The following is a 72,089-nucleotide window of genomic DNA, read 5'->3' as shown; positions in this document are numbered from 1 at the left end:
AATATGTTTGTGGGCATGTATATATAGCACTAATTCTTTCTCCTTAATGTCTCTCATTTGTAGAAATAATATTCCCTGTTTTATTTGATACTTTTCTTCTAGGATTTCTCAATAGTGTCAATTCTGAGGTAGACTGGCTTTATAGCAGACTAAGTATGATATTTTTAATTAACGTTGTGCTGACTCATTTGACCGTTAGTACTTGATAAGTCTTTGTAGGTATGTATTTCAGGAGACCTTATTCCTTCTCCCTGAGACCCTTCTACTCTTCTAGGAATTGTGGAAAGAATACAGTGAACTGTCTCGGTCCTCACTCTTCAGGGGTAGATGCTTTGTGGGTAGTGCTTTGAGGATAGGTGGGTAGAAAGAGAGTAGTTACCTCCCTCTTCTTCCAGTGATCAGACAGAAAGGAAAACATGGGTAGCCATCAAGGGAGATAAATTTGCTTTTCTGTACTCAGTTGCTCAGAATACTGTCATCTACTGCCACCATGTGGGTATTTATAATTACTGATTTCAAACTTGAGTGTTTCCCTGTTGAACCTGGTCCTTAGCTGAAATACAAAGAATTCTAAGTTTGTTTTAGTGTTCTTCAGCCTCAGATTGGCTCTGAAGTCGCCTCCAGCTTCCTTGTACTCTCTGACCCACAATGAGTTTCCATTATTACTTTTTCTCTCCTTATGTTGCACTCTGTTAAAGCAGTACTAAAGTCATGCTGCTGATACTCTAAAGACTTAATTTTTAAGATTTTAATTAATTAATGACTTTTTGAATTTTAGAGAGAGAGAGGGCTTGTGAGAAAGGGGGGGGGTAGGGGGGGTCCCAAGCAGACTCCATGCTCAGCTTGGAGCCCAATGTGGGGCTTAATCCCATGACCCTGGGACCATGACTTGAGCCAAAATCAAGAGTTGGCCACTTAACCACCCAGGTGCCCCAATGACTTTTAATTTTTAACACACCAGTTTGAGACAGAGAGACCCTAGAATGTTCCCCAATTATCTTTGTTTCCTGATATTCATGCCTGTGTACCCCCTTCACCTTGAGTGTGGGTGGGACCTGTGACTAGCTTCTAACCAATAGAATATGGCAGAAGCGATGGGCTGGCATTTCCATAATTACATTACATGCTATCATAACTTTCATATTGCTAGCTGACTCTCTAGATTGCCTTCTAGGCTTGCATGCATGAAGCAAGAAGCCGTGTTGGGGAGGCCCAGTGCAAAGGAACCAAGGGCCACTACTGGCTGCCAGTAGGCAAGAGACAGGGGCTCCAGTCCAACAGAACATAGACAGTTGAATCCTGCTCACAACCACACGAACCTGGGAGCAGATGATTCTCCCATGGAGCTTTTTGGAAGAGATGCTAGCCCTGTCTGCTACTTTGATTGCAGCTTCGTGAGAAGCCAAGGTCTGGGTTAAGCTATGCCCAGATTCTCTGAGATACTAAATGTGTGTTGTTTTTAGCAACTAAATGTGTGGCAATTTGTTATGCAACAATAGCTAAATAATACACAGTTCTTTGGTTTTATTTATGTGACTCCTTTCTTTATAGGATTGCAATATAGGTCCTTAGAGACTGTTCTTGGAAATAAATGTAATTGACAAGCACCACTCTGTGCTAGAATTGTCCATCCCCTCCTACAAAGGCTCTGTTACTGAATCAACTTGTTGTGCCTGATTTCTCTAGGATAAATTTTCTCTCAGGAGATACTTCAGCTATTCATACAGAGAGAGTTCTGTAGGGACTGCATATATAACTCCCCAAATAAGCTTGGACAGACTTAAATCAAGCAATGGGCACAACTTAACCTAAAGCTGAGATCACATACCTTATCGGATAATTTATCAACTTCCAGATACATTATACTATTGCAGCCATAGTGATCATGACTGATATTAAACTTTACTCTTAACTTTAAAAAATGCTTCATGCCAGGGATCAGTCATGAAATACTTGACTAAGAGTATGAACAGGGTGCTAAAAGGCAAGGGTGAGGATAGGGCGTATCTCCCTTTATCACAGACCATCAACTTGATCCTAGAATACAGCCAGCATTTTTTTTGTAAGTACACTAAATTTCATACACTGTATATCATGGGAGAGCCTGTTGTGTTATGTCAATGGCATGCTTCTGATAAACCTGTCTGATAAATGTAAAGGAAGTTAACTTATAGTCGCTGGTAGTTTATTAACCTAAACTGCCCCTAGTGATCAGCTTTAGCTTTTCTCATAAAACATGGAGTTTTGTACAGCATTGCCATCAAGATCTGCAGTTTCTAGGATTTAATTTTCTCTTTTTTTTGAAAACCAGAGCAGCATTTATTCAGCTCTGAAACAGAGGCTTAAATACATTTAAACTCAAAATGTGCTCATAAATTATCTTTTTGGAACAACTGAAGTAAGCTTGGCTGTGAAAACATGCTCAGTTTCAACCAAAGGGCAGGGCATGTCAGGGAGCCCTCTTGCTCAACAGTAAACCCCAACAGTTAAAACCAGAAATAGACAAGACCGCTGAGCTCATGCTCTAACTGAAATCCATTGTTGTTGTTTCTTATGGCACTTTCTTGAGGCATTGATGAAGATGTTTGGCAATGACTGGAACATTCCAGTCACCAGGACAAAAAAGACCTGATAGCAACAGAATGCCTAAGAGACCACATCCCTTTCCCTGCCCGTGATCACATTCCTAACACATATTGACCCCCACATATGATTACATCCCTCTGCCTGCTCTCTTGCATGTACATGATCCCAGCTCTCCCTATAAACTCTAGGTGACCATCTTGCAAGTGGAGAGGTCAGTTGTTGAGGCTTGAGCCTGCCGCCTCCCCTGGCTCCCAGCAATAGAAATGAATCCCTCCCTTTCTCTTTTCCATATCCCGTTTCTTAAGTTATTGGTTTCTCTTGAAACAAGTTTATCTGAGTTTTTTTTCTGGCAACATCGTTGGCAAACCCAGCCAGGAGCTATGCTTTCGATTTGTCCAGCCCCTTCCGATTCTTTGGGCTGGGGCAACTGGCCAGGGTAGCATGCTGTGACTTACCTGTTAGTTTCCTGAGTCAGTGGCTGTGATAGATGGATCAGTAACAGAAAAGGGGAGGATGGCAGTTGTGTACAGTTCAGTGCAGACTTGATCAGTCTATAGAACTCCTGACAAGTGACTTCCTATTCAGAGCATAGTATACTCCAGTATCCAACTCTACACTAGACTCTTCCTGAACATGAGCTTGCCCATGCTGCATCTTTTGATATGTCAGTCTTTATTTGCCACTTCTCACCACTATCCCTGTTTTGGCATCTCAAAACAAAAACAATCTCCACTGTCCAAAAAGGTGTAGAAAACTTAAACCAGAGGCAATATTTAAATTTAGACAAGGTGCCATGATGGTTCCCCCAAAATTATTTTGGTTAAGAACCCCAATGCAATGACTGCAGGTGTGAGAAATAAGATCTAGTATCCCATGGAAGGAGCTTAGGACAAAATACAAAGCATACTGTGGTAGGTCCTCAATGTTTCTATAGAATAGGAGAGAGACAAACAAAAAGACAAAAGCTGACATGCAAACTGGGCCAACACAACAGAGGCAGAGGTGGGCACAGGTATGTTATTAATGGACACACACATACCTACTGTGGGAGTGCTAATAATGCTGACTCCATCCTTGGCCCTCCATCTTGTTTATATTTGCACCATGACCTCTCTTGGGGCAACATGTTCCAGGCCTCTTGGAGATTAATATACATACTTTAGAAATGCCCGCCAAAGCCAGGATTGGGGGAAGCTTGTTGTGGCCTCCCATGAATTTGTTAGAGATACCATTTCCTTCCTGATGCACAAGTATGCCACAAGATCTAATTAAGGGTTAGCTGTCAATTGGGTGCATACAAGCCCTTTGAAATGTGTGTGAATCCTTTTGTTTCACTACAGTGCCCCTCCCCAAGTGTCTGGACTTGGTAGACTAAGGTCTGGACTTTGTGGAAGAGTAACTATGCAGTTGCCATGCATCATTCTCCACCTGATCCACCCCCTGTTAATAAGTTACCCTGAATAAAAGTCTGTGTAAACTGTTTGGAGTTGCCTGCTTTGTTTTCCAGCCTCAAAGAGCCTTCTTAGTTTAGGGTATACTTTACTGTCTTTCCCCCACCTGGAACACCCAGAGCTGGGTTCACCTCTTGATGAGTGTTGAGCCAAAAGACACAAATGGAATCAGAAAAGGAAGGGTCTTACTTGTTTTTTTTTTTTTTAAGTTTATTTATGTATTTATATAGAAAGAGAGAAGGAGTGTGTATACATTGAGCAGGGGAGGGGTAGAGAGAGAGAGAGAGAGGGAGAAAGAGGGAATCCGAAGTAGGCTCTGCACTGCCAATGCAGAGCCTGATATGGGTTCAATCCCATGAACCGTGAGATCGTGACCTGAGCCAAACTCAAGAGTCAGACACTCAACTGAATAAGCCATCCAGGTGCCCCAGGAAGGGCCTTACTTGTAATAAGTAAAGAACATCTGGATCACTGCAAAGCATTTTCAATGGTAGGATCCAGAGAGGCAATCAGAAATCATATTTTAAAGGGCTTTAAGTGATATGTGTAGAGGTGGAAAAATAATTTTCCCTCTACCCTGTAGGGGTCAAGGGCAGGCTGTGCCAAAATGGACCTACTTTGGCATGAAGATTATTTTGAGTTAAAAAGCAACCAAACAGTAGATCATGAAAAGCTCTCTACCTCCCCCCAAACTGTCTAAAAATAATTTAGATAGAGAATCTGCTCTAGGGAGAACTATCAACATAGACAACTGCATTATACTATGAATTAGGTATGGTAGCCAGGGAGGAACCTAGCTAGACCTCTTTGATTAAAGTCATCTATGTCCCTTTTTTTCTGAGTGGTACAGCAAACATTTGTTTGCCAAACATTTATTCTTTTTATTTTTTTTAATTTTTAATGTTTTATTTTTGAGAGAGAGAGAGAGAGAGAGCAGGGGAGGGGCAGAGAGAGAGAGGGAGACACAGAATCTGAAGCACGCTCCAGGCTCTGAGCTGTCAGCACGAAGCCCGATGTGGGGCTTGAACTCACGAACCGTGAGATGATGACCTGACCTGAAGTCTGACACTTAACCGACTGAGTCACCCAGGTGCCCCTAAATATTTATTTTTTTTCATCTTCTTATGCATTACATTCCTTCTTTTTAAAGTCCCAGACCCCTATGCCCTTCTCCTTAGTTCAGGATGACATATATATCTCATTCTGCCTGATTGTCTTTGGAATTTACATGTCTGTGTGGACTCCTTGTACGTAAGAAATTAAGTTTGGTTTGACCCAGTTAATCTGTCTCATGTCAACTTGATTCTTATTCCAGCTAGAAGGACCTTGAAATGGACAGGAAATTCTTGCTGTCCAACAGTTGGTATAGCTGGTGGCAAAATACTTTCTTTAACTTGTTGGACACCACTCACCCTAGACACAGCTGTAGATGAGAGATACCTGACAAACAGCTGGCAGAAGATAAGATTTCTTACCATGTCGGTCTCCTGGAATCTCTATCTATGGAATCTGATAGACAGTGGTAGAGTCCTTTTTCTCTCTTTCTAAATTTATGTTAGCAGGAGAAAATATTTTTGCAATCAGTTCCTTGCACTTAGTGATTCATTGATTGAATTTGGTAGAGCACTCTTTGGCTATTGATCCATTTCCTCCTAGAGATGGTCTTTGTTTTTCTTTGTGTCTTTTGTGTCTTATGTCATATAAAGGACAGAATGCAGGCATAAGTCTCTAATCCTGCTGTTCGAGCTGGTCCCACAGACTGGTGAATTCACAATTCTTATCAGACCAGATTCTGTTTCAAGAAACTTTGCTATGGTTTGCAGGTTGTTGCTAAGGGACATCTTGGAAACCAAAGCTGCAAGATTGGTGGGCATAGGTTGAACACTTAAATTTCTCTTAGGCCCTCCTAGAAATGATCTTCAAAAGACATATATTCAGGGGCTAATAGAAGCCAAGGTTAAATTGTGCACCCAGAAAAAAGGCTTTTGTTAAAATGTTTCATATAGACTTTACAAAGATAAATCTTTTGAATCCCACTTTAGTTAAAAACTCTCTTAGATTTAAAAAAGAGCAAATATAGTTTAAAAAGGAGAAAGGCCAATTCCTTGCTATTCAGGCTATAATTCTAGTTATTTGGGGAATTAGAAATGTTCTTGCCTTATGAATTTCTACAAAACCAAAAATGCAGTGCTAGAAACAAGTCAAAGCTCACCTATTTTTACCAATCCCCAAACATTGCCTATTCCTCTCAAAATGTTTGTGGATATTATAAAAGATCAAGATAAGGGGATAAAATTGTCCTATACTTGCCAAAAAAAAAAAGGTTTTAAATTATTCCTCTATCCCTTGAAATTATAACTCTTATCTTGTCTTTAAAATATAAACACAGTCCATAATTTCCTGAAACTGAAGGAAAAAAAAAAAGGAGGAGGGAAGAGGCCTTTTAAAAATACAAACTGATAAAATGTCTCTTGTGCCCAGACTTTAGCATCTCCATCAGATATGCTGCAAGCATCCACCTTGGAGAAAACTTAGATACTCCATCTATGTCTTTATGTTGTAAATTTTCTACGGTGTATTAGCTAGGACCTGAGAGTGCTCACTTCTGCAGCATGTGTGTAGAACGAGAGAGCCATTCTTTGAAATGCAAATTTTAGGGGGAAGTGTTTTCATTAGGGGAGAAAAAAAGTGAGTATTTGGAAATTGGATCTTTACTCTCCTCTCCACAAACATTAGTAAAACCAGTATGATTTTGTTTGCATCTTGTTTGCATTATATAGTATAAGATTTTGTTTGCACTTTATTTGTGTATTTGCATGGATATCCAAATATGTTGTATATGTGAAATATTTTCTCTACATCTGGCATTACTAACATTAATTTGTAAAAGAGCTCTATTTAATTGGTTTGAAGGTAAGTACTTGTAACAATTGGATATTCTAAAAGAAAGAAAATAACCCAAATGTTTTTCAAGTTCCCATAATCAAGGGAAAATATTCAATATTAAAGCTAGTTTAAGATTGTTGGCTTAATTAAAATAGACATGTCTTTAGAGTTATCAGCATTAAATATAAAACTTTTATTCTGCTTTTATTTACTAAAAGTCAAATAAGTTCATGTTATTTTTGTTGTAAAATTTGTCAGAAAAAAAAGAATAATGATTAATTTTGTCTAATGCCTCATGAGGTTTTACAGGTAGTGTAAGCATAATTGTTGAGAACAAGTAAATTAAATAGATATAAATTAGATAAAAGGGTTTGTAGGCAAACTTTTAAATAGTTTCCAAAATCTTTGGTAACCTGACACTTTAAAGTTTTGTTAACTTAAATAATGAGTAAAGTTATATTCATTAAGTATCTAGATCATTTTCAAATAAGAAAAAATAATGAAACATGAAGTACTGAACATAGGTTTATCTACTTTTATTACAAAGAAACTAAAGATAAATTTGTGTCTGTTAGTAAACATGTCTTACGCTTTATGAAAACATCATACTATGAAAAAGCACATTTCTAGAAATTATGGAATATATTCATAAACTTTCCATTCTAAAGAATTCTGGTGTCGCAGTTCACAATTAGTTATGTAGAAACCACCCCAAGGGTAAGTCACCCCAAGATGGGTCACTTCAGCATGAACATTATTTTGAGTTAAAAGCAAGCAAAACCCAGAAGATTCAGGAAAAGCTCTTTACCTCCCCTTCAACTGTCTGCTTGTACCAGGAAGAGAGCTATTAACAGAGATCCCTCTTTACCTAAGAAACTTATCTGCATAGTAGGGCAAACTTTGTTTTCCAAACATCTCCTCTCACCTTCCAGGCAATTGTCCTTCTCCTTTCTGTATCTTTAGACCCCTACCCTTCTCTTTAGCTCATATAAGCTTCATATTGCTTCACTGTCTTTGGACTTCCATGTTTGTGTGGATTCCCTGTATATACAAAATTAAATTTGATTTTCTGCTGTTAATCTGTGCCATCTCAATTTGATGCTTAGTCCAGCTAGAAGGACCTTGAAGGGGATAGGAAATTCTTCTGCTCTTCCTTTCCTCATAAAACCCCCTTGCTTTCACCCTACAAGTGGGCTACAACTTGGGTCAGTCCGAATTTATCTGTGCTCCCTAAGTTGCAATTCTTTGACTGGAAATAATCACTTGTTTGCCTTATTGTGGCTCTTTATTTTCAGGTTAAGTAGTCTATGCAGGAAACTGAGTATACCATATCAGAACCATTGGAGGAAAACTAGGAGAAGGTAGAGTCACAGAAGCTAAGAAAAAAATATCAAGAAACTTGAAGTGACCAATGGTATCCAGTGCCACAAGACAATCAAGTAAAATGAGAGAAAATTTCCTTGTAGGTGGAGAAGGCTTACATTTTAATTGATGCATGGTTTGTTACTGTATTTAAACTTGTTTGTGCATCTGATGTGCAGTAAGCCAGTGTCTGAGACACTGGTTTTTGAAACAAAGAAAGCTTTATTATTGGAAAGGCAGCCTAGCAAAAAGGCAGGGGATTATTCCCAAAGCTGCCTTGCCATGTTGAATGTAGGGACAGCTTATATATGTTTGGGGAAGGAGGTGAATACATGAGAGAAGGGTGAAGTGTTTCTTGAAATCTTTGTGGGAGAGGACCTTGAAAAAGTCTGGAGGTATGCATTCTTCCAGACAATGAGGTGCCATTTGGGACCTGGTATGATCAGGTATTTCAGATAATTTCAAGACAAATGTTACTGTTTGGTCCCCATTAGATTTCTGTAATCAGTGGGCAAGCAGGGAGTTGGAGTGGAAAAGTCAAAGTTAATGATTAATGAGATGTGCATAAAACATAATTTAAGTAGGGAACAAAACAGAATGTGGAGCTAAGTTAATACAACTAAAGCGGCTATAGTTCTACTTATGCTTTGAAAACAGGTCTGGGAACCAAGTGTCTGGCCTCACCTCATGCTTACATTCTGTAATCTGGTCTCCTGGCTCTACTTGAAATTTCTGCATGTTTACGTTGTGCCTTCTGACACTCAAAGTTCACCTGCAGTTACATGTTTAGATCTATTGATTAACTTTGTGGTATTTGGTAGCCAGCAGGATGGGTGGGCTGATTCTCCAACAGGTCACCCACTCTAAAGCAAAGCTGGTCAGAAAGCTCAGTCCTCTCACTCAGAGGTGTGAGATAATAGAAAATATGTACAGATTTTCCTCGACTTACTGCTACTGATCTATCATAACCGGTACTTCAGGAAACAAATAGGGAAGCCGTGGCCCGTTGTTGTGGCCAGCTGCTCACTCCTGCGGATTCTCCAGGGGGCTGGATAAATCTAAAGCATAGCTTCTGACTGGGTTTGCCAACACTGTTGCTGAAAAAACTTGGATAAACTAACTGGTTGCAGGAGAAGCCAATCGCTCAGGAGACTAGGGTTTGGAAAAGAGAAAGGGAGACATTTATTTTGGGTGCTGGCAGCTGGTGAAGTGGCAAGCTCAAACCTTAACAATCGACTTTTTTACCTGCAAGATGAATACCTAGAGTTTTATAGGGAGAGGTTCAGTGGGGTACATGCAAGAAAGCAGGCAGGGAGCCTGTGTCCATGGGTTGGAGTTGATATATGTTCTGCATGTGATCATGGGCAGGAAAGGGTGTGGTCTTCTAGGCATTCTGTTGTTATCAGGGCTTTTCTGGCCTGGCGATTGGAATGTTCCCATCATTGCCAAACATCTTCATCAATGCCTCAAGAAAGTGCCATAAAAATAAGAACAATGGGTTTCAGTTAGAGCGTGAGTTAAGTGGTCTTGTCTATTTATGGTTTTAACTATTGGGGTCTACAGTTGAGCAAGAGGGCTCGCTGAGCTTATGATGGGGTTATGTTCTGATAAACCCATTGTAAATTGAAAATATTGTAAGTTGAAAGTACATTTAATACCCTGAACCTACTGAACATCACAGCTTAGCCTACCCTACTTTAAATGTGCTCAGAACGCTTACATTAATCTACAGCTGGGCAAAATCATCTCACACAAAGCCTATTATACAATAAAGTGGTGAATATCTCATGTAATTTATTGAATACTGTACTGAAAGTGAAAAACAGAATGGCTGTATGGATACAGGATGGTCTGAGTAAACTGGTTGTTCACCCTCATGACTGTATGGCTGACCAGGAGCTGTGGCTGCGTGCTGCTGTTCAGCATCACAAGAGTATCATACCGCATATTGCTAGTCCAGGAAAAGATAAAAACTTAAAATTTCTTTTTTAATTTTTAAAAAATGTTTATTTATTTTTGAGAAGGGGAGAGAGCATGCATAAGTGGGGAAGGGACAGAGAGAGAGGGAGATTGCTAGCCCAGGAAAAGATCAAAATTTAGAATTTGTTTTTTATTACTTTTTTTAAATGTTCATTTTTGAGAGAGAGAGAGCACATGCAGGTAGGGAAGGGACAGAGAGAGAAGGTCACAGAGGATCCAAAGTGGGCTCTGCGCTGACAGCAGAGAGCCTGATGTAGGACTCAAACTCATGAACAGTGAGATCATTACCTGAGCTGAGACCAAGAGTCAGATGCTTAACAAACTGAAGCATGCAGGCACCCCCAAAATTTAGAATTTGAAATACAGTTTCTACTGAATGTGTACTGCTTTTCACCAATGTAAAATTGAAAAGTCATGAAAAGGCAAATAATTGTTAACTCAGGGACTGCCCGTATATTTATTGGTCTCTGGCCCTAGTTCCTGGCACAGAGCTCCTAAAACCCTTGTAATTTCCTAAGTGATAAGAGCACTGGAAACACCTTTGTTCTACTGAGCTCCTAAATCCCTTGGGATTTCCTGGGTGTCTTTTGATAGGAATATCTTTTGTTCTTCGTGGGCTTTTGGCCCATGATTAGAAGCTTGGAACTTTTAACCCCACAACCCATTCCAGAAAGGGGCTGGAAATTGAGTTAATGATTGAGCATCCCTATGTGACGAAGCCTCCATAAATATCCCCCAAGTATGGGGTTCAGGAAGCATCTGGGTTGAGGAACATGGGGTGTTTCAGGGAGAGTAGTGCGCTGAGAGAGAGCATGTAAGCTCTATGCTCTTTCCCACATACCTTGTCCTGCACATCTCTTTCATCTGGCTGTTCCTGAGTTCTATCCTCTTACAATAAACCAGTAATCTAGTTAGTACACTCTTTTCCTAAGTTCTTTGAGCCACTCTAGCAAATTGAGTGAGCCCAATTACATTCCCATCAGAAGTGGGAACCTCTGATATATAGCAAGTTGGGTCAGAAGAACAGATTACAAACTGGATTAGTGATTGGCAACTGAAGTGGTGGCAGTTCTGTAGGACAAAACCCTCAACCTGTAGGATCTGACGCTATCTCCAGGTGGATAGTGTCAGAATTAAGTTGTAGGACACCCAGCTGGTGTCACAGAGAATGGCTTGGTGGGGGACAAACCCCCACATATCTGGTGTCAGAGTGTTTTGAGTGTGGTAGTAGTGCAAGAATAAAGGAGATCCACAGGAGGAAGAGTAAGGTTTTCCTTACAGAGGCTTTGTCAAACTTTTAACTGCTGCGCTCTTAAGCTGAAACAGCTACCTCGCCTGACATTTGCAGTAAGCCTGCAGTATAAACAAGAAGAACAAAAAAAAACCTGAAAAAACTGACTCCTGAGGAAGTAGGTAATTCAGAGAACAGAAGCTATGTAAACACAAAATTCAGAAAAGTTAAAGAACCTACTGAATCCAAAAACAGAAATAGTACAAACTTTAGGATATGGCAAAGAGCACACAGTGCATTTTTTATGAGACTGACGTGCTGCCTATTTTACTAAGAACACACTCTAATGCAATTTTTTTAGGGAAAGGAAAGGTAATTTAAAGTACTCAGAAAAAAATTGCACAAGAAACCCATGCTCTAAATGAATTCAACCAAAAATAGGAAATACATTGATGTAAAGTAAAATGGAATGGATTCTAAGCAGTAGGTGGGATGAGTAAGAAGCTGGATGATATTAAGGATATTGCATAGAATGCATGTAATTCTTCGTCTCATAAGAAAATAAAGATTATAAAAAACCTCAAGGCAAAACAAACATTCAACAGTATAGGAAAGGCATATTCTAAGCATGAAGCAACCCAAAATATGGCCTGATTTCTAATAATTGCTGGGAATGTAAGAGAACCCATTTTGTACGTTGTCCTACTGAGCGGTACTTGGGTTGAGACTTTGGAGACATAAATTAGGAATTTATCTTGACTCTTTAGTATTAAATTAAACAATACTAAAATAACCAGTAATTATAAGGGCATCTGGGTGGCTCAGCCAATTAAGGGTCTGACTCGATTTCTGCTCGGGTCATGACCTAGTGGTTCATGAGTTCAACCCCCGTGTTGGGCGCTGCATTGACAGTGCAGAGCCGGCTTGGGATTTTCTCTCTCTCCCTCTCTTTGCCCCTCCTCCACTTGTGTGCATGCATGCTCTCTCTCCAAATAAAGAAACTAAAAAAAAAATAATCAATGATTGTAATAGAAATGCTCTTTTAGTTTTCAACTCTGAAATCAATTTACAAGCAGGGAAGACCTATTTACGGTTACAGAATAGATTATAAATGTTATCCACCTTTACCATGTAGAAGTTAATGACAGAAGATAGTAAGGGATAGGAAGAGAATATAAATAGAATGGTAGAAGTCCTATTATTCCCATACAGGAGAAATTCAAAGCATAATATCTATATTTGAAATAGAACTCTTGAGTATCCTATCACAAAAGTAGCTAGTAGAGGAACTACACATAGTGATATGATGATGTAGAAGGTGAAGGTGAGCAGGGAAGAGTAGCAGGAAACTAATAAAAAATATATCAAGGGAGTGCCTGGGTGGCTCAGTCAGGTAAACATCTGACTCTTGATTTTAGCTCAGGTCATGATCTCACAGTTTGTGAATTCAAGCCCCGTGTCGTGCTTGTGTTGCTGACAGTGCTGAGCCTGCTTGGAATTCTTTTTCTCTCTCCCTCTCTCTCTGCTCCTCCCTCCACTCAAAATAAATAAATAAACTTAAAAAAAAATCAAGGTATTCAAGGTATTATATCAAGAAATATAGGAAGAGTGTATTAAGAGAAATGGAAGTAACCACCAGAAGAACCAAAGCAGATATATGTGAAAGAATTTGCCTCTGGGTTAGGGAATCGGTGGACAATCAAACACAGAATGATTGCTTTTCACTATATGGTTTCTGTACTATTTGCTTTTTAAAAACTTATGTGCATGTTTTGTTTTGATAAAATTTTTAAAAACTAAATGTTTAAAATTAAAAAAAAATGTTTATTTAGGGGCGCTTGGGTGGCTCAGTTGGTTAAGCATCCGACTTCAGCTCAGTCGTGATCTCACAGTCCGTGAGTTCAAGCCCCGTGTCAGGCTCTGTGCTGACAGCTCAGAGCCTGGAGCCTGCTTCAGATTCTGTGTCTCCCTCCCTCTCTACCCCTCCCCTGCTCATGCTCTGTCTCTCTCTCTCTCTCTCAAAAATAAATAAAAACATTAAAAATTTTTTTTTACATGTTTATTTATTTTTGAGAGAGAGAGAGAGAGAGCAAGAGAGAGGGAGGGACAGAGAGAGAGGGAGACACAGAATCTGAAGCAGGCTCCAGGCTCTGAGCTGTCAGCACAGAGCCCGATGTGGCACTTGAACTCAGGAACCAAGAGATCATGAGCTGAGCCAACGTTGGACACTCTGAGCCACCCAGGTACCCCCAAAACTAAATATGTGTTTTAACAAACGACCTGTTGCCATTAGAAAAGCCTGTCTCAGAATCAGCTACTTATGAAGAGCTTTTCATGACGTGTTTGATGCAGACAGATAAGCTCTGAGTTATAACGATGCTCCTTGCTTCCGTCATTTCTACAATACTGAATTAATAAGTATTGCCAAATGATGTCACAAAGTCCACTTTTCTGAACTATTTATGTGCTCGTATATTGCTGGTTGGAATGAAAAAATGGTACAATCATTTTGGAAAACAATTTGGTAGTTCCTTATAAGGTTAAACATATACTTACCATGTGATATAGCAATCCTGCTCCTAGATATTCACTCAAGAGAAATGAAAACATTTGTGTACACAAAAACCAGTATGTGAATTTCTTTAGTGACTCTGTTTATAATTGCTCCAAACTAGAAGCAGTCCAAATGTCCTTCAGTGGGTGAATGGATGTACAAACTATAGTACATATATACAATAGAGTATTACTCATCAATAAAAAGGAACAAACTTCTGGTACACTTGAGGTTCATGGATGAACCTCAAACGTGTTATGCTAAGTGAAAGAAGCCATATACAAAAAAATCACAAAAGCTAAGCTGTGATTCCATCCATATGATGTTCTGGACAAGGCAAATCTCTAAGGAGAAAAAACAAATCAGTGGTGTTAGAATTGTGTTGCCTCAAAATTCATATGTGGAAGTCCTAACTCCCAGCATCTCAGAATGTGGATAGTCTTTCTAGAAGTAATCAAGTTAAGCTAAAGCCTTCAGGGTGGGCCCTAGCTCAATATGACCAGTGTCTTCTTTATAAAAAGGGAAAATCTAGGCACAAAGACATACACAGAGGGAAGAGGATATAAATGAGACACAGGGAGAAGACAGCCATCTATGAGCCAAGAAGAGAGACATGGAACGATCCTTCCCTCACAGTCCTCTGGAGGAACCAATGCTGCCAACACCTTGATTGGGAATTCTAGCCTCCAGACAATGAGTTTCTGTCATTTAAGCCACCCAGTTTGAGGTACTTTGTTTGGCAGTCCCAAGGAACTAATACAAGTGGTTCTAGGGAAGGGAGTGAGGCAAGGGTTGACTGCAGTGTGTCACAAATGAACCTTCTGAGGTGATGGAAATGCTCTATGTCTTGACTGTGGTGTTTACATGACTGACATCATGTGTTTATCAGAAGTCACAGATTTCTATGCTAAAAAGGGAAAATATTACTCTTTGTGAAATTATACCTCCAGAAACCTGACTTGAAAATACTAACAGAAAAACTAGATTAAAAAAATCACTTTTAGGGGTGCCTGGGTGGCTCAGTCAGTTAAGTGTCTGACTCTGGCTCAGGTCATGATCTCACAGTTTGTGGTTTCAAGCCCCACATCGGACTTTGTGCTGACAGGGCAGAGCCTGCTTTGGATCCACTATCTCCCTCTCTACAGAGAGGGACTGTACAGAGGACTCTACAGAGTCCCTCCCCTGCTCGTGTACTCTCTCTTTCTCTCTTTCTCAAAAAAAATAAATAAATAAATAAAATAAATCACTTTTTAAATTTTATTTATCTATATTAAAATTTTTAAATGTTTTATTTATTTTAGAGAGAGTGTGCGAGTGGGGAGGGACAGAGAGAGAGGAGGACAGAAGAGCTGAAGCAGACTGTACGCTGAGAGCTGCAAGCTCAGTTCAGGGCTTGAACTCACACAACCTGTAAGATGACCTGAGCCGAAGTCAGACACTCAACCGACTGAGCTACCCAGGTGCCCCAAAATATCACTTTTAAAAATTAAAAATTAGAAAAGAGACCCAAGATGTATGTACATACAGAGATCTTTATACTAACACTGATCATAATAACAAAACAGAAGTAAATACAATGTCCAAAAATAGATTCTTTGAACCTAATAATTAAAAAAAACACTTCAGATGACAAAATTCTTTCCCTGATGGACTTCACATTTTAGCAGATGAGATAGCTATTACATAAATGAAGGGAGATATATATATATATATATATATATATATATATATATAATGTCAGGTAGTGATAAGTTCTGTGAAGAAAAGGTAGAATTAAAAGGAACTCTAATTAATTAATTTGAGGGGGGCACAAGTGAGTGAGGGGCAGAGAGAGAGAGAGAATCCCATGTGGGGCAGGGAGAGAGAGAGAGAAGCAGGGCTTTCCCAGGGCTCCTGTTTTGCCTGAAGCAAGGCTCAAGCTCACCCAATGTGGGACTTGGACTCATGAACTGTGAGATCATGACCTGAAGTCATATGCTTAATGACTGAGACACTCAAGCACCTGAAAGCACTCTATTTTAGATATGGTAGTGTGATGGTCAGTTTTATGTATCAACTTTACTAAGTTGTAATCCCCAGGTATTCAACCAAATATTAGTCTAGGTGTTGCTGGGAAGATATTTTGTAGACATGATTCATGTCCATAATGAGTTGACTTTGAGCAAGGGAGGACATGCATGATTTAATCATCAGACAGACTTTAAAAGCAGAGGCTTCTTGAAGAATGGGAAATTCCAGCTGTGTTGGGAAATAGAAAACTTGAGATAAAATTTGTTGTCTTACAGTTAACTGTGTTATTTTAGAGTTTTACTAACCAAGGAAAGGGCCACATCTTGTATCAGATGTGCTTTTACTCTACTTTTAAAGGGTCTGTTTCAGGGGCATCTGGGTGGCTCAGTCAGTTAAGCACCTGACTTCGGCTCAGGTCATGATCTCACGATTTGTGGATTCGAGCCGGGCATCAGGCTCTGTGTTGACAGCTCAGAGCCTGGAGCCTGCTTCAGATTCTATGTCTCTCTCTCTCTCTCTCTCTCTCTCTCTGCCCCTCCCCCACTCATGCTCTGTCTCAAAAATAAATTTAAAAAATAATTAAAAAAAATAAAGGGTCTGGTGCAGTGGTTCTCAAAGTATAGTTCATAGACCAAAAATATCAGCAGTTTTCAGGCTTACCCCAGTCTTCCTGAATCGGAAACTCTGGAGGTGGAATTTAGTAGTCTGTGTTTTAAGGAATTTACCAGGTGATGGTGATGGACATTAAAATCTGAGAACCATTGGTCTTGAGCAAAGATGGGTATAATTCCACCAATAAAGACTCCAAGACAGCAACTCTTAGGTTCTTAGGAATCATCGTGAGCTTGTTTAAGAGCAGAATTCTGGGTTCCTGTCCATAGAATCTGATCTAGTAGGTCTGAGGTGGACCCAGGAATCCATTGTAATAAGTAATTCTGATGCAGGTGGTTCACAGATGATTCTGAAAAACAGTGCTCATTGGTCAATTCTTAGTTTCCAGTATATTCAAGCTCTCAGCAACATTCGTCATGATTGACCAAACCCACCTTCAGAACTGCTTTCTACACTTTGGGACTACACTTTCTACACTCTTGGTTTTCTTCCTACCTTACCATCCATTCAATCACAATTTCCTTTCCTGAATTTGCCTGCTCTTCTCAATTTCTAAACATTAGTGTGCCCCACGGCTCACTCTTCAGATCTCTTCTCTTTTTTAATCCTTGCTCATGCCCTAAGTGTTAATTTTGTATCTCCAGACACATCTGTCAAATAGATATTTCCACTTGGATATTTCAATGCCATCTAAAACTTAATATGTCCAACACTGAATTCTTGCTTTCCACCTTTCATACTGGCTCCTTTCCTATATCTCACCCATCTTCCTGTCCAAGTAGATGCTACCACTTCTAATTTCTTTCTGTTTTTTGTCTCTGGATTCTGTCTCTGTCAGTTTCTTTGTCGATCAGGATTGAGTCAAGAGAAATGGTTCTGGTTGTTGCTCTCATTGTTCTTGAAGGGATGAAGTTATTAGTCATTGAGGTCAAGAATATATCCAGTGTTCTCTGGGTGTTGTATGGAAACCAATTTGACAGTAAATTTCATATATTAAAAAATAAAAAAAAATAAAAAAAAGAATATATCCAGTGTTCTAAGAATCTTATTGCTAACTTCGTAAAAGAAAGTATCCCATTTTAGGCTTTTCGTAAAAGAAAGTATCCCATTTGGTCCACTGGGGGCAGCAGAGAGCAGTGTGTTAGATATTTAGATCCCGAGGTGGCCCCTGAGAGTGATTGGTTACTAGGCAACTCTCATAAGCACAACTCTCATAAGCATAACTGATATGATCAGGACTCAGTTCTGCTGTTTGGCTGATGGAAGGTTAGGGAGAGTATCGAATGAGTGCAGATGTGGCTTTCAGAGTTGGGGAGCCACTGGACAGACGTGGCAGCTATCACAGAGAGACAGTTGCTCCCCTATTCTCTGTAGGGATTAGTAAAGTTCTCTAGCGAATCTGTAACCACTGAAAGTGTTATCTTTGTGGACTCCAGCCAGCTTGCTCAATGGGACACTTTCCAGACTGAAACCTTATCTAGCTGTCAGTGAATTAGCTCATGCTGGAAATGAACAGAAAGTTTCATTATTTCCAGACTACCCGCAGTTGTTTTTCTTCTCTTCTTTCTCTTACACATCGTATTTTTGCCTTTGTCCCTTGATACTCTGTCTCCCCCATGTAAAAAATAAACAGTGCACAAAATAAATATATAACGGTGTCTTAAATACCAGAGTTATTCTTTGACTATATGTTGTTAGGTGAAAAAATTTCAGAACAATATGAAGAGAATGATACTATTTCTATTACAAAACCAAAGCTATACATTTTTTGTTTTTAAAAATTTTTTAATGTTTATTTATTTTTGAGGCAGAGAGAGAGTGTGAGTGGGGAGTGGGAGAGAGATGGAGACACAGAATCTGAAGCAGGCTCCAGGCTCTGAGCTGTCAGCATAGACCCCGATGTGGGGCTCAAACTCAGGAACTGAGAAATCATGACCTGAGCTGAAGTCGGATGCTTCACTGACTGAGCCACCCAGGTGCGCCTACCTACTTTTGTAAGTACAGAAAACTGCATGTAAAGTCTTAGATGGAAATATGCTGAACTGATAACAATGGTTGCTTTTGGGGAAAGAAAAAGAAAGAAAAATACAAGAAAAAATACACTAAATGTTTTGGGCCATTTTAGGGGGGATATCTGGAAAACTCTAGGGATTAGATGGTGTTCGTTGAATTTTATCCCTTTAGAAGGCCCTATTTGCCTAAGCTGGACTACTCTTGCATAAAAAGTCACTGAAAGCTTCTGTGCTCCATTCCAGAATTAATCCGGATCAATACTTTTCGCCATTCCATTACTCCCACCCCTGCTTTTCTTGGTTCTCTAGTTTCCTTATTTAGGCCACATATTTCAGCTTGTGTTTTCCTACTAGTTGCTTTGATTAATGACCAGGTTTGGATTTGCTCTCCTTATTTTGATATTGTTTCATTGGCAGGATCTTATGTTTGGTATTTGCCTTCAGGTTTTATGCAACCAGAAGCTTTTGAGTGAAGGCTTTTCCTTCTGCACTCACCTTTGGGGCACGCGAGGGTAGACAAGATCCTGCTTCCTCTGGTGGAATTGAGGGCGACAATCATATTCACCTCAGGTCACTCATGGTCTGGGATTATTTTTCATTTTCAGAGCACACGATGCTGTTTCACACATTTGTTTCATGATTCCTGGTCCCTGAGTACTGCGACCTTATTTATTCTTACGCTTTATGTTTGTTGAATTTAAAATTCTACAATTTTGAAGGCTTACCTAATGGACAAAAAGTGTTCTTGCACAATGGTTAGAGCTGCCAGCTTTCATTATAAATGTCATCCTGACTGTATAATGTTTTGTGTGTAAAAGAAACCAATGACTTTCTACGCATTCGATAACACTATTACTTTTCATTCTGGCTGTGGAGAGCATAGTTTCTTTTCAATATTAAGACTATGTTACATTTGTATATATTAAAGGCATTCACTTAACACAATAGGACCCAAGCCATCTTGTAAACAAATGGCATTTTGAAAAGTCATGTAGCCCAAGAGCTGCTAAACAAAATTCTCCAGTAAATTATACTATTTCTTCCTTGTTAAAACTTGGGAAATTGGGGCACCTGGGTGGCTCAGTCGGTTAAGCGTCGGACTCTGGCTCTGGTCATGATCTTGGGGTCCGTGAGTTCGAGCCCCGTGTCAGGCTCTGTGTTGACAGCTCAGAGCCTGGAGCCTGTTTCAGATTCTGTATCTTCCTCTCTCTCTGACTCTCCCCTGTTTATGCTCTGTCTCTCTCTGTCTCAAAAATAAATAAGCGTTAAAAAAAAACAAAAAAAACCTTGGGAAATTAAAAAAAAAAACCTAATTTATTACTGAATAGGACTAGGTTATTACTTAATAGATGCTATATTCTTCCTTTCCTTGGTTCCTTCTTAGTTTCTTTTCTTATTTGCTTTAATTGATTTAATAACAGGTATGGTAGAAACTTGAATATAGTATAACCCTAATTGATAGAAAATAGTAGAAGCCACTGATTGTAATTACCAAGACTTTTATCTTTATATTGTGTCTCTAGATGATTAACAGAGATTCTATTAATGATTTGATAAAGCTAAATCAAACTTTTAATATTTTACTTTGATCAGTGGTACCATCTCTGGCACATAATTACAGAGCATTAATATTGTCTTAGAGTAAATTAAAATGCTATAAAAGAAAATAATGTAATTAAAGAGAATAAAGAATGTCTTCCATGCTTTCATTATAATCAATACTCTGCCCTTAAAATGAACTGAAATTCAAATCAAGTTTGGAAAGGGATAAGCTTTCTAGTATCCATCTTTCTACCATTAAATTAAGGTGAGATATTTAACATAGATTTTTTTAGTTCCTAAAAAAAGGAATTGAAAGTAATGACATAGTCCCTATCTCAGTGACTGCTTATAGTTAGTGTGGATTTTCATCCATTGGTATTGACCACTTGGTGTAGTGTATTGGGAAGGATCTGAGGCCATGTCCAGTTTAGCAGTGAAGAGTATTATAAGCAATGGTGATGGCTGCTTGAGTGTGTCAATGGCATCTTAGGTAATGTGTATTTCTTCACTCTAACATAAGACAGTAAAAGTAATGTCATGAGCAGGTTTTCAAGATCATTCTGGTGTCAGTGTGATGAGATATTATTTCATGAAAACATCACAAAAACCTTACTTCTGTATCATTACCTTCTTTATGCAAATGAAGAAAGTGAGATTAGGGGGTCAAGTAACTTGCCTGAAGTTGAACAGCTATTAAAGAGCAGAGCTAGGATTTCAACCAAAGTGGGCCAGACTTCAGAGACTATGACAGTTTTGCTTGGCCATATAGCCATTTTATAATGGAGGAACTTATATTAGTTCTGATTATCAGAAAAGTTTCATGGATGAATTGGGACTTTTTCTAAACCTTGAAGAATGTGTGGTGTTTAATACTTGGAAAGAAATGAGATAAGGGAACAGCATTAGCAAATGTGGAAACATAAGAATGAGTCTTTGCATTTAATGGGGTGATTTAATCAGCAGCACCTGGTGGGAAAGCAATGAAGGTGTGGCCTGGTGACAGAGTGCTTTATTTTTATTATTTTTGTTTTTTTATTTATTAAAAAACATTTTTTTTTTTTGAAAGACAGAGACAGAGTATGAGTAGGGGAGGGGCAAAGAGAGAGGGAGACACAGAATCTGAAGCAGGCTCCAGTGTCCAAGCTCCAAGGTGTCAGCACAGAGCCTGATGAGGGGCTCGAACTCACGGACCGGACCGTGAGATCATGACCTGAGCTGAAGTCAGAGGCCTAGCCAGTTGAGCCACCCTGGCGCCCCCCCACCCGTTTTATTTTTTCAGAGTGCTTTGAATGTCTGTAAGAGTATGGATTTAACTCCATAAGCAATGGTACGTCACAGAACATTTTTGATAAAAGCGATGCTTTAGGAAGATTAATCTAATGTTGGACTATTGTCAGCAGGATTCATGAAGGTCATGAGAGAGGAAGCAGGATAGATTAGTTAGAAGGTTACTACTATGGTGCAGAGAATTTGAGCATAGATCATTATAGTGCACATATTTTATCGAACTATTAAAAATTTTTTTTAATGTTTATTTTTGAGAGAGAGAGCAGAGTGTGAGTGGGGGAGGGGCAGAGAGAGAGAGGGAGACACAGAATCTGAAGCAGGCCCCGCGTTCTGAGCTGTGAGCACAGAGCCTGATGGGGGGGCTCAACCCACAAACTGTGAGATCATGACCCCAGCTGAAGTCAGATGCTTAACTGACTGAGCCACCCAGCACCCTGAACAATTTTTATGTTTAGACGTTGAACTAAGCAATTTTATCTCAGCTAATTCTCACACTATTATGAGGAAAGTATTATGATCTTCATTTATGATAGAGGTCTAGATCACAAAGTTTAGTGGTGGAGCTGATCTTCAAATCCTGGGTGGTCTGATTCCAGACCACCATGTTCCTCTGCTTAGAATAAATAAGTACGAAGGCCTACATGTGAGTGTTCAGAAAGGAGGAGATGATAATTGACTTGGGGAGATATTAAAAGCAATTGGTTTCAACATTTTGGGCTACTGCCCACAGTAAGAAATAAGAAACTCAGGACATTTCTACTCACAGATGTAATCCGAATAGCCTCATGAAACAGCATTTATTTACCCTTATCATATGTAATGCACTCTGTTTTTTTCTATGCTATTTTATTAACATTTTTCTGATTGTTACCCACTAAAGATTTTATAATCCATTAATAAATGGATTGTGGCTCCAAACTGAAAAACTCTGAGCTATAAAATATGAAAGAGACAAAAAGTTGAAAGTCATCTCTAGGTTTTGCTTGAGTGTTGAAGAGAACGGGTACCACTGATTGATAAAAATACAGGAGAAACTGGAAAGAGGAGTTGATTGTTTCCTGCAGCTGCTATAACAAATGACCACAACAAATTTATTCTCTTACAGTTCCGGAAGCCAGAAGTCCAAAATCAGTAGCACTGGGCCAAAGTCAAGGTATTGGCAGAAACACTTCCTCCAGAAGCTCTAGTTGAGAATCTTTTCCTGCTGTCTTCCTGCTTCTGGTGGCTACAGGCATTCTTTGGCCTGTGGCTGCATTACCCCAATGTTTACCTCCATGGTCACATTATCTTCCTTTGTGTGTAATCTCCTCTGCTTCTTCTTTTAAGGATACTTATGATTGCAGTTAGGGCACACCTGGATAACCCAGGATAATCTTTTTTTCTCAAGATTCTTAATCCAATGACATCTGGAAAGCAATGAGAACTGCATGTCTACAGAAATGTGGGTTTATCAAGTAATTATGCCCCTTCCTTTTTTTCTTCCTCCCTCCCTCCCTCCCTCCCTCCCTCCCTTCCTTCTCTCCCCCACCCCTCTTTCTTTCTTTTGTTCTTTCTTTATTACCCACCTAAGAAATCACAATATATTAGACATAGAGCCACTTTTGTACTGTGCCTAGCACAGTATTTGCCATATATTAAGTGTTTGATAAATACTTGTTGAATAATTGTGATAATTTCGTTAATTCTCATTCTGAAAAATTAGTCTTTTTCTGGACCATTATGTGTCTCTTTCTAGTCATCAGAAACCTGCTTTCACAATTTGGCAGGAGACCTTAGAGAATATATGGTTTTGGTTGTAACCCCTCACTTTTACTTTTGAGGTAACAAAAACAGAGGAAAAGTGATGGCAGTGGAGATAAAGAGAGGACGAATTTGGATAAGATTGACAAAATTAAAGGCCACGTGATAATGGGTCCATTTTAGATGGTGGGTTTTGGATTTATTGATTTGAAGCAGGGTCTAATCAATTGGGGATGTTCTGCGTGAATCCTGTGTTTTATGAAATGCTGAGTATAATAGGAAAGGCAAGTTTATGTTTGGTCCATCAGACATCATTCAGATTTGGCAGTGAGGCTCAGGGCAGAGAGCTAGTAGCTGTGGCTTAGAACCCTGCCTTGCCACTTTTCTCTGCCTGGTTTTGGGCAATTTACTTAACCAAGCATGTCCTTAACATTCTCAGCAGTAGAATGTCTGTAATACTGTAATACCTTTCACCTACAGTTCTTGTGAGACTTAGGATAATACGTGTGCTTTGGTCAAAATGAGTGCTCAGTAAATGCTAATTCTCATTCTTGCTGTACTTTATTTGCCTTATTCATTCTCATTCTTTCATGAGTATACCCTGGAGTTTTCCAGTGGCTACATGATGTGTTGTAAGATACTGCAACAGACTGAATATAGAAGAAGATATGAGACTCCAGCAGTCTTCTGTTAAGCCAGGCACTAAAGAGATTTGCAAAAATTAAACAATACGACTCCACTCACTAAACTCTTCTTTTTGGAAAACAGTCAGAAAGGCACTGCTAAAAAAAAAAAAAAATACTATATTAATATTTAATGAGTTTGTTTTGTTCTTTAAAAATGAATTTGTGGGTATTTAAATATTTCTCGCTTAAAATTTTTAATACATATAGATATTGATAGATATCACCTATATAAACAAATATCTCTTTGGGGTCCGCAATGATTTTTAAAAAGTTGTAAAGGAGTCTGGACTGAAAATTTGAGAACCACCAATTTAGAGGCATGAGAATGGGATCCAATAGGATAGTGTCAACTCAGAGTCCAAGCTCCATTGAACATCTTACTAAATTTGGTTCCTTTTGTGACAGCTAACAAGTAGCTAATGAAGAAAAAGCTGGCTAGAGGTGAACTGCTGGCAGGGAGTGATAAGGGGAATTATAGCTCGGGACTTTGGGGGCAATGATAGCCTGGAAAAGGGTGCTTTTAGATAGAGCCAAGCCTCTCTATTCAGTTCCTCCCACTACTATTTATTTTTCTTCTTCATGTTTTTATTTAAGTTCCGGTTAGTTAACATACGATGTAATATTAGTTTCAGGTGTAGAATTTAGTGATTCAACACTTCCATACAACACCCTGTGCTCATCACAAGTGCCCGCCTTAATCCCCATTACCTATTTCACCCATCCCCCTGCCCACCTTCTGGTAACCCTCAGTCTGGTTCCTGGTTTGCCCCTTTTTCTCCCCCCCCCCAGGTTCATCTGTTTAAGAGTGCTTTAGGATAAAAGATTATGATAATATATTCTAAGAATTACTTGTTTTATAAATTTTTTAAATCATGCTTTTGGCATGCAGAGTGTCACCCAGGGACTATTTCTGGAAAAGGTTTAAGTATAACTGCAGAAAGCTATGTCATCGCCTGAAGCTTTATACGGAAGAACTGAAACTTGACTGAGTGTGCTTCTGTTCATATTCCATGCAGCTTTAGGATAGAAAACCAGCTCTGTAGCTTATTTATTTATTTATTTATTTATTTATTTATTGTAGCATCTTTATTTAAAGTGTCTATCTAAAATCCTGTAAAGAGGGTTTTTGGTAATTGTGAGTAGTTCTTAAGGAGAAAGATTAAAGTGATCGTGTTCTTTCCCCTCTCTCCACTTAAAATGGTTTTAGAGATTTTAGTCGTGTTGATTGTCAACCAGTGATCACAGGTTAAGGTGTATATGACACCATTTATTTTCCAGTCTGCACTTGTGAGTCATAGTCTGTGCTGGAATGTTTAATATTTTCAGATTCATTGTTTTTTCCTAGCCCTAAAAATTTTCTTTTTCAAAAAAAAAAATCTTATGCAAAACAAAGATTAAATGCTTAAAAAGAAATGAAAATGGAACCCCTAAGTTTCAGAGTGAATTTTGCAAAATAAAATAATTCTTTTTTGTCATTTACATTTTCCAAGGTTTCAGTTCCATGCAGTCTGATTCTTTGCACCTTTTGTAGTTAGTTGAAATAGTTTGCTAATTACTGTTATGCCTTAGATAGGGTTGCCAGAAAAAATAGAGTAAATTTGTATTTCAGAAAAACAATGAATCATTTATTAGTATAATTACTTTCCCCAAACTGCATAGAACAATATTTCTATTGGGTGTTTATCTGAAATTGAGTTTAAGCAGGCATCCTATATTTTAATTTGCTAAACTTGGCAACCCTACCTAGGCATAACTACGTTCTTTTGTTTGTCTTAGAGTATATGGAACAGGTATTTTCAAATGGTTTTGTAGTTAAAGACAAATACATAATTTTCTCAATGAAATAACTATTACTTGGCCAAAAGTGTTTTTATATGTAAAACAGAACCCTTAATTATCAGAAATGGAGTCCAAAAATTAGTTCTCGTCTTGCAAATCAAGTTTTACAGCTTAGTTTAGCTTGGGAAACTTTCTGGTTACTGGGTGAGCTAGCTCCACCCAGCTGCTGAAGTGAGATACAAATTGTAACAAAACCGGAAGTTGGCTAGGCTGCCTTCGCTTCTCAAGGTAAGTGTCGCTTTCTGTTCTAAGTCAGAGCTCTCCGCAAAGCGTTTAAAAATTGAGGCCAGCTAAGGCAACAGTACTGGAGAGCAGGCGCCATGGATCATGGGGGCAGTCGGCGACGCAGAATGAACGCTTTAACAAATTATGTTCTGGACTTGTATTGAGTTAATGAGGGTGCACAAACGAGAAGGTTAGTAATATGTCCCGTGACTTTGACTAACGAGCTTTAATCCCAGAAAAGGGAGATTGTAAGTAGAGTCGTGCTTGGGATCCTGAAAAGCTTGGAGTGTATTCATGCACACGTGTTTTCTTTCTTTCTTCTTTTTTGGAAAGTTGAAACTGTCGGAACTCCCTTTTATATTTAACCTAATGGGATAATTACCTGTATGCAGATTATTCAGAGCCTTACTTCGTTTTTAAAGTGTGTTTTAAACTAGAAATTTTAGCTCCCCCGACCCCTGGTGTGCCTTTAGAATTTAAGAAAGGCTCTAAGGGTGGCAAGGTGTTACTCTGCCCCGCCCCGCCTCCTCCCCCCTTTTTGTATCTTGTCAGTGCTTGCCTAGGGGCAAAGGAGATTTTTCAATTTGTAAATACATTATCCAGGGATATTTCTTTACAGAGCTGAACTTTTGAGCTTCAGGTAATTTCTTTTAATTCCGAATTAAGAGAAAAAGTGTAAAGATTTGAGTACTGTACAGAGATGGAGGCTAAATTTTGGTTTATTGATTTATTGAAAACAATGAGCTAGACTTTTTAGAGGGTGGTTTTGTTTGAAGGGATGAGTTCTAGTAAGTTGTTTAATAACCCAACATGTTGATTCTTTTGGCCAACTGTAGCTTCTGTTTCACACGTGTCCATTTAGGTAATGTCTGAGTCTCTGGAAGTCACATTGTACAAGTGCTGTTTTCAAGGTACACTGTTAGTGTGACAGGAGATCAACACGCGGGACACCTCTGGCCATAGGACAAGTCACCAGTTGGGGCAGGGGTGATAAATTTTTTTATCAGCAAAATCAAAGCTTCTGGAGGTTCCGAAAAGAGAACAGTTACTTGAGGTTGGCAGAAATAGTCAAGACCCCATGGAAAGGAGGTTTTAATGGAAGACCTGGTTTATGGTGGCCACTGTGTGAGATGTTTCATACGTATTACTTTATTTAATCTTCACAAAGCACCTTGATGTTGGTTGCATTTTTTCTAGCAAAATGAGAAAACTAAAGCCTGGTAAGGTTAAATAATTCGCTCACGGTCACTAAGATGGTGCCTGCTGGGTTAAAACCGGCAGCTGGATTCTTCAAACGATGGTGATTTCAATGTCCGTAGTGTTCACTGGATCATAGGAGACAGTAGTTGATGGCTTTACAAATGGACCTTGAAAGAGGGGGGGAGGTTTTATTTACCAAAACAAAACCAAGCAAAAACTGTAAAAGTAACATAGAATGTTTGAAAATAGATAAAAGAAAAAAGCTAAACAATTTTCTGGTTTCTTTACAGTCTTTATATATCCCATGTTTTATAGTTACAAATTATAATTTTTTATTATATTTAAAGCACTACATGCTTTAAAAATTTTTAATTATTTTATATTATGTATTTTCATATTATATATTTTTGTAATTTTTATGTTATAAACACCCTTTTCAAAAAAATATGCACAATACAAAGAGGATTAAAAAAGAGGAAGTCCACTCCTCTTCCCCTATTGAAAACACTCTCCTGGTGATAACCACTATTGAGAAAGGTTAAAGTGTGGAATAGAAGTTTTTTTTTTTTTCCTTTTCCCTTTAACTTTTAAGTGATATATCTTTCAATATACTAAATACCATTTTGCAATCTGCTTGTTTTCATTCCTCGGTGTGGCATGAGCATGTTTCCACTTAAGTACATGCGGATTCATGTCTTAGGGTTTTTGTGAAAGGAGTTGATACTTGCAAGCACTTAAAGGAATGCCTATAGCTCCCATAAATGCCTTTAGCTCCCATAAAGCACACAGTAATTATTGGCTGTTATATTTGTCATTGACTATTCTATTTCATTCTTTTAAGTGAGTATGAAGTATTCTATAGTTTGGATGTAGCATGGTTCATTTTTGTAACCACCTAGATTTTTGCCATTTTCCAAATAATTTTAGCGTAACTGTGTGAGTTTTTCTGTAGGATAATTCCTGGAATTGAAATGCCTAGGTCAGAGGTTAAACATAGCTTAGTAGGATACTGTCAAATTTCCTCCAAAAATATTGTGACAGTTTACACTCTTCATTGTGTATGAGTGTGCTCATTTTTCTATATCCGTGTTGATACTGGAAATTATCAGTCTTTTGGATTTTCCATGAAATGATAGGCAATGATTTTTTTTTTTTTTTTTTACATAAAAGTATAGTGTACAGAGATTTTTGTATCTTATTCTTTCCCATGTAACATATATGTAACTTTCACATGAGGAGGAATTTGGCAGATGAAATAGGTCCCAGTTAGAAGGCAGGACATGGGGAGAAAGAAAGAGTGTTGCTTCTTCCTGGAATAAGTATACGTGGTACCTTGTCACTAGAACATGGGAGAATAAAATCCTTGAAATTGGGTTGTGCTTTGGGAAAATGATCTTGTGGTGTTGTTTAGGACAATCACAATGGCGATACAGAAACAAGGAGGGCAATTGAGAGTGTTTCATTAATTTGGTGACAGGTGATAAAGGCTTTGTGCTTTGGTGATGGTGGAATGGAAAGTAGCAGACAGATATAATATAATAGAGAGAAAGTCAAAGAGAGATGCAGAAGGGGTAGGTAGGAGAGTGGAAGGGTGGAGGAAGAATCTGCAGAGCTTGCTTGGAAATTGGGGTCCAAAAGAGTGTTGGGTGTCAAATCTTGAGAATATGGGGTGTGAAGTCTTAGTGACTAGAAATGTGTTCCCAGGCCTCCATCAGAATAGGGAAGTCAGATGCAAAAACTAGTCTGGAGGAAAAAATGATGAATTTCATTGCAGACCAGTTGAGCTTATTGTCATCCAAACAGAAATCTATATACAGTTGTAAGTATGAGTCAAAGCATTGAGGAGATGTAGAGTGGGAGTAATTGGAAGATTTGAGAAACATCCTAGTGATAAAAATTGAGGCCATGGAAGTGATGAGCTTGCAGAGAAATGTGGGGGGCCAAGGTAAAAAGTCTTGGGAATGGATATATTCATGTATGAGGCATGGAGAGGAACCAGACTTAACAATATTTTTTACAATGACTATTTCTAACATTTGACCTTGGATCTAAATAGGTCTAATGTCCCTCAAAAGTCCATGATCACTTTTTTCTTTCTACCTTTGGTTCTTTTATTGCTCCCATTCAAATTGTGCTCATTTTGAACCCCTTTTCCTCCATTGTTTACCTACCATGTCAGCCTTAAAGGTCTGATCTAAATCTATGGATGGCTTATTGGTTAAAACCTCAGAAGCCAGATCAGAGACCATACTTTTCATCACTCATTTGCTGCAACTCTGACGAATGTCTTAATCAGTGCCCTATTTTACAATGTGGGGACAATAATACCCCTCATACCTTTCTGCGTTGCTTTGAGGAAGGCATGCTAAGTACCTGACATGATGCCTGACATGTTGTAAGCCCCTGGCAACTGTTAGCTCTTCTATTCTTATTTTCTCCCATACCTCTAAATTTCTATAATGAAATGCATTTTTTTTTTCCTATTCTACCTTGTGTGATCTGAGACGGTAGTTTTATATAACCTCCGTGAGTTTCAGTTTCCATACAACAAAAAGTTCTTGATATGTTTCTTCCAAGGATTAGAGTTCATTTATGTGACACACCTACTGTGATAACTAGAATGGAATTGGCATTCAATAAATTACATCATTTAAATACTAGATTAGTGGCATTTACTTTTGTTTCATCTATTAGTTTTACATCTTTAGAGAAGGGACCATTCCACATTGTACCTAATTTTGTGTTGAGGACAGGGTTATTGCGAGTGCCATGTGGAATGATCCAGATGAAAACTCTGTATCATGTAGTAAGGTATTTGCTTCCAATCTTTTTTTTCAGAGATGAATAAAGATGATGGAAAAATTCCTTGTTGATGATGTTGTGATTAGGGGAATCAGGATTAAACTGTAGAGTTCCCTATTACTTTTTCTTCTGTGGTTTCTTTCCTACCTTTCCCTTTACTTTTTCTTGCTTTTACTTAAACTCTAAATTCTTTGTCAGAATTCTTTTCAACCATCTTAAGTTGTTAGACCTGACAGATCTCAAATTGGTGTTCAGTGTGCCATTTTTAATGCCTCTTTGTTTTTTAGAACCATCTCTGAAAATGTCATAACTCCAATTGTTAATTAAAAAAATCTGTTTTTCTCTTTGCTTCCTGCTGTGCAAATGGAGTCTGAAACATTTTTATCTGAGGAAGTGGAAATACTTGACCTATTTTTCAATTTCTCTATAATTTGAGATTCTGCTATCAAAGTCAATTTAATTTTTGGTGTGGAAGTTTTCTATGAAGGTAAAGTTAAATTGCTGGAAAGAAGGAGAGAACATTTTCTGAAACATTTCAGAAGGCTTGAACAAATTAAATGCAGTTGAAAGAAATATATGAAAATTTCACTTGTCTAGTCACAGCAGTGTTTGGAAGAAATTAGCACATACTAGTGATAAGGAAATTGAATGGTGCTAATAAATAGTGGCAGTTACCATTTATTGACAACTTAGTGTTTTTAGGCATCGAACTAGTTGTTTTATCATCCATTCTTTCAGGAGCTTTAGTTCTACAAAAGAGACTTCTACATTGCTTCTTTGGCTCATAGAGTAGACTCGACATTCTGTTTCTTAATTTTTTTTATTTTTTAACTTTTTTATTTTTAAGTAAACTCTGTGTCCAATGTGGAGCTTGAGCTTATGACTGCAAGATCAAGAGTTACATGCTCCACTGGCTGAGCCAGCCAGGCACCACTCAACATTCTGAATTAGGCTAATTTAGATTTCACCTTTGTCACAGTATGCCCCCACTCTCACCTTGTTCATTGTGAAATTTGCATCCTTGCTGGATTTGTTTCCTTCCTACATGCTTGTTTCTCCAAGGAGGGAGCAGCCATGCAGAGTGAAGAGAGAATATGGATGTTGCCCCTAGATTTAGGTTCTAATCCTCAAAGTGTATATGATTTAGGGTACATTCTCTGGCCTCAAGTTTTTTTGTCTCTAAAGTGAAGATACTATCTGCTGATTGTAAGGATTGCATTAGATGTAGTATCTTCCAGGTTCTCACTAAACATTTGTTTCTTTTTCTTTTCTCCTTCTCTGTGCTCTGTCCCCTTTCCTCCCTCCTGTGTAGTAGAAATGTCCTTTTCTTTATGTCATAGAAATTTCATTGTTTTCTGTGTATCTTTTGTGCTTAGTCTTAACTTACTTGACTGAATCAATCTCCTTATCCTTCTTATGGTTCTACCTATTTTTCTAAAAGTCTTTCTACCTAACTCTGACACTCTGTTTCCACCTCTCTCTACCTCTAGCCCTAGTCTAAGAACCTATCAGGTTTCCCCTTGATCCTACCTGAAATGCTGATGTTACAAATGTGCTGTATCCTAAAATTAATTTCCAATTTGGCTTGGAATTTCAATTCCATTTTCTAAGAGAAGCAATATTATAATTGCTGGTTCTGTTTCAAGGCCAAAAGCCTAGAAGCAAAAGCATGCTTAACTTATAAATTAATTGAAATATTTTACACTTGTAACAAAGTAAAAGAAAATAGTGTCATTGGAATTCTAGTAATGAAATAAAATGAAAACTGTGTTGAGTATGAAATAATGATATACTTGGCACATTGTATAATGTGGTTGATGGAAATTCTGAAAGTGGTGTGTAAATGCTTTAGGGATTGCAGTGTTTTTCTGTTATGATTGATTAAAATTTGTTTTCCTCATACAGAAGGTCACCATGATAATGCTATTAGCCATGTTTATAGTTTTTGTTTAGGTCACAAATGGAATAAGAGAGAATAAGACATTTTCATTGAACCCATCTCCTGTGTCCCAAATTCTCCTTATTGCTTGGCTTATTATTATTTTTTTCTTTAGTTCTGAGAACTCTCCTTTTTATGTGAAATCCTTGATATTCCTGATTTAGAGCTCGATTCAAGGCTGAAACTTAATGGTCAAGGATATGCTGTAAAATAGTATTTTTCAAACTGCAGGTTAAGATCCATTAGTAGGTTGTGCAATAACGATTCAGTAGGATACATAAAACCAACATAAAAAAGAGGAAGGAATAGAAAATATATGAGTTTACGGGCATTTGGGTGACTCAGTCGGTTAAGCATCTGACTTGATTTTGGCTCAGGTCATGATCTCACAGTTTGTGAGATCAACCCCCTGTTCATGAGACTGAGTCCTGCCTTGGTCTCCTTCCTAAAGGTGTGGAGCCTGCTTGGGATTCTCTCTCTCCCTGCCCCGCTACCTGTCTCTTTCTCTTTCAAAATAAGAAGGAGATATACAAGTTTATCCCATGTGGTAAAGGTAAATAATGTCTCTTGAAATGTTTGTTGGGTCATAATGTAAAAAATACTTACTGTGAATGTGGTAAAAAATTAAATAAAATCCACTGTGTATAGCAAAACAAAACAAAACCAAACCCACACAACCTTTTCCAAATTATTTAAATATTTTATAGTAAACCCTTCTGGTTAAGTTTTTGCCTTTTTTTTTTTTTTTTTTTTTTTACAACTCATTCTTCATAATTAGGAAAATCTTGTTACCTCATACCTGTGAATTAATTAAGACTCTCACTCTGTGCTCATACTCATATCTTGGGTGATGTAGATTGGGTTTACTGGGCTGAGTTCCCACAATTTTTTGTGTGCATGTTAACTTTTGAACTTTTTGATGCCTTGATTTAAAATGAATGAGTAGGGGTGCCTGGGTGGCTCAGTCAGTTAAACATCTGACTTCAGCTTAGGTCATGACCTCGTAGTTCATGAGTTCCAGCCCCCTCTCAGGCTCTGTGTTGATACCTCAGAGCTAGAGCTTACTTCAAATTCTTTGTTTCCCTCTCTCTCTGCCCCTCCCCCACTCACACTCTGTCTCTCCCTCTCTCTCAAAAAAAAAAAAAAACAAAAAACAACAAAAAACCCAACATAAAATGAATGACTAACAGTGAGAGCTAGAGCTTGATTGCAGTATAACTAGACTTGATTAGTTACTTGCCAGCTTAATCATCTGACTTGGTTTTAACAGGTATGCTTTTCTCCATTTCTTCTTTTTCTCACATATTCTTGGAGTGACACATAAAAAGACATTTAATGACCAATTTATTTAAAAAAAATTCTTAATTAACATAGACTCCTTATTCTAATGACTTTCTTACATCTAAGTATTTTTCAATTGAATTCTCATTTTATCTGAATTTTACTTTGCTGTCATTAAATATATCGTCTTGATAAATATCACTTGCCTCTGTGGTCCACAATCACAATAATAATTAAATATTCATGCCAGTACAATCATTTGGTATTTAAATAATAAAGAATACATTTGTTTTGATTTTTTGCTGTTGTGTGAGATGTATGTAGAACATGGTACAAGCAGTCATCATACCTTTTTACTAATTGCTTGTTTTTCAGGCAAGAAAGAAAACTATGCATCTTTCATCAGGTTTGGGAATATTTAAGTTAGAATCAGGATAACTTTTCTTTTAATTCTTTAACTAATAGGTCTATCTTTGTCATGGGATGAATGCAAGTTATGATATCTTTTTGTTTTATTTTCTATATTGTACCCACTGTGGATTGGGAATATATAAAACTTTAAAAATAATACAAAATTGGTGGGAGTTCTTTCAATGCTTGAAGGAAGACCTCGTAATAGTTCATTATCCACATTACATAATTTTAACTTAAATGTCTCCATGAATAACTCCTTATTCCCTTTCATAACTAGGCAATCTGTTGGCATTGGTTGGCTAATGAATTAAAGTATTACTTTGAAAAAAGTCTGTTCCTTAAATCGTAACTGGAAAATCATCATTAGCCATTGTAATGACAATAGAGCTGCACCTTGAATAGTCAGCATCTGACCAAGAACAAAGAAATTGCTGGTTTACTTCCCTTCCTGACTGGATTTGTTATATTTTCCTAATGAATGACAGGTGGTGATGCTTAGTCACTTCCCTTTCCTGGCTTACACTTCTTGCTCTGCTAATTCCCGGTATCCTTTCCCACTTTGTTTTCTTTTTCTTTATTTAAAAAAAATTTTTTTAATTTAAGTTTTTATTTATTTTGAGATAGAGTAAGTGGGGTAGTGGCAGACAGAGAGAGAGAGAGAGAGAGAGAGAGAGAGAGAGAGAGAGAGAGAGAGAGAGAGAGAATCCCAAGCAGGCTCTGCACTGTCAGCGCAGAGCTGATCGCGAGGCTCAAACTCACAGTGAGATCATGACCTGGTCTGAAGTGGGATGCTTAACCGACTTGAGCCACCCAGGTACTCCCACTTTGCTTTCTAACATCATAATGTTAGGCATGAAGGCGATCCTGAATTTATTCTGGTTTATCTACTATATTTCACAAATGAAGAAGCAAAGACAGAGATTATATAACTGGGTTGACATTATTCAGCTATGCAGTGCAAAGCAGAGACTAGAAATTTTGTCTTGTTTCCATTTTCACCTGACAGGAGGTCAGTGGCAAATGAGTATTTGCTAAACTTGGCTGACTTTTCCCTTATACCATCCTTTAGTTGGGTAGCACATTACTGCATTTAATCTTCATGATAATTGGCCACAGTCACGTGGTTAAAACTATGACCTTGATCCTCTCCAGCAAATCTTGCGTGGTCCTAAAAGCAGGTCTGCCTCTAACAAAGGCACCTGAAAGCCACGTTTGAATAGAAAAATTCCTTCTTCTCCACTCTTCAGTCTTCCTTTTCTTCCTCTGCCCCAGTTTTATTGAGAAATAATTGATATATATCACAGTGTATGTTTAAGACAGTTGTTTTCCTAAATATTGTTTCTTATAGTAATCAACCATTTTCAAAGTTATGCTTTTCTTATGACTGTATAGAGAAATTTTATGTTTCTCTTATATTTTTTCAGAAGCTCTTGATTTACTTGTTCTTCTTATTTTTAAATGGGAGAAACTCTACCTAGCTTGATGTTTGATGAAAGATAGGGGTATATAGTACTGTTAGACCCTATGCTATCTACTTGGTGGCTACTGCTGTAAGGTGCAGAGCTGGTTGAAATGTGTAGCCCCCAGCATAATTTCTGGTGTCTAGCAGGAATTCTGTAGTTTAGTTCTGGTCCAATGTGGGGATTGTAATTTACATGACTATAAGAGGGTCATTTATTCTAGTGATTCTAAGGGTGCTTTTATTTTGTCTAATCTATTTGTACGGAGAATGAACTGCTTCTTGGGGTCTGTTCATCGGCTGACTTTACTGCTGTGTAACATGTCCCTGCCAACTTCCTCAAACCTTGTTATTTGCTGTGATTGGCAGGTTCTGAATATAAGCACCAATTGAAGTGGTTGATGTAGGCTACCAGAGGGTGGGACTGACATAAAGTAGCTGGTTTTCTATTAGACAGATGGTAAGAGGTAGGTACTGGATGAGAGAAGAAAATTGCTTGGACTGACAATTGTGTTTCTTAATTCAGAAGTGCCTGGGCTAAAGGTAATAGAAATATTGTTTCTTGTGATTGGTTCTCTGTTATCCTCAGTTTTCAGTATTACAAATTAAATTATCCACCCTGTCATCATGATTAATGTAATGGGAAGTTGAGAGAAGTCATACCAGATATTTATTTAGGTGATGGTATTTAAATCCAGAAGAAACATTTCCTATTTGTTCTTTAAGCTTCCTGGGATAAGGTGAAATAGAACCTTTTGCTTATAGCGAAAATCATGCTAATGAAAGCTAACATTTATTTAAATATCTTCCTTGTCAGACTTTAGTTTGTATCTTCATTTTATTAAAACAACTTGTAAGGTGGGTGTTAGTTTCCTAATTTTTCAGGGAAGGAAATGGAGGCTTGAGTGATTTGGTTAAAGTCTCATCATTGGTGACTGGTAGAGCCGAGATTCAAATCTAGGTCAGACTTCAGATATCACATTCTTTTTATTATGTATTTTTGAGAATATGGTTAGCTGTCTGTTGAAAGCAATTTTCTGGGATTAATATTCTGTCACATGAAAGCTTTATATTTTAATTATGTATAAAAATAATGTGCTTTTAATTTTTCTTTTTTTTTTTTTTTTGAGATGGCAGTTCCTGGATTTACCTTTGGTGCATTCATACTTGTGTTGCACGTTAGTTCTGTGGCTAATTATCCCAGCGGAAAAGTAGGAAAGTCATGCCATGGAATGGTTCCTGAACACAGTCATACTGCACGTTCTGACCCTGTTCACAACGTTTCAGTGAGTCAGATGACATTCAGACCAGGAGACCAGATTGAAGGTACTGTGTTGGAATTAACTATTTTGCATTTTGAGTTTCCCTCTTTTCCTGTACATTGAATCTTTATTACTGTTGGATTTATATAGTTTCATTTAAATCTATTCACCTGTTTCCATAAGATACCATCATCTTACACTTCTCATTTTGTGTTTAAATACTATTGATGACTGTATTACTTAAGTAGTAAATCTACTCCCTAAGCAGAATAGGTTTAAAAAAAATTTTTTTTAAATGTTTATTTATTTTTTAGAGACAGAGTGCGAGTGGGGAAGGGGCAGAGAGAGAGGGAGACACAGAATCCAAAGCAGGCTCCAGGCCCTGAGCTGTCAGCACAGAGCCTGACGCAGGGCTCGAACTCACAAACTGCGAGATCATGACCTGAGCCGAGGTCAGACTAAGTAGAATAGGTTTTAAATACATTTTTATCGTTAGTTAATATGTATCTTTTTTAACCAATACTATTAACACAATAGAAGAGGAAAATAAAGTTTATTTTATCTGGTTTAAGGTATAATAAACCCTTGTTCTTCTTGGTATAGTGTAAATTCTTGTGTTTTTCTGATTCTTTGGGTGAAAGGTAGGCTGATTGTCAAAAGTGTATCTATAATAGTGTTTTGCAAACTATTTTATGCAACTCCAGAAATACAAAATATTAACGAACTCTGACAAAAACAGTGTATGGAAAAATCAGTTTGGAACACTGTATGTTGTATATACTGAGAGTTTCATACTGTATAGTAGGATGTTAAAGGCCTTGGGGGTTTTTAGTAAACAAATAAATATTTACTTTCATTCAGCATTTTTTGAACTAATTTGGCTCCATGGACACTTCCCTGACCATCACTTAGCTTTTTTTCCCCGTAGAATTGGAATGGCTATTAACATCTCACTGAGTGAATGTCCTGTGGAACATAGTTTAGACCTTCTTTGTCTATGGGATTATTTCTACCATTTTCTTTCCTGGAGTAGTTTTGTATACATATGCTAGATTCTAACTATGAGATGCCTCCTCTAAACAGTTTTCTTTTGGGGATGTTGCTAAACCTTATCATAAACTATTTTTTTGTTTGTTTCTCAGTTACTTTGTCAGGGCTACCATTTAGAGGCTTTCTTTTAGAAGCACGTAATGCTGAGGATTTGAGTGGCCCTCCTATTGGCTCCTTCACATTGATTGACAGTCAAGTGTCGCAGCTTCTGACCTGTGAAGATGTACAGGTTTGTGTTATGTTTGAAACTGATTTGTTAGTTTCCATGGATCTTTTCATTACAAGCTAAGGGTTCTGAGATAATGACATTACCCATGTTTTGCAGACATCTAAATAGATTCACAGTGATCAAGCTTTCCCCCTAATTTTCCTATTTGCAATATGTTTTTACACATCCGCATCCGAGAAAAGGCAGTAGCTTGAAGGGTTTATAGCTTTTGATATTTTATATAATATTGGCTCTTATTATATTGATTTTAAAGGGTGTTAATATTGAAGATAGGATGCTAGAATGGGACAGAGGTATCATTTTTGTCATTCATTCATTGATTTAATAAACATTTATTATGCCAGAAACTATCCTGGTGCAAGGGATATGGTAATGAACAAGACTTACTTCTGTTCTTTGAAGAGCTGAAAGCCTTACACATAAGTAGAACATATGGACATATGATGTATGATACATAAGGAGAACATGAGGAATATAGGACAGACACATAAGTACAACATTGTGGTGACTTAAATTAGAAGCATACACAGGATGGGTGAGAAGCATAGCGGGGTGTGTCACACACAGGCTGGAGGGAATTGAGAGAGAGGTTCTTGGAGGAGGTCATCTCTATGTCAGGCCTCAATGAATGAGTAGGAATTTGCCAGGTGAATGAAAGTGGGAAATGAGATTGTTCAAGGGAAAGGAATTACTGAAATATAATGCTAAATGTGTGGAGGCAGAAATTTTTTTTTTTGATGAATTTTTTGGATTTTCTTTGTATCTGTTAATGGAAGGAGTTTTAATTTATAATATAAATTAAATAATGAGCAGACTCTATATAGCATTGACGTACCCAGTATTCATAACTCTTTTCAGTTCTTAAATTTCTGCTGACTCTAACTTATATACAGAGCCAGCTGCTAATCTGGTGTTGACTAACCAACATGTATTTGTTGAGTACCTGAGTCTCTGTTCTAAATAAAACAGTATTTATCAGAATGCCAGCATCATGCCATGACAGATTATTTTGCAAAATGACAGTAGTTTCAGTATGCTCAACTACGGAGTGAGTGAATGGTAGTTCTTTTCCATTTTGTTTCAGGGATATGCTGTGAGTCACACAAACCCATCCAAGAAAACAAAAATTAAAGTCTACTGGAATGCTCCAAGCAATTCTCCGAATCACATAAAGTTTCTGTGAGTGGGAGAGCTTACAAATCTGCAACTAGTCAAATTGAAATAATGGTCTGTGTCATTTTTGATACCTATTGGACATTTACCTGTATAGGAGTGGTTTGGTGTAGAATGACACCACCTTAGTCTGTTTTGCTTTTTATTTGATTTTTCCACTGAGCCCAAGACCTAACACCTAATAGGTGCTTAATACATATCTGTTGAGTGAATTAAATATTGTGGTGCCTTCATGTTAAGAGGCATTAGTTAATATTTACTTGAGTTCATATATGGTGTATGGACTAATACATTTTTTTTAGATTTGTTCTTATCTTAATATGATAGTATGAAAAAATTCCTAAAATTTGGATGACTTTTTTGTAGTGTTATAACCTGCATATTAGATTAGTAAGACTGTTCATGCCCTCAGAATTATGAAATTCAGTAGGATTAGAAGTCCATTTCCCTTAATCCTCTGTGCAAGGGGAAGTGGAATGTCATAAAAACAGTTTAATGATAACTGAGTGGTGTTAGAGACATATATATGTTTTTTTAATCAAAAAATTTTTTTTTAATATTTATTTTTGAGAGAGAGAGAGAGAGAGAGAGAGAAAGGATACAGAGGATCTGAAGTGGGCTGTGTGCTGACGGCAGAGAGCCGTCAAACAAAAAACAAAAAACAAACAAAAAAGAGTTTGTGGGGCTCAAACTCACGAACCCTGGGATCATGAGCTGAGCTGAAGTCGGATGCTTAAGGGAGTGAGCCACTCAGTGCCCCTACAGATGTATATTTTAAGGAGAATTAGTCTCCTGACATGTCTGTATGTTTTGTTTCACTATGTATGCAAGTGCTAGCACACAGAAACACAGCTTTGCACCTGTGTGTGGTGTGGAATGTGGAAGAGGACTGTGACGCCAATAAGATCTGGTGTTGCTTATGCAGCCTCTATCTGACTTCTTGCTGTAGCTGCCTGCTACACATGCCCTGTGGGATAATTTGAACAGCACACTATGAAATAAGTAGCAGTAGTATGTTCTTTATATGTCAGGGAATAGAAGTCTGTGCATTTTAGTCCTTATCTGGCACTCATGGACTGCTGGGAGTATGCCCAAAGGGCAGACGAGGAGGAGAGAAGAGAAGAAAAGAAAGACCAAGAGTAAGCAAGAGAACAAGGCAGTAAAAGTTCATTTAGTAATGAGGTAGAAGAGTCATTAGAGATTTGTCTTAGACAAAATTGGTGGTACTGTTGGGTAGTATTAAGTTGTGTGTCCCTAGTTTACTTCTTTTCATCTTTTTTTTTTTTTTTTGATTCAATTATAACGGGCCACAATTAGGGTTCTGTTTGATCTCATTAGTACTGCATTTCAGAGTCACAGTTGTTGAGAAGTATAAAATCTACTGGGTGAAGATTCCTGGCCCTGTAATTTCACAGCCCAATGCACCGCCTTTTACAACACCTGAAGCTACAGTAGCACCTTTGTCAACATTACCTCCTGTATCCCATTTAACCAAATCAGTAAGTAACCTTTTCATGGTTTCACCAAATGCAAGCTAAAAGAACAGTGTCTTTGGAAATTGTGGTTTATACTTGCTGAAGTATGCAGAGAAGTAGCTGTGCCGGGTTGTGGCAGTGAGTTTTTGGGACCTCTGCAGGAAATCTGAAGGAAGTCTTTATTGCCACATTATGACTTATGGGTCAGGATAAAGGGAGTGCAACACCCTGCATGTTCGAGGTGTGGTTATGACATTCTGTAGTCTGCACAGCCAAATATCAAACACGGAGAGGAACATTAAAGCTTAAGCTAAATTTAGACAAGATTTGGAGCAGAATCTTGAAATGGTGATGTAACTCTTAGATCTGATTTCACTAAGGCCAGTGAGTACTGGGGGATTCTATGTGCTGAACTACAGAAGCTCTTTTGCAAACTCATCAGCTAGAATTTCGTTTAGGCCCTTGGGTTCAAAAGAACTGTGGTTGAGAAAACATATCTTGTAAAGGGTAGTGCATATTAGTAACATTAGGTTTTTCTGAAAGAAATTCTGATAAATGAGACTTATTAGTTCAGAAGTGAAAATAATGAAAAGTGTCTTACGGCAGGTTATTGCAGTTAAAAGAACAAACTCAGGTCTGAATCCTGTCTCGCCTACTTTCTGTGTGACTTTAGACAAGCTACTTAATTCTCAAAGTCTCAGTTTCTTCACCTATAAAATGAGAAGTAATAATATCGAGCTCTTAGTATTATTATGAGAATTAAACAATGTAATGATTTTAAGGTTTCTAACTGCTTTGCACTTAATAGAAATTCTGTAAATATTAGTTCCTTTTTTCTTTTCCTTCTCTTTTTGTCTTTTTATAACTCTTTGTTCTCATGAGGAAGACTAAGTAAAGCACTTGTACTCTTTCTGTACTGTCTCATTTTGTTTTCCTTCTACATTTTGCAATATATAATTATACTTGATTGCATTATTATGAATGTTACACTTTTGACCATACAATTAGATTTTTTATTTGCACTAGCTCTAGCTTACTTAGTCTTAATGTTTATTTATTTTAAAGCTGCCTTAGGGGGGTAAATAGTCAGTCTGGACCTGAGCTTCCTAGGAGGAATCTTTCCATATATTCACATAAAAGGCATTAGTTCTCATTGGAGCTTTTATGGTATCTCTACACCAGGTTTGTACTCTCTGATTATAGAAAGGTTTATTCAGAGTCATGGGATTATAGCATTCATACAGAGCTAGAAGAGACCTCAGAATTCAGTCCCTGTATAGTTGAAGGTATACAAGAGAGACAGTTAAGTTCTTCAGCAAACACGATGGACTAAAGGGGAGAGCAGAGACCAAAATGCAAGTTTCGTACTGGTTTGTTTTTTCCATTCTACTGTGACTTTTCTTTAAGTTGCTGTGAAATAATAAGAAATGTGTATTGGTTTCTGCTGTGGTTCCTGCTAATATTTGGACTTTGACCCCAGTTCCTGATACAGAGCTCCTAAATCCCTTGTAATTTCCTGAGTGATAGGAATGCCTTTTGCTGTAATGGGTGGGCTGTCCATGGGGGCAGGTCACCAGAAAGACCAAGCCATGATTAGAAACTGGGAACTTTCTGCCCCCCACTCTCCATTTTCCAGAGATGAGCAAGGGGCTAAAAATTGAGTCATTAATCCATCATGCCTCCATGAAGGCTTCGTTAAAATCCCAAAACTATGGGGTTCAGAGAGCTCCCAGGTTGCTGAACACATGGAGGTGCTAGAAGGATGGTGCCTTAGAGAGGGCATGGAAGCTCCACACACCTGCCCTGCCCACATACCCTCTCTGTGCACCTCTTCCACCTGTTCCTGGGTTTCATCGGGTAATAATACACTGGCAGTCTCGTAAGAAACCTGTTTTCCTGAGTTCTGTGAGCCATCCTGGTACATTATCAAACTTGAGGAGAGGGTCATGGGAACCTCTAGTCTCCTTCATTGGGAACCTGGACCTTGTGGTTGGCCTCTGAAGTAAACAGTCTTGTGGGACTGAGCCCCTAACTTGTAGGATTGGACACTACCTTCAGGTAGATTGTGTCAGAATGGAATTGCAAAGTAGGACTTGTGCTTGGTGTCCACTGAGAATTACAGAATTGCTTAATGTGGGAAAACCCCCCCCACACTGGATGGCCAGAAGTGTCGGTAGAGTAGAAGAAATGAGAGGTGTTTGGATACAGTTCCCATTTAATCTAGACGTGTGATGTTTAACTCCCTTCTGAAATACACCGTCATAGCGCATTCTAACAAGATGACTGAGCATTTTTGTGCCGTCAAATTGTGGAGCTGAGATTTTTGATGCTGGTCCTCTTATTTGCCATAACAAGGAAGCTCTGAATTAAATCATTGTAAATTGTTCCTGTTTCCCCTCCACTAAATTGTTATTACTATTATTTAGAGTGTTAGCGTATATTGGAATAACCATTTTTTCTTATATTATTTTAATATCAAATTTGAATCTGAATTCTAGATGCAGAGTCTAGGATCTGAATATAAAAATTCGTGAGTTTGTTTACTTTTTAAAAGTTCATTCTAAAAACTCAATGATAATCTTTTAGGCAAGAATGTCAGTGTGGGCTTAAATATTCCCTAAGGCGTTTTTCAAAATTTACTGGAAACTATGCTCCAGAACATAATTGATGTGAAATATTTTGTGTATTAAAGGAACTTTAATACTCATGCACATTATAGTCCAACTAATGTTGTGTCTTCCAGATTTTAATCAAAATTAATTAAGTTGAAAAGTTCACAACCTAACTACTGCTCTGATCATGTCTAATTTGGGATGTGTTATTTGTTTCCTTCTTTGAATCTTTATTATGAAAAGATACTCTTGTTAAAACTTGTACTTCAAGGTAGTGGCTCTTTTATCATTGTGAAATGAACTGTTTGGTTGGTAATTAAGACTTTTTCTCCCTGTCATTTTTCTAGTTTAGTGCTTCAGATTGTGGGAACAAGAAGTTCTGTATTCGGAGTCCTTTGAACTGTGACCCAGAGAAGGAGCGTGCCTGTTTCTTCTTGTCCTTCACACGAGATGACCAATCAGTGGTGGTTGAAATGAGCGGTCCCAGTAAAGGCTATTTATCCTTTGCGTTTTCTCATGACAGATGGATGGTTTGTATCCCTCACTTACGTAAGTGGTAATGAAAGAAAAGTTACTGGAGGGAGCCTAATCAATGGCAGTTAGTTGTTTGTTCCAGAGTCAAATTATTATCCTGCTTACAATGGGAAGGGGAAGGGGAGGGCAGGAGAAATGAACATAGAGCGGGTTCTAAGTTAAAAATCTTTGGGTATTTCATGTTTTTAACAGTTGTGCAATTATATACCACTAAGAAAGGCTGTCTTGTAGAAAGTTAGGAAAATCACTTTGTATCCAGTGGATTTGCCGCTATATCTTTCTGTCTGTCCTGTCTGCTTATCTCTTTGTGATAAAAGCTTGAAGTACAGTTAGGAGAGGTTGCTCTGCCTCAAGTCTCATGTTATTTGTGATGCTTTTCAAACCCTCATTGTTTTCTCAAGTGTCCAGCAATCCCAGCAAGGGTTGCTGCTCACGGAGTCCCCATTTTGGTAGTCATCAGTACATATCCCAAACAGAGAGTTAAACCTGGCGTGTCCAGGCATAAATATATTCCTTACCGGTAGGCTCCTTTGTCAGATCTACAGAAGGCAGCATTTGTTTTAAGCTGATTCTCGCTCTCCCTGGGTAGTGCTGAATGGATTCAATGGTTCTGTAGATGGCAGCCTTGTGCTGTGGTGTGGCAGCAGAGTGCATCCTAATCTTCCAGAAGGAAGGAGGGAGAGTATGGGCCAGGACATGTGTAAGTCCTTTTCGAAGCAGAGTTGATGGTGAGGTCAGGGGTGACTACAAATGGAGAACGCCTCTTACTTCCACATTAGCAAAGGCAATGAGTTTTTTGTAGAGAGTTTTCTTCCTGTCATGTTTTAAACTTAGTATCACTTCTTAAGGGACTTGTAATTCAAAAAAAGAAAAGAAGCGCTGAGATTCTGTGATAGAAGGACGAATGTTTTCCCTAAAAGTGCACTCTGATCACATTGGTCCTCGTATGCTGCTTGCATGTATTGCGGGAAACCAGGTGTAACTTTTTTAGGGGGAGGGCATTGCAATATATGCACATGACCTAGATATATTACTGTATAGTTCTAGAATGCACTCATTATCTTTTTTCATTAAGCAAAACATAGACCTTAACCTTATGAAATTTAAGATATGTCATATGCTTTTAAAAATGACATATAAGAAATTGTGACTCTTTTTTTAAAGTTGTTTTTTGGGAAATTTTATGCTGGATCAAATGATGTTGCAAGAGTTCAAGACCTTTTCCCCATTGCCCTTTGTAATTGTCGTCAGAGCAATAGCATATTCTGTTGGTTATTTGCAGTTCAGGCAGAAATGAACCAAGTTTGGCCCTTAAGGTGGATAATGAGGCTGGATTAGAAATAAAATTAGGAGCTCCTGGGTGGCTCAGTTGGGTAAGCATCCAACTCTTGATTTCACCTCATGTCACGATCTCGTGGTTTGTGAAATTCAGCCCCTGAGACAGGTTCTGCACTGACAGTGCAAAGATGCTTGGGATTCTCTCTCTCCCTCTCTCTTTGCCCCTCCCCTGCTTGTGCGTGCATGCATGCGTTCTTCCTCTCTCTCTCAAAATAAATAAACATTAACAAAATAAAAAAAAAATAAAATGGGACCATAAAGCAATAAGGAAAGATGGTGGTAGTACTTGTGGGAACAGTTCTGAAGATGAACCCAGCAAGGGTTAACAATGGTAGCCTTGTTGGAGTAACTGTGTAGTTTCATCTGTAACATACAATATCATTTAGATATGTGTTCTAGTCACTTACATAAAAAAACATTCCAGTCACTTTAGAGCCAAACTTCATGCAATAGTATACTCACATTTTTCCTTTTCTGGTCACATAAAATCTGTCAGTGAGAGGAAAAGACACTAGTGCTGTATGGAGTGTGGTGATGAGGCACCCACAAGTAGACCAGTTATTTCTGTTCTAAGTTGTAGGCATAGATGGTACAAAAGCATTTATCTCTAATTCAAGATATATTTATCTTACTTAGAAATCTTATGTTTCTAGTATAGTACTCATCAAAAATGTTTATAAGAAAGACTTAATTATGCAGGTGCAGTTGATTTACAGAGCAATCTTAATGATTAAAATCATTTGTACACCTGTTTGCCTAAATTGGGGGAAATAAATCATCCTCAGAAAATATTTTTAAAGTGGTTACTTCTATTCCTGGTTATTTAAAAAATTTTAGGATATTTTTATGACCTGCTATTTCTTTTCAGTATGTAATATAAATTTAAATATTGAAGGTATCTGATGTTACGAATACTGATCAACCTGAATGATACCTTTTTCAGTTTCACTTATAAATTAATGATAGCAATTGTTTTGGTGTTAAGCTTCACTAAAATTGATGAAAAGTATAATTTTCTGCATTTTAGTTATCAGTGACTTGCTAATGTCTGAATTTTAACTAATTTCAAAGTATCCACATATTCCCTATCTTCATATACTTTGTTAAATGATATAAAGTATATCAAGTGTACATATTATATATTAGCTTCTATTCCTTGCCTTCTCCTGATTAGTGTCATCTTGCTTTATACATAATTTCTCAGTGCTCAAGTTCTAGAATGTTCCCAGTTCTGACTTCTTTTGTACTTCAGACTGGGATTTTCAGTGGCCAGCTGGTCTTGTCCAGATGAGTGTTCTTGGACAACACAAACCATTATCTGTAAAATTGAACTTAATGTCTTTCCTCCTCATGTTTCTTGTGTTCCTCATTCTTGGTGATCAAAAATAGAAATAAAAAAGCAGTTACCATTATTGAATCCTTGCTTCTTTTCAGATGCCGTCCTGGGCAATTTATAGACTATCTCATTCACTGTTGTCATCATCTTTAGTGTTCCGGGAATTTTGGTTGTGACTTAGATTCTTCCCTTTTATTCACCTATCAGGTCCTTCTTCCTCCTACCCACCCCGCACTTTTTGTTTTGAGAAGTTTTAAATCCACATAACCATTGAAAGAATAGTACAACAAACACCAGTAAGTTTTTCACCTACACTTGCCACTTTCTTTCCCTCTCCATTCCCACACTGTGTGTGTGTGTGTGTGTGTGTGTGTGTGTGTGTGTGTGTAAGTGTGTGTATAGATTGACTTATGAGGTGTATGTAAACACAAATTTTTCCCCAAACTATTTGAAGGTTAAATTGTAGATACATCATGACATTTTATCTCTAAAAGTTTTAGCAACTATCTACAGATCTAAGTATCTAAGAACAAGAATATTCTATCATTACCATAATATCTTTATCACATTGAGAAAACTTAGTAATGATATAATTTCATGCAATGTAGTCTATATTCCAGATTCCTCAGTTGTCCCGATAAAGTCCTTTCCAGATGTTCTTTTTTAAAAAAAGTTCTGAACCAAGATCCAGTCATTTATCACCAATACATTTAATTGTTATATCTTTTTGATCAGTTACCCTACCTGTTTTTTAGAATTTTTTTTCATGCTCCCATTCTGTAGAATGTTCCACAATTTGTGCAATAGATTCAGGTTAAGATTTTTGGCACAAGTACTACCTAAGGGATGTGTTTATTTCTTGGTACATCATGTCAAGAGATGTGTAATGTCAAATCATTCCATTATTGATGATTCTGTGTTTGATCACTATTATCCATCAGATTTTTCCTTTGTGAAGGTGTGTTTTCTCTTTTTAATTAATAAGTAATCTGTGGGGTAATACTTTGAGTGTATATGAATATTTTGTTCCTCAATAACATTTTCTCAAGTGATTTTAGCATCTATTGATGTTCCTGCCTGAATCAATTGTTACATTTGTGATTACAAATTGTTGATTTTCTAATCTGTTAGCTGGTGTTCTTTTTAAAAAAAGAGCTTTCTTTTCTCTGCACCTCTCCTTCCCTTTTGGTGAAACATTATGGATTAATGAGTTACTTTTGTCTATTGAGTTATAGTTTATCATCATCAGTCTTCTTTTAGCTGCTTATATTGACCTAGATATGGCCTCTTAAAGCATTTTTTTTTTTTTGCCCTTTTGATGGGTCTCCATTACTTTTTTAGTGTGTAACAAGCTGTTACACCAGAAAACATAGTTTATTGATTCCATTTTATACTGTTATGCATTTCATCATTTCCCAAAGGAGGTCTGTTTCCTTTTGATAGGAATAGTTTTTAGAAGTCAGGATTCGAGTACTTATGTGTTCACTGCTACCGATATTACATATACTTATGATTCTGTCTTTGACGTATTTCCTTCATTCTCTTTATTGCATTGTCACTATCTCTGACTTCGCCTACACTTTTTTTGTCATTTCCAGACTGCCGCAGTGACCCCCTCACGAGTCTTCTTGGCTCCCTGATTTCTTCTGTCTGGCTCATCTTTCAATAGCCACTGGACTTTTCTTCCCAAGCTGCCACAGAGATCATCTCAATGCTATCCCCAAAAACCTTTGGTGAACCGTTAGTAGTTATAGGAAGAATATTTTTTTTCATTAGCGTGGCTTTCAAAATACCTCAAAGTCCTTGTTGGAATTTCCAGCTTTACCCTGTTTTATGTTTTATGTTTTCACTAACACAGTTACCTGTTTCCTAAAATTTTCATATGTTTTTATATTTCTATGTCTTTAGTCCTGGAAATTCCTCCTTTTGGAAAACTTTCCCCTTATCTCAGGTCTGTCTTACCCACATGTAAATATTTTTTATTTTCTAAGATCTAGTTAATAATCACCTTTCCTGATAAGGTTTTTCAATCTTTGGGTCTACATAATTTGTGTTTCCATGGTACTTTGTCTAAACCTGTTGTATCATAATTCACATACTATTACAACTGTCTGTTCCATTAAAATGTAGTCTTTGGTTGTAAGAACAATCTAGTCATCTTTGTTTTTCCCATAGTATTCACACAATATTCTAAACAGCTCATTCTAAATGTTTGAAACAAGAGGAACAAACGGGAGAAAGGGTTCTGTCCAATTCAGAGATTTGGCAGAACTTCTTACATGTGTGTTTCCATGCTCCAAACTTGGGGTTTCTAGAAATTGCTTGGAGCCTATAGTTGTAATAGCACTTTCTCATATCTTTCATTTTAGAGTAGTGAGAACTGAGAGTTATCTCTTCTTCCTCCATCCCCATAATTTTCTCCAATATTTGGGAGGTCTGCCTCCACACCAACAAGGAGTTAGTATGGTATTTGTCTTATCACCATTTTGCCTCTTGTTATATTAAAAGTTATTTTAAATAAAAAAAGAATTTTTATACCTCATAGCAGATAGTCTAGAAAACACACAATGTTTGTTTAAATCAGAAATCAGTGAACATTTTCTGTAAAGGTCCAGATAGTAACTCCTGAGAATTTGTGGGCCTATGGCCTCTGTTCTAACTACTCATCTCGGTTATGATAGTGCTAAAACAACAATAGACAATCCGTAAATTAATAGGCGTAGCTATGTTCCAATAACACTTTATTTGTGGACACTGAAATTTGGATTTCATGTATTTTTACTTGTCATGAAATATTCTTCTTTTAATTAAAAAAAAAAAAACCATTTAGAGCACCTGGGTGACTCAGTTGGTTGAGTGTCCAACTTCAGCTCAGGTCATGATCTCACGGTTCATGAGTTTGAGCGCTGTATCAGGCTTGCTGCTGTCAGTGCAGAGCCGTCTTCAGATCCTCTGTCCCCCTCTCTCTCTGCTCCTCCCCTGCTCGCATGCTCTCTCTCTCTCTCTCTCTCTCAAAAATAAACATTAAAAAAAACCCATTTTGATATGTAAACATCATTCTTAGCCTGTGGGTTGTACCAAAACAGGCATTGGGCTGAATTTGGTCTGAGTGTGCCATAGTTTGTTGATTCCTGGTTTAAATCATGACGACTCCAAGTTTCTTGAGTTGGGCTAATTCTGATTGGAATATAAGATGTGTAACAGTGAATAATTGGTTTGCTAAGGTTAAGTACTTGGGAGTTCTCAAAAGTGGAACTTTTAAAAATAAATTTGAAGCATGTTAGAATATCATTGGGACTAATAGCAAAATTTGTTATAACTTGTCAGTCTTGGCTTTGTTTAAGGAGTTTAGTGACTATAGCACATAAAAGATCTTGTTAGCTATTTTATGGAGAATGATTTAGAATAGGTGAAAGAACCAAAACTGCACACAGTAGCCTAAAAGCCAGATTATTCATTTGTACCATCACTTAAATGGACTTTGAAGATGCAGTCTGTCCTCTGGTAGTCACTTCAAATAAGCTGTAACTTTTAGAGATAAAGAATATTGGAGACTAAAGGATAGATAAGAACTAGACTGAAAAAAATGCCTCCTTGAATTCAGACGATTTGGTTTGAGTGTGTAATAGTAAATCAGTGTGTACAATATCAGCAGTATTTGATTCTAGTATCTTCATCTTATTTATTTATTTATTTTATTAATTTTTTTTAACGTTTATTTATTTTTGAGACAGAGAGAGACAGAGCATGAACAGGGGAGAGGCAGAGAGAGAGAGGGAGACACAGAATCGGAAGCAGGCTCCAGGCTCTGAGCCATCGGCCCAGAGCCCGACACGGGGCTCGAACTCACGGACCGTGAGATCGTGACCTGAGCTGAAGTCGGACGCTTAACCGACTGAGCCACCCAGGCGCCCCAGTATCTTCATCTTAAAAGGTCCCCCCCAAACCCAATATATTGCAGTGTGTTTATAGTTATGAAAAATTGTAGGACATAGATGTTTATTTACAAATAAATATCTAGAACAATGTTCGTGATAAGTTCAGTGAAAAAACATAACGGAACTGTATTTTCAGCCCACTTGAGGTGAAAAAATAAATACAAATAGGTGTGGATGAATATATATGAAAGCATTAATAATGGTGTTTAAGTTTAGGGGCTTATAAACATGTCTATTTATTTAAAAAATTTTTAATGTTTATTTATTTTTGAGAGAGACCAAGCATGAGTGGGGGAGGGGCAGACAGAGAGGGAAACACAGGATCTGAAGCAGGCTTCAGGCTCTGAGCTGTCTCTACAGAGCCCGATGCAGGGATTGAACTCACGAGCTATGAGATCGTGACCTGAGCAGTAGCTGGATGCTTAACCGACTGAGCCACCGAGGCACCCCTATTTTAATATATTTTTTATATTGAAGTTGTGTTGTTTTCGTATTCTAACAAAATTATTTATGTATTTATTTATATTGAAGTATAGTTGATACATAATGTTACATTAGTTTCAGGTGTACAACATAGTGATTCAACAATTTGAAACATCATGCTACTATCTGTTATCATACAGAACTATAACACCATTGATTATATTCCCTATGCTCTACCTTTTATTTTGTTACTTATTCATTCCACAACTGGAAGCCTGTATGTCCCACTGCCTGTCATCCATTTTGCCCCTTCCCCCCACCTTCTGCCCTCTGGCAACCATCAAGTTTGTTCTCTGTATTTATGGGTCTGTTTCTGCTTTTTGTTTCTTTCTTCAATATAGCAAAATTATTTTTTATTAATAAATTGGACAGCCAATTCTCTGGAATTTGTGGTATCATTTGGGATTGAGTCAGTAAATTATGTTTTAAAAGCATCAAATACTATTTGATTTCATTAGGGATATTTTAAAAAACAAAATTGAAATTCCTTTGAATTTTTCTCATTTGCAATTGTTTTTCAGGGTGATGATGATGCTTATGTGTGTATTCATGAAGATCACACTGTGCACATACAACCATCCCATTTGATGGGGCGAAGTCACCCTGTGATGGACTCCAGGGTAGGTGGGAAGATTCTGGGAACCTCCACCCCTCTTGTCTGCCCCTGGCTATGCGGCCAACATTGGCAGTAGGGTTCCTTTCTTACAACAAGCTGGAAGACACTTTTCTGTGCTTTCTTTTATTTTTAAAATAATATATAAAAATATATAAAGTAAGTTTTATTATATTTGTACATTTAATTTATTAATGTCATTATATTATTTTATTTAACATTATATATTCAATATATTTAATATTATATAGTTTAATAAAATTGTATATATGTATTTAGTGTATACAACAATGCTTTGATATATATATATATATATATATATATATATATATACACACACACACATATATATGTATACATAGTGAAATGACTGCTACCATTATCTCCTCTCTTAGTTACTTTTTTTTTCTTTTTTGTGGTGAGGGCACCTGAAATTTTCTCTTAGCAAATTTCCAGTATATAATACAGTATTATTAACTATAGTCATCAGATCTCTAGACTTTCATCCTACATAACTGCAACTTTGTACCCTTTGACCAACATCTCCCTTTTTCTACACTTGGGGAAGCACAAGGTAAGGTTCTCTTACAGGAAAAGATGAATTCTTGCGTGCGCCATTTAAATCCTTTTTTGCATCTTATAAAAACAATTATGGTTAAGATAGTCAAACATCAGCTCCCTTTCATAAGCTTACAGATAGATTTTTAAGAAAAGGTGTAGGTTAATGACACAGTTTCTTGTCTAGTGAGAAAGGGGAACATGTATGGTAGAGACTGGTTCAGTGCCTTGGACAGTTGTCTTCAGTGCTCCTTGTTGGCATCTATGCCAAAGATGGCTTATTTCTGGTAGAGAAGTGTCTTTTTCACATGGCAATTGACAAGCAAGTGAGCTCTGACCAAGAAGTAGTCATCTCCTAATAACGTTATGTTCTCTGCAGAGCTTTCCCATAGCTTGGAACTTCTCCCTTCAAGCACATTGCATCTTGGCCACTAGGGTATTACTTTCTAATTGTTTCTTCAGTGTTTTTGATTGTGTGTTAGAGGCAAGAGGGGGTTAGTACATCTGCCAAAATTTCTAACCTGGGTAGAGGGTTTGTGGGGTTCTGACTCAAAGTAAAAATAGTGTTTTTGCCAAGTAGAATAAAGACCAATAAACCAGGAGAAAATGTTTCTTGTACTCCTCAGAGAGGAAGTGGACAAACAGTGATACAGCAGACAAAACATGCACAAAGGATCTTAGGGAAAGGAAATCGACTAGGTCAGGATTTTGATCATATTTTATTTTTAACAAATCTGTGGAAAGTGCTGAAGAGACCCATTGTGTGTGTTTGTAGGGTGCTCTTGAGGATATGGCTTGGAGGCTGGCGGATGGTGTTATGCAGTGTTCTTTCAGAAGAAACATTACCCTTCCTGGGGTTAAGAATAGATTTGATCTAAACACAAGCTACTACATCTTTCTAGCAGATGGTGCAGCTGACAATGGTACGTATATTGATAAAAACTATCTTTTCAAGTTTGTTCCTTTCTCTTCTTCCCTTTTCCACCTGTTCTGGAGACACTACTATAATTGCTCATTTTTTAAGATACACACTTGTGGGTAAAGAGTTATCAAAACCCCTTTCCATTTTTGCCTGACAATTTGACTTTGGTTAACCTTCTAGGTTTGTTTCCCTGGAAACTAGATAAAAGTAGTGTCAACTGTGTCATAAAGCAACATGCTTATGATAAAAATGACTTCTGGCTGGCAAACTGCATTTGGACCAGGAAGAACTATAAATACCTAGGAAGAAGCCATATCTTTGGGCTTCCCTAAGTGTTGTGACATTGGCAGATCCCTGGCAGGGATCCTACAAACAGTGACTGTAGGGTTGTTGCAACAGATTTTGGCTTTTGCAGGGTAACCTGTCCACTGTGAATTTCACCTCCTTGAACCTGAGCTTTCTCGAGGGAGCTGGAGGAAGGGAAGAGAGAGTAGCTCTTGGACAGCTGAATAAAGTGCTACAGGATCTCCCATTGAAGGAGAATGCCTCTCAGTGCTCTGCAGATGTGCTGTGTCTCCTGTCCCATGTCTTTCTAAGTGAATCTGATGTCAAGTGCAGCCTATGGTAGTTTTATGAGTTTGAATATTTCCCTTATCCTTAAGAAGACTGCCCTGGTGGGTATTGATTGCAACACATTTTTTAAAAACATTTTTTAACCTTTTTTATTTATTTTGAGAGAGACAGAGACAGTGTGAGTGGGGACAGGCAGAGAGGGAGACAGAGAATCCCAAGGAGGCTCCATGCTGCCAGCACAGAGCCTAATGTGCGGCTTGAACTCACGAAACCATGAGATTGTGTCCAGACCCAAAATCAAGAGTCAGATGCTTAACCGACTGAGCCACCTAGGAGCCCTTGTGTTGTAACACATATTAAAAGGGATTATTAGATTTTGTTTAAGGCCTTGGCTAATGATTTTTTGAAGAACTACAAGAAATGCCAAGGTAGTATTTAGTGACTCCTCTCTTGGGAGATAATACTGTACCCAAACTTTGAGACTGTAACTTCTTTTTAAAACTGTGAGAGGGGTGCCTGGGTGGCTCAGTCGGTTACGCGTCCGACTTCGGCTCAGGTCATGATCTTGCGGTCCATGAGTTCGAGCTCCGCGTCGCGCTCTGGGCTGACAGCTCAGAGCCTGGAGCCTGTTTCAGATTCTGTGTCTCCCTCTCTCTGACCCTCCCCCGTTCATGCTCTGTCTCTCCCTGTCTCAAAAATAAATAAAAACATTAAAAAAAAATTTAAAACTGTGAGAAGCTGGGCGTATAGAATGGGAGGTCAGGGGGTGAGGTAAAGGAAGAGGAAGAGACAAATGTGGTGCAGGTGGAGTTGTGAAAAGCCTTGCATATTCTATTACGTGGTTGAGATTTTATACTCTAGGTAAAGGGGAGATAGTGGTTTTGAAGCAGGATAAAATATCTACTCATGTTACAAGAAAATTTAGGAATATTTGTAGATTTGGTTGTAGGTGATATGTGTAGTTATCTTAGTCAAATCATATATTCTTATTTGCACCAGCATCAGCAAATATGGCTTGAAAATCATTTCTTGGTTAAGTGATAATGAATAAAAATTACTCAGGGCTTAATGAGTGCCAGTCACTGGATAAGCATGATAGTTAGATTTTTCATTTTTATCTTCATAATATTACATTAGATATGTAGTATTATTATCTGTTTCATCCAAGAGGAAACTGAGGCTTAGGAGCAGTTAAGTAATTTGCCCAGATGAGTGAATGGTAGAGTTGGAATTTGAACCCAAACTCTTTGACCTCAGAGCCTAACTAGTCAACACTTTTGAACACGGGAAATACAGGAATTGGATTTTTAATGAGGAAAAGGTCACATATGTGTGTTTTTAAACAGATACCACTAAAGCACAGGTAATTGTTTGTCATTATTAGAATTGTCACTTACTGTGTGCAGTATACATATCTTGTTTATTTCTCACAGAGGCTCTGTAAATATACATTATATTGACCATTTTAGAAATAAAGAAACTGGAACCTAGAAAGGTTAAGTAACTTGTTCCAGATCTAACGAGTAAGAAATTAAGTCAGATATTAAACCCCAGGCTGTTCTGCTTACAGAAGCCATGCCCTTTCCATCATACCAAATTGCTTCCTTGGATGCCCAGTATGTTACAAATGCTTCATAAATGATTATTGATGCAAATGGATGTCTTAAATTGCTATGGGATTTAACAGTTTGCATTTATACTTTAGAAAATTTTATACTTAAAAGATGTTACACGTATTAAAATAAAAGCAATTTCATTTAAGTGGATGAATTCTATTATATAATAAATTGTGTGTGTGGGGGGGTATATGAGAATGCCAAAAATTTCTTCTTAGGTCAGCACTGTAGAAATTGGAATGTATTTTCTTATAGAAACAATATTTTAAGTGATAGTCCTTTTTTTAAAAATGTTTTTTTAAACATTTATTTATTATTGAGAGACAGAGAGAACCAGAAAATGAGCATGGGAGGGACAGAGAGAGGGGGAGACACAGTATCTGAAGCAGGCTCCAGGCTCTGAGCTGTCAGCACAGAGCCCGATGCGGGGCTCGAACTCACGAGTGGTGAGATCATGACCTGAGCCGAAGTCAGATGCTTAACCAACTGAGCCACCCAGGCTCCCCTTAAGTGATAGTTCTAATATGTCCTCAGAAAAACCTCATTCCTGGATAATGCGTGTGCAGAATAGACCATCGTTGTATCTTCCTCTCCTGCTGGTGTTGCTGTGCTGATGATACGGGGGAGAGCATCTGTATTGTCTTTTGTGGTGTTTCTCAAACAACCTTCTTCAGAAAAGCTTCAGTGTAGCCTCAAACAACCTTCTTCAGAATTGAGTGACTGCTAAAAAATGCAGATTCCTGAACTCCATCTTAGACCCACTGAATCTCTGTTGTTGATGCTTGGAATCTGCATTTTTAAAAAAGTTTATTTTTGGGAGAGACAGAGACAGCACGAGTCGGGGGTACAGAGAGAGGGAGAGAGAGAATGTCAAGCAGGCTCTGTGCTGTTAGTGCAGAGCCCTATGTGGGACTCGAACCCGTGGAATGTGAGATCATGACCTGAGCTGAAACCAGGAGTTGGAGTCGGAGTCGGATGCTTAACCAACTCAGCCACCCAGGCACCTCATTCGTCTGCATTTTTAACCAGCATCCCAGGTGATTGTTTTGTATACTGTGGTTTGATAACTCACTGCTCTAGGACAAGGTTCTCCCAAATAAGGTGTATATACCTTGTAAGGCAGTCCAGGGATCCAAGGAACAACACCAGAACTTTGTATGTAGATTGATTTTATCTCCTCTCATCTTAAAAAATTTATTTTTTATTTTTTAATATATTTTAGTGTACATAATGCATTAAAACAATAGTACACGAATGTGTTTATTAACTCAAGTATACGAGTACGGACTCGTTTTTTTTTTTTAAAACTGGTGGAGTGCAAAGCAAAAAAGCAAAACAAAACCTCAAAAAGAAAAAAAAAATCCAAACCTAACATTTCTGCTTTAGGGAATAAACTTTCCAGTATCCTTGTATTAAGGAACAAAGTACAATTGCCACATAAATCATTGTCTCTTCTGTTATCTAGTTATATGTACGTGAACCATTTATAAATTGCAGTCTGTTTAAAAGCAGTGAGACTTTGTGAGGTTGAAACCATTTTTCAAAGCCATCATAAAATCTCAGTAACTCTTATAAATGTAAAATGTACCCAATTTCAGTAAAATCCATTTAAAACCTTTTTCTAATACTGTTTCCTTCCTAGAATGCTGACATTGTCCTATCATGAGATAAGCAGTCATGTGAAATGATAGAACTCACTTGGGTGAATAAGTAATTCACAATTAGGAAATCTACCAATTTAAATAATTAATGAACTGGAGACTCTTTTATCACATGACCGGTTATTTTAACAATTTAGGAATACCACACATCACATAATACTGTAGAGCCTTGTACTAAATACAAACTCAACTTGCCTTAGAGCAGAAATCCAAGATTATAATAGAGCCGTACAAAGGAACTCCAAAAATTATAATGGACTTCTGCTTTAATGAAGGTTAAATTCTTGCTCAGCCATGGCTCTGAAGTGAATCAGAATTTAAAAATACTTTCTTCCAAATGACTCTCAGGCTATTGGGAATGTGGTCTGGTTTTCATTACTGCCGCTCTGCTAATTCAGTATAATTCCTGATAGTTATTGTCTCTCTCTTCTTGACTCTCTTCTGTAGGTATTCATTACATAAAACTTTTGTTTCCTGCTTTATCTCTGATCTCTGTTATAAACAAGCCATGATATAATAGTATTTGTGAAATGAAATCAGCTGTCCTAACACCATTTTTTGAATAGTTCATTTTATCTTTGCTGCTTCAAAAGCCTCTTTATCATATATCAAACATTTATTAGTAAATCAAACTATTTCTAGTTTATTTTTCCACTAATCTATTACTGTACTCGTTGAAATTACTATAGCCTTATAATAGGTTATGAATTTTGATAGAGCATGATTCCCTTCCTGGCTGCCTTTTTTCAGGAATTCTTGACTCTTTGTTATCTATCTGTTCTTCCAGATAAACTTTAGAAATGATTGTCAGATTCCATTAAAGATCCTGTTGGGGTTGTGATTGGAATTGCAATGAAATTTTAGATTAATTTGAAGAATAATTGACATCTTTGCAATAGAGAGTCTTTCTATCCAGAAGTATACTGGATATTCTATTGATTAAAATCCTGTGGTGTTCTTCAAGTCTTCATATAGGGTTTATATATATTTTTTGTTACTTTGTTTCTATGAATTTTATAGATTTTAATATGACCTATTGTGAATGGGATTATTTTTCTTACATTTTCTAAATTTGTTGGTGTATAGGAAAATTATTGATTTTTGAATGTTTGTCTTGAATGTAGCCATCTAGTTTTCCAGTTGATTATTTTGGATTTTCTAGGTAAACATCGTATTTTATGCAAATAATGAGGTTACATAGCCCTCATTTTTTGTCTTATTTCATTGTATTACTTCTCCCAGAAAAATGTGGACTAGCAAGAATTCTTGTCTTGTTCCTGATTTTTACAGGAATACTTTTAATATTCCGTGTTGTGTCATGTTTATTGTATTTTCCTGGTGGATAACTTTTATGGTGTTTAGGAAATGATTTTTTCCTAACTTTACAGTGTTCATGTCATGAACATGTGCTGAATTTCATTTGATGTCTGTCAGGCAGCAATTAAGATAATATTTTATCATTACTTTTATAGACTTCAGAATGGCAAATGGTCCTCACTTTCCTGGGATAAACCTTGCTTGGCCATGTTTTATAATACTCCGTTTTTTCAGATATTTAGTTTTGAGAGAGAGAGGGAGAACAGAGTGTAAGTGGGGGAGGGGAAGAGAGAGAGGAAGACACAGAATCTGAAGCAAGCTCTAGGCTGTGAGCTGTCAGCACAGAGCCCGATTTGGGGCTCAGATCCACGAACCACAAGATAATGACCTGAGCTGAAGTTGGATGCTTAACCCACTGAGCCACCCAGGAGCCCCTATAATTCTTTTAATGCACAGTTGATTTGAATCACTAACATTTTATTTAAACTTTTTGCATCTATATTTGTAGTTGATTTTGGTCTTTGGTTATAAGATTTTGTGTGTGTGTGTGTGTGTGTGTGTGTGTGCGCGCGCGCGCCCGCGCGCACGTGCACACCTGCCTGGTTTTGGTTTCAGTGTTATGCTAATCTCATAGAATGAACTCTAGAAGAGCTTAAATAAGTATGAGTTTTTAAAGTTAAATTTTTTTAAAATTTTATGATAGAACTCATGCACATAGCTGTCTGAGCCTTTAGAAATGGAAATATTTGACTAATTAAAAAATTTTTTCTACCGTTATTACTGTCCAGAGTTGCTACTACTTCTTTGATGAAGTTTTATAATTCTAGACTTTTCTAGAAATTCATCCATTTCATTTCGATTTAAAAAATTTTTTTGGCTGACTTAAAGTTGTATATAGTATTTTCATACAATTTTAAAGAGTGTCTTCTATATTAGCGGTTGTGTCATCCTTTTTATTTCTAATACTGTTTGTGTTCTTTCTATTTTGTAGTCAGATTTGCCAAAAACAGTCAGTTTTCTTGGTCTTTTGCAGACTTGATTTTCCTGATTTTTAGACTTACTAGTTTGTTAATTTCTACCTTTATTTTTAATCTATCTTCCTTACTGGTTTCTTTGGTTATATTTTGTTGTAAACACCTCTTGAATTACATGATTATTTCAATACTTTAAGTCTTTTTTTTTTAAAGGATTCTTTTAAGATGATAAAAGCCTCTTTTGAATACTACCTTGATTGTATCACATGTGTTTTGATATGAAATGCCTTCATTGTTATTCATTTTAAAGAAGACTTTTAAATTTTGATTTCCTATTTAACCTGAAGGTTATTTAGAAAAGTAGTTTTAGAAATATCTAGGTGGGTCATTTTTTCCTTAGATTTTGTTGTTAATTTTTCACTTTGTTCCATTTTGGATAGATACTTACCTGTATCCTGTATAATTATTTCTTTTCTGGAAATTATTGAGATGTGGTCTGTGGTATTTCATTGGGATAAGGATTCCTATGTGTCTGTTGTATCAGATTTCTTAGTTATTTCTATTTGTTTTGACACCTGCATTGTATCCTAAAAATAATATGTTCTGTGATTTATTCTCTTAATGAGGGACATCTAGCTTGCCTAATTTTTTTTTTTTTTTGCCAGCATTGAAAAAAAAAACCCTTTTGTGAACATTTTTGTACATTATATCTTTGGTTAAAAGGGAATAATATTTCTGTAGAATAGATTCCCAGATTCACATACATACATAGTCACATACCAAACTAATTGGAATAATTCTATGCATTCACAGATTTAATCTTATACATAATAAATAATAACATATCCTTAATTTGTTTACATCACTGTTATTTGGGGGTTTGGTCTATTAGTCAAACCCTGTCTGAATTGACCATATGCCAAATAATACAGCATCAAATACTTTTGTTTGTCTTCTATCCACTTCCTTTGTCCAGGTCCAATTTCTGTTAGTTTAGTCTAGGACTGCAGATTTTAAAAATATGTAGTATCTTTCAAGAATTATATTTGACATTTTCAGTGATTTTTAACCATAGTATCAGTGATCGTTTTGACTTCACAGCGTTTGGTCTCTTGCATACCCCCAGCTCTTTTACCATGATCTCCATCCTCCTCCTCCTCCTCCTCCTCCTCCTCCTCCTCCCCCTCCTCCTCCTTCTTCTTCTTCTTCTTCTTCTTCTTCTTCTTCTTCTTCTTCTTCTTCTTCTTCTTCTTCTTCTTCTTCTTCTAATGTTTATTTATTTATTTTGAGAGACAGAGAGCATGATCAGGGGAGAGGCAGAGAGAAAGGGAGACAGAATCCCAAGCGGGCTCTGTGCTAAGCAGCATAGAGCCTGACATGGAGCTCAATTTTATAAACTGTGAGATCATGACCTGAGTCCAAATCGACTTAACCAGCTGAGCCACTCAGACACTCTATAACTTCTCCATTCTTAGTCCTCATTTTGATTCATCTCTCTTTTTTGTTTTTTAATTTTTTTTTAACATTTATTCATTCTTGAGAGTGAGACAGAGCATGAGCAGGGGAGGGGCAGAGAGAGAGGGAGACACAGAATCTGAAGCAGGCTCCAGTTCTGAGCTGTCAGCACAGGGCCCAACGTGGGGCTCGAACTCACGGACTGCGAGATCATGACCTGAGCTGAAGTCGGACGCTTAACCGACTGAGCCACCCAGGCACCCCTATGATTCATCTCTCTTTAAAAAATTTTTTTAACGTTTATTTATTTTTGAGAGACAGAGCACGAGTGGGGAAGGAGCAGAGAGAGAGAGGGAGACACAGAATGCAAAGCAGGCTCCAGGCTCTGAGCGGTCAGCATGGAGCCTGAGGCAGGGCTCGAACGTGTGAACCACAAGATGATGACCTGAGCTGAAGTCCTGAAGTCGGACGCTTAACTGACTGAGCCACTCAGGCACCCCTTGATTCATGTCTTCATTGGCTAAATTATCTCTTTAGCTTTTTTCAAGAGGATTGTATATACTTGAATATACATTTATGTGGCTTTTGCATATGAATGGCATCTCTGACAATATTTATTTTTTATTACCTTAAGAAGTTTTGTTTCTATGCCATGCCACTGTCTTTCTATTCCTCCTCTCCTAAGGAAGTAATTCTTCTTCATTTTCTTTTTAAAAATTTTAGGTCGAATATATAAGCATTCTCAGCAACCTTTGATTACATATGAGAAACATAATGTGACAGACTATCCAAAGAATGTGGGAGGCTCCCGTTCTTTATTTCTTCTGAAGGCTCATGGTAAGTTACCTGTATAGCATTATTATGTTTTGTGGAATAAATTTACCTGATGGCTCAGTGCTGGCTGGATTAGGAATGGTACTGAGCTTTATTTATTTATTTATTTATTTTTAAATGTTTATTTATATTTGAGAGAGAGCATGAATGGGGGAGGGTCAGAGAGGGGGGTAAACAGAGGATCCGAAGTGGGCTCTGCACTGACAACAGGGAGCCTTATGCGGAGCTGGAACCCATGAACCATGAGATCATGACCTGAGCTGAAGTCAGATGCTCAACCCACTGAGCCACCCAAGTGCCCCAGTAGTGGGCATAATTTAGCAAAATGTTTATAAGTCTTCTATGTTCAAATATTAACATTTGCAGGTAGCAGCGTCTATCTTAATGTTTGCAAATTTTTATTAAAAGTAGAGAGTAGGGATCATTCAGTGGTTTTAACCCTGGCTGCACTGTAAAATCACTAATGGAGCTTTTAAGACATCTATAATTTTTCAAGAGTGCCCTAGTTGTTTCTAACTGTAGCCAGAGTTAAGTATCACTGGGTTAATCAGTTTAATTTTTGTGAGACCTTAATTATGACATTTATTAAAATAAAGGCTTATAATAGAAGAGTGCTTTGTGATTTTGATTATTTAACAGTAGTTTAGTCTCAAAGATACAGTTTTGTTGAACTGATCAGTGTACAAAGTATTTGAGGGTATACAAATTACTCAGCGCTATACATAAATATTGTATACTTAAAATGATGAAATTAACTATGTTGGAAGAGCAGTTGTCTAAAAACAAGGCTCTGGTTCTACAGATAAAAGTTTATTCCATTCGAAAAGTAGCCTGTTTTATTTTCGAAAAGATGGGATTTAAAAGTAGGGGAATAGTATAGTGTATACTATACTATTCTTCAATACTAGTATTGGGTGGGGGGATGTTTCCTTATTTGGTATATTTCCTTTATATTCTTCAGTTATTCCTTCCAGTAGAGTTTCAATAAATGTCATCATAGTTAAGCTTGAAAATAACTTCATTATTGATAATTTGCTTCTAGTAGTAGCTCCAGTTTGACAGTAATGGGATTCACATGTAACATGCCTATTTGTTTTTCATGGTTTATTGGAATGAGAAGTGAGAAGGTGCTGAGATACCTGCAGAAGGGCTGTCTTAGTGTAATGGTTAAGAGCACAGTTGCTGAAGCCAGAGTGGGTTTGAATCCCGACTTTGTAACCTTAGGTGTTACTTACTTAACTTCACTATTCTTTAGTTTCCCCAACCGGTAAAGGCGGAATACTAATTGTGACTACTTCATGGGATTGTTGTAAACATCAGTTAGATTAATACACGTAAAGCTCTTAGTGCCTGGCACGCAGTAGGAGCTACGGAAGTTTCGCTATTAGGAGTGGTGGTGGTGGTGGTAAAACTATGATATATAGGGAGTTGTTGGGTTATGCTTACATTCATTGAATGTATTTTGTTCGCTGTTTTCTATGTTCCGAGCACTTGGCTTGGTCATGTAAGAAACAGCTTGGTTTGTGATGTCAGCCATTCTATTTTTTCACCCACAGGTGCTTTAATGTTTGTGGCATGGATGACTACTGTTAGCATAGGTGTGCTCATGGCTCGGTTCTTCAAATTTGTTTGGGCAAAGCCTGTTTTTGGTCAAGCAGCTTGGTTTCAGGTAGGTGGGAGAAAAAGCTTAATGCAATTTCCATATTCTTTAAACATTGCAACATGAAAACTTATGTAGTATGTTTCTTTTTCTTTCTTTCTTTTTTTTTTTTTTGGTGGTTTACAGTTGTAGTTTTGGAATCCTAATAATTTCTTCATTTTGCCCTTTGATTTCCTAACCAACTGAAAATAGACATAAGATACTTGATGGAGGTCAAAATAGAGACAGCTTTATGAGGTTCAGAGTGGATTAGAGAATGTCTCGGGGCCATGTGCATTCATTCCTTTGTAACATACACTTTGGGACACAAAAGATCCTGACTTACATGTCTGTTTGGCCAAGGGGAGAGCCTGGAAGAACGTTCACTTCCTGCACTGAGTATAGATGAGTCAAGGAGGATAGGAGAGCAGAAGAAAGAAATAGTGGGGGTTAATGCATTTCTAAGCAGGGATCTGTCCTGTTTGTTGCCAGTGAGTGGTTAGACTGTTCCTAGCTCATTAATCAAGATCATCTATCTCCTCTGTGTGTAGGAAGAGGAGCCAGAAGTGTTCCTTTTCATGCTGCACCTTTGCATGGGATGAGGAAGCAGTCTCCTAGTAGAAAGACAAGAGTCAGTAAGCACTCCTCAAAACAAAGGAAAACAAACTGTATCTTTCATGTGTCATGGAGTGTAGATAGTTGCACGTATAGTGGAATATTAGTAATTATGTGTTGAGCTAGAATGTACACATCTGCTTTTGAAGAAAATACTGCTTATTGAAACAGTTTTAACTTTATAAGGGGTATTCTTGAAACTTTATATTCATATAAATTTGTAGCGTTTAAAACTTACCTCATCTAACCTCATTTCTCACTATTGGCTGGCAGAGTCAATCTGTTTTATTTGTCCTTACTACTGCTGTGTGCTTTGCTGCTGTCTGTCTCTGCCTTTGGCATCTCTGTCTTTCTCTGTCCCTGTTTCTCTCTCATCTGTTTGTGTGGATATTCCCAACTGGAAAGTTCTTTGTGTCTTTGCTTTACCAATTCAAATTCTCCACTGCTTTTAAAACTATGATGTGTATATATATGGTGTGATATGTAGAGTGATTATATGTCCTTTCCCTGGGATAGTTTTGGTTTGCACCATTTATCCTGGCATACTCAACTGTTACTCCACTCTCAATATTCTCAGGATTTAGACAATGAATTGACATTTCATATATGTTTCTCTGATCTACTCAGTTGTTTCCTAAGCTCCTTGGGAGACAGCTCTGTTTCCTTGCTGTCTCATTGTATCTGGTAGAGCACTGTGCTTGGTGGTGGTACTTAATAAAGGAAGGAAATGAAGGACTTGGCAAGTAAGTGTGCTCTGTGTGTGAAATATCCATTCCTGCTGCTCGTGCTGGTGAAGTCTTCGCAAATGCTTTGGAACGATGGGCATGGCAGCTTAGAATTTTCTTTAAAGTTCATTTAGTAAAATATTTTAAAACTCACTGCAAACTGTGATTAGATGTCAGTCAAATGCATGCCTTCAGGGAATCTCGCCCCATGATTTTTTCCCCACACTTATGCCAACTACTTTCACTTACATGGTTGACTGTCTTCTCATGGTGTCATTTCACCCTTGCAGGTACATCGGACGCTCATGCTCACTACTACTGCCCTCACCTGCATTGCTTTTGTTCTGCCTTTTATTTACAGAAGAGGCTGGAGTTGGGTAAGTATCTCTTCAGCGGGATTTTTTTTTTATATAAATTCATTTTGATGACTGAGGAGATTGCTGTTTTATACTCACATGGATGGGTAAAAAGATATTTCTGCATACATCTCTCTTCTTTCCTTTTTTAATCATCTGGTGACTATTCCAGATGGCTGGGGGTCAGGGACAGAGCGAGGATGTTGTTGTGGATAACTGGGTAATGAAATATATTTTTAGGCTACATCAAATGTTATATGTACTCTACATAGCTTGGGTGAATTTTCTCACTGTGGAGTGGTGAAAATTCAAAGTGTGATACCTAAGGAATGTGAACACTATAAGTGGTTTTCTCTAACTCACACTATGATTACCACTAAGCTAACACGAGAGCCAGGATATTTACTAGTATGTTCACTGGTGTATCTTAAGCACCCAGAGCAGATTCTAGTACATAGTAGGTCCTCAGTAATTATTGAATGAAGGGGTAAGGCTTACTGAAAACAAGCGATGTACCCAAGGTCAGAACCTGTGCTCTTTTGTAAAACTTTTCCAGTTTTACAGCCAGTCAGAATTCAATATCAAAATTCAATACAGTAAAACCTTGGATTGTGAGTAACTCATTCTGTGAGTGTTCTGTAATGTAAGACAAGTAGACATTTCTAATAAATTTTAACTTGACAAATGTGCGATGTCTTGTAATACAAGTAGCACCTGATGCTGAATGTCACATGATCACCACTGAGCCAATGATTCTTTTTTTTTTTATTGCTCTTTTTTTTTTTTTTGAAATTTATTGTCAAATTGGTTTCCATACAACACCCAGTGCTCATCCCAAAAGGTGCCCTCCTCAATACCCATCACCCACCCTCCCCTCCCTCCCACCCCCCATCAACCCTCAGTTTGTTCTCAGTTTTTAAGAGTCTCTTATGCTTTGGCTCTCTCCCACTCTAACCTCTTTTTTTTTTTTTTTTCTCCTTCCCCTCCCCCATGGGTTTCTGTTAAGTTTCTCAGGATCCACATAAGAGTGAAAACATATGGTATCTGTCTTTCTCTGTATGTGAGCCAATGATTCTTGAAATTCGCTTTGATATACAAGTGCTTTGGATTACAAGCCTGTTTCTGGAACAAATTATGTTCTCAAACCAAGGTTTTACTGTATTTCACTTTGGGCTGTTGCCGTAAGGGCAAGAATGATGAATCTTGGGTCACTAAGAAAGCTCCCTCCTGCTTTTTAGGTAGTTTCTAGATTGGCCGACCTATTTTTTAAAGGAAATTATGAAGATTTGCTGATATGAACTTTATTTTATGCAGGTATTTGGGTCAAGGGTTAATACTTATATAAACTCTGTAGTTTGCACTCTTTGCAGTTTATGATTAGGATAGTATAAAGGGAATAGTATAGTAGCAACATCACAGACTTTCTGAGAATTGAGAGTTAAATAGCTGAAAGTACTTAGGCTAGTTTCCTGTGCATTCTAAGCAAATACAAGAATTTTGCGGCAGTTGTTACTGTTGTTTTATGAGATAGAGGCACTCTCCTTCTCCATGGTCCTGGTTATCATTTTATCTGTGTATAACTGAGTCCATGGCTTGAAAGTGTTTTTCTAATGTTCTTTTGTCAGCTTATTGTTCCTGTTTACCAAAGCTTCCTATCATGGCTTGGAAACCACTATATCCTTCTTCTAGATCACAGATTTTAGAGTCTACCCAAGCACGGCAGTCAGTGACAACAGACTGTAATATTCCCCCATCTAAACATGTCACAGGTTAGAGCATCTCCTTAGTCCCTCTCTTAAGTTTTTAAGTGGAAAAATTGTGCTAAGTGCCAAATGTGCTAAAACTGTCTGCTCTTTTGAGCAGATATACAGCCTCTCTAAGAGAGGGGTGGAGCCGAAACTGTTGAGATACTTTGTTGATGGTCTTTTCTCAGGTTAGACCTTCATTCCGAACAGAGGAGATAAGATTTTAATGCAGTGGCTATATAGGCTATTCATTTAATCAACATTCATTGAGTGACTAAGGTTCTATTAAGCACTTGAGTTATAAGGAATCATATGTAGAACCTTCATCTCAGGAAAACACAGAGGTCTGAACAAATAATTACCATACATTGGGATGATTGCTCCTGACATGAGGATACTAACTAGTCCTGGGTGGGGTGTACTGGTTTGGTGTTGGTGATCACCTAACATCCTAATGGGGGAGAGGCAGCACTCCGCATGGCTGCCACCACCACCATTTACACACTGTGTGGCGTTGGACACATCGCTTGATATCTCTTAAGTTTCGGTTCCTCATTTTAGAAATGGGATATTCATCATATGACTTCACTCATATGAGGACCTTAAGATGTAAAACAGATGAACATAAGGGAAGGGAAGCAAAAATAATATAAAAACAGGGAGGGGGACAAAACAGAAGAGACTCATAAATATGGAGAACAAACTGAGGGTTACTGGAGGGGGTGTGGGAGGGGGGGATGGGCTAAATGGGTAAGGGGCACTAAGGAATCTACTCCTGAAATCATTGCACTATACGCTAATGAACTTGGATGTAAATTAAAAAAATAAATTAAATAAAAAAATTTAAAAAAATAAAGGTGGGATATTGATAACTGTCAAGCATTGTAGTGAGCATTAGTAATAATGTCTATCAAGTATGTGCTTGGTATAAAGTAGGCACTCAGTGAATGGTACCTATTATTAATAATAAATGTTTAAAGCTACAGAAAAACACTAAGAGTACATCTGTGTGTATTATTTTTAACATGAGGATTTAAACTGATGGGCGAGATCGAGATTATTGAAATGATGTAACTTTGTTCAGTATGCAGGTTATCACCCGTACCTTGGCTGTATAGTGATGGTTTTAGCAGTTCTTCAGCCTCTTCTGGCAGCCTTCAGGCCACCTTTATATGACCCCAGGTATTTATAGCTTTTTAAAATTTTTTTTAAATGTTTATTTATTTAGTTAGAGAGAGAGAGAGAGCGAGCATGCACATGCACATGGGAGAGGAGCAGAAAGAGAGGGAGAGAGAGAATCCCAAGCAGGCTCCATGCTGTCAGCATAGAGCCTGATGCAGGGCTCGATCTCATGAACCACGGGTGAGATCATGACCTGAGCTGAAATCAAGAGTTAGACACTTAACAGACTGAGCCACTCAGGCACCCTGAGTACTTATCACTTTTATATATAAATGGCCTTAACATTATTTGGCAAACTAACTCCTTTTTAAGTGAAATCCTTTGCACTTTATGAAATTCAGTGATAAATTATATTTACTTTAAAAGGTTTTAAAGCGTATTTCAGATATCTAATTCTCAGGTGCATGCTTTTTATTCTCTTGGGAATTAATTGTAGTTCTGTCTCTTTTGAGAATACTGATTGGTTCTTTATTTGGTAGAAGGCAAATGTTTAACTGGACGCACTGGAGTATGGGAACAGCTGCTAGAATAATAGCAGGTAAGTAATTGTGATGCCACTTATTCATATATAATTGCTGGTTGTTTATATTGCAAGTTGTAATTTGGATTAAATGATTTTTAGATGTATTGGTAATTCGAGTAATTGGTTGTTGAGGGGAAATCAACCTTAAACATTGAAATCCAGAAAGTAATTTCTAGAGGTAACTATTTAAGTTGTTATTTCAGTTTTAAGTTTAAGGTTTTTAAAATTGCTTTAAAACTTTCCTTCTAAGACTTTTTTTTTAGCATTTGCTTTTGCCAGCAGAATAAGCAAGCTATGCTAATGGCCAAATGCTCAAGTTGAGGGTCATTTGTGAGTTGGGCTGAGGTGGGCTGTCTGCAGATCTTTTCCATGGGGATGGTACCTTCCAGGGAAGGTGATTGTCAAAAGTCAAGCACAGTTATCCAGTATATTTTTATGTGCTGTATAATAAATTCCTAAACTGACATCTCCTACTCTCACATTTCTGTAGTCTTTGGGGGTTCTTCACGGAGGGAGGAGTATAGTTAGCAATGATTTCCATACTTTTCTCCCTTCCAACATTGCAGACTTAAAGCTTTTTGGAAAGTTTGAGTGTCTCTTTTTAAACAATTGGTGGATCATGATAATAATTTCCCATCTGACCGTTTCTAGTCTTACAATAAAAAAAAGATTACATTAACTCTTTGGTCTTAAATATTAATCTAATTCATCTCATAAACTCTTACTGTGTTTTAGTTGATATAGTTCACACACGTACACACATAATTATCTCTCTTGGTGGTGACTACATTTGAATATATATATTTTTCTTCTAAATGTAGTGGCAGCAATGTTCCTGGGAATGGATTTACCAGGACTGAACCTTCCTGGCCCATGGAAAACCTATGCAATGACTGGATTTGTAGCCTGGCATGTTGGGACTGAAATTGTCCTGGAGATACATGCTTACCGACTTTCTCGAAAAGGTAGCCTGCTCAAAAAGCCATGTTACGTAGAATCACTTCTATACAAACTCTTGGAATGTAATTAGTTTCTAGATACTAGTGGTTGACGCTTACATGATAGCTCACTGAAAATGTCTGTGGTGATTGGTCAGTGTTAGAACTCGTGGAAATATTCTGTCTTTGTGTTTTATACTCATTAGTATTAGAATTTGTGAGTAAAAAGGGGAACGATTTTCGGTTTTAGGGAAGAAGTCTTTGTTCAGTAAGTACTTTTTATTTTGATGCTGGTCTGAAGGCAGTACACACTGAAGTTCCTGAATGCGTGGAGCTGAAGGAACCCAGAAACGGAGGAAGAAGAGCTGCCCAAAGTCAACAGAGGGCAAAGCTGCAGACAGATTTTACCTATTTGATAAATGTGCTGTGTGCTATCACTTAGGTTTTCATATACATAATTTATAGCTGCCTAACTAGGCAGGCTAGATAGGAAGAACTTACTTTGCCCAAGCTTTCTGGTGGCAAGGTCCATTTTGGTTTTAGTGCCAAAGATATCTGTAGCCATTAGGAATCAAGATACCTATAGCCATTAGGAGTGGACAAATTAGTAGAGAGTGGGTGGTGACATTCTTTAAAAATTTTTTTTATTGTTTTTTTATTTTTTGAGAGAGAGAAAGCAAGCTGGGGAGGGGCAGAGAGAGAGAGAGAGAGAGAGAGAGAGAGAGAGAATCTGAAGCAGACTCCAGGCTCTGAGCTGTCAGCACAGAGCCTGACGTGGGCTCAGACTCTCAAACTGTGAGATCATGACCTGAGCCAAAGTCAGAGGCTTAACCGACTGAGCCACTCAGGCACCCCGAGAGTGGGTGACATTTTAAACTAGCTTGGTTTCTGGGCTGTGTCCTTTGTATCTTATTTAGTTTCCAACCCCCTAAATGGTAAGTAAAGGTGGCCTTCTAAAAACAAAACCTCTTTGTTGTGAATCTAGGAGCTTTTCAGAGCCGAGTAGTAAAAATCTGTCCTGCCATTTTTGGTCCTTGATAGGGTCACATAGATGGGGTTTTTGATGACCACTGAATTATGGTGTGCTGTTTAAAATACATATATACTTAAAATGTGGTTTGTTAAGACACTGATATGGCGTTTATTGACCGGAAGAGGCATGTTTTAAGTCCCTTGACAAATGTGTGCTGTAGCCAGCCTGTCCCAATTTGTGAGAGCCTTATATATTCAGGAAGTTTGTAACGTTTAAGTAGCTTGAAATGGGAGAATATATACCCTGGAAATCAGCAAATGCTACACATCACTTTTTTTTTTTGAGAGTTAGTTTATTGGCATACTCACTGGCCTCATAAACTTATGTTTATTTATTTATTGTTCTTGACAGTTGAAATATTGGATGATGCCAGAATTCAGATCCTTCAGTCATTTACTGTAGCTGAAGCAGAAGTAAGTACTCCTTTTCTTACTTATTGACACAAACCTTAATGATAGTCGTTTCTTTCTTTCATATCTCAATTTTTCTTTCAGGGACATGCTTTTAAAAAGGTGGCGTTAGCAGTTTATATCTGTGGGAATGTGACTTTTCTCATCATATTCTTATCTGCAATCAATCATCTATGAGCAAGCAAAGACCTTGGCTTTGCAGACCAGATGATAATTATCATTAAGCCAAAGAAACTTGAAGCCTGTACCGACTGCCTGGAACGTATTCATGAATTCTAATTTGGAAGACCAGGCCATGTCTGTAGAGGAATTCCGAAGTATGGTCCTTAGGGATCAACTTTCAGCAGGGTCCTATGGATTCGAAAAAGGATATCAAGCCTTTGTGTGTGATTCTGAGTGTTACCAAGGAAGGTTGTACTTGAGGAGAAGTGATTATCAAATATTTTCTATGATGAGATTTTTAGAATGTTAGCATTTAAGAAAATAACTGTTTGGAAAGGCAGAAATGATGTCATTCGGATGAAATGGGGATTCTATTAAGGTACATGTATTTTGGGCTATAGGGGTGCTGTGGTACTTTAAAGAAACCATCTATACTTGTTTATCAGGATGGTTTTTCTTAGGACTTTTTGTGAAACTATGTTTTCCAGTTCAGTGTTTTGGACATGTCCTTTTTTCTGTGTGTTCTGTTACTTCTCTGGTAAAGGTGGAGGTGGGGCTAACATTGTATTCACATTTAATTATATTGTGAATATTATAATTTCTTTCTTAGTGATGAAATGCAAGTATGCATCTTCTGCTTAAGACTGTATTTATATGGGCGCCTGGGTGGCTCATTTGGTTAAGCCTCCGACTCTTGATTTCAGCTCAGGTCATGATCTCATGGTTCGTAAGTTTGAGCCCCACACTGGGCTCTGTGCTAACAGCGCAGAGCCTGCTTGGGATTCTCTCTCTCTCCTTTTCTCTCTGCCTCTCCTCTGTGCTGCTTGTGCTCTCTCTCTCAAAATAAATAAACATTTAGTAAAAAATACTGTATTTATATATTCAGTTACAGGGCTGAAATGATATTTTATATGTGAATTGTTTTGAGTGTAAGATTCAAGTCCTAGCTTTTGGAGATTGTAGACTTGCATTTCAAAATTAATAAAATTTACCCTTGTAAATATATTTAAGAGCTACTCTCTTTCTCTGTGGTAATAAATAATATGGGTGGATCTTTTTTGTTAGAAGTTCCTGATGCTGTAATGAATTAGAACGTCAGTGTTGTTTTCCTTCCTACTCTAATAATCTCTTTTTTTAGTGGCTGGGTTTCCTATTTGCTACGAGGACTTCTAACCAGTGGGTGGCACCATAATACCAAAGTACTGCTTTGTTTCTGTTTCATTGTGCTGTCACTCATTTCTAGTACTTGGATAATACCATGGAGTGGCATTTCCCTTAATTCCGCCAACTCTTAATTTGTATTTGAAAAGTTTCTGCCTTTTTTTTTTTTTGGTGGGGTAAGGGGTTTGGGGTTGTGAGTTAGAAACTGAGATTAGGGACTGTTATTATTTTTCCTGGTTACTTCTGTTTGTTTTCTAATCATGATTATTTGTAACAATTGCTTGATAGTTCCCTTTACATTCATCTGACTCTGTAACAAATGAATATAACTATTTTAATCAGAGGAAATAAACAAAACTGGACATTGCAAAAAGAAGCTTAGGAAGGCATATTTTATCTTTTAGGCATTCTTTCTGATTATGTTATAGTTTCTGCTTGGTCTGAGGACCTAATTTGTATTTGGCGTTAATAATAGCCTTAGCTGTGTATCCTATTGTATCCTACATCTTTTATGGGGTAAAATGATATGGAAGTTTTATTTTTGTTCCT

At 37.6% G+C, this 72,089-nt stretch overlaps 1 protein-coding gene across 1 annotated transcript; it reads left to right on the top strand.

Moving 5' to 3' along the window:
• The first annotated feature begins 26,073 nt into the window (after nucleotides 1-26,073).
• On the top strand, nucleotides 26,074-71,094 carry FRRS1 (ferric chelate reductase 1). Its single transcript, XM_042997979.1, has 16 exons — nucleotides 26,074-26,193; nucleotides 36,229-36,424; nucleotides 37,503-37,639; nucleotides 38,724-38,818; nucleotides 40,164-40,311; nucleotides 43,247-43,429; nucleotides 51,050-51,148; nucleotides 52,475-52,622; nucleotides 60,941-61,054; nucleotides 62,608-62,720; nucleotides 64,321-64,407; nucleotides 67,216-67,313; nucleotides 67,793-67,851; nucleotides 68,658-68,801; nucleotides 70,159-70,220; nucleotides 70,302-71,094. Exons 2-16 carry the CDS (start codon nucleotides 36,229-36,231, stop codon nucleotides 70,392-70,394), a joined length of 1,776 nt encoding a protein of 591 aa, XP_042853913.1. The 5' UTR covers nucleotides 26,074-26,193; the 3' UTR covers nucleotides 70,395-71,094.
• Nucleotides 71,095-72,089: the final 995 nt, after the last annotated feature.

This window comes from Panthera tigris, chromosome C1 (genome assembly GCF_018350195.1).
Source record: "Panthera tigris isolate Pti1 chromosome C1, P.tigris_Pti1_mat1.1, whole genome shotgun sequence".
NCBI classification, from domain to species: domain Eukaryota; kingdom Metazoa; phylum Chordata; class Mammalia; order Carnivora; family Felidae; genus Panthera; species Panthera tigris.
The sequence above is the reverse complement of the archived record's forward strand: the minus strand, read 5'-3'. Positions and strand labels throughout refer to the sequence as shown.

What these genes read in the sequence shown, in the direction of transcription:
- FRRS1 (XM_042997979.1), top strand. Translation starts at nt 36,229, where the DNA reads ATGGCAGTTCCTGGATTTACCTTTGGTGCATTCATACTTGTGTTGCAC. An exon ending in TATCCCATTTAACCAAATCA is followed by an intron (nt 40,312 to 43,246) that starts GTAAGTAACCTT and finishes TCATTTTTCTAG; the next exon opens with TTTAGTGCTTCAGATTGTGG. An exon ending in AGCTGCTAGAATAATAGCAG is followed by an intron (nt 67,852 to 68,657) that starts GTAAGTAATTGT and finishes TTCTAAATGTAG; the next exon opens with TGGCAGCAATGTTCCTGGGA.